This window comes from Musca vetustissima, unplaced genomic scaffold, assembly GCF_032173495.1.
Source record: "Musca vetustissima isolate MV318-11 ecotype Yass unplaced genomic scaffold, APGP_CSIRO_Mvet_v1 utg32982, whole genome shotgun sequence".
Taxonomy (NCBI): Eukaryota; Metazoa; Arthropoda; class Insecta; order Diptera; family Muscidae; genus Musca; species Musca vetustissima.
Window position 1 is genome coordinate 3,264 of NW_026878297.1, and position 72,089 is coordinate 75,352.

Consider the following 72,089-nt stretch of genomic DNA (forward strand, 5'->3'; position numbering starts at 1 on the left):
GTGAAAATTACCTGTTATACTAAATTTTATGAAATATGAGTATCATGCAGAGAGAGAGAGATAGAGTAATTTCTTTCTTGTGTGCGGGTTTGTCTTTGATTTGCTTTGTTTTTGCTTTGATTTTTCTTTTTATTTGGGTGCTGCTTTTTTGTTTTCTTTTATTTATTTTTTTTGTAAATATCAAACAGCTGAGTGTTGCCCTGCTAGGGTGTGTGTGTGTGAGTGCGTGTATATGGTTTTTGTTGTAAAGACAATTTGTTTTTTTTGCTTTCGCTCAGCTGTTATTATCATTGTTGGGGGTAGGAATAGATTATTGTTGTTGTTGTGATTTTCTTTTGTGTCACTCAAAAACACAACACCTTTGAATGACGGCCGACCCCCTCTTTTTGTGTGTGTAAATAATTGGCAAATCGCACAGTGGGTAGGAGGTTTATAAAACATATATAAAATATTTTTTGAAGAAAACATTTTTAAACATACAGAAATACTATTTTAAATGAAATATTTTGAATGAAAGGTTTCAAAGTTAATTTTAAAGAAAAAAATGACAAAAAAATTTTTTTTAAAAAATTGACGGAAATTTCGTATGTGAGTCGGTATTGGCGTGAAGACGTGTATAAGGACTATCTGTTCGGAAGCTCATACTGTACCGGCTTGAGACAGAACGGTTGTTCCATATGCCGAGCTTAAAAAAGACTTCCAGGCGTTTCGGTCTTCGGTCTTATGGCGGTACCGATTCTCAAGTTCCACAGTTAGTCCGATCAGCTTGATCTCGCCATTTACTGCCAGTCCCACTTTGGCAGACTTCTTTTCAATTCGGTCAAAGGTGGCTGTTACCGCTCGCAATATTCGACCCATTATATCGATGCCATCGGAGTAGGCGAGTACCATGTGTTGTTTGGTGTAAAGAGTGCCATTCCTTTTCATCTTCGACTCTCGTATGACCTTTTCCAGCTGGATGTTAAAAAGGTCACACGACAAACTGTCGTCTTGTCTGAATCCTCGTTCGGTATTAAAGGTCCATGTAGAACATAACGATATTTTTAGTTGTTTTCAAAATATTTGTTTTCCAAAAACCACTGATCTAAGTGTTGGTAAGCAATTTGTGTACGAAGTCCCCGCAATTTTAATTTTTTTTTGTTATTGTACATTTTTGTCATTAGCAATAAATCACGTAATTTAAATAAATATTTAATGATGACTTTTTTTGTAACAACAATAACACACCTATGAATGTAAATTAGTTTTTTGAAAAAAGAATGAATATTCATTTCCGAATGTGTTCCCCTTTTGTCCATAGCAATGTAATATGTATATTACAATCGATGAGAGAATTGGTGGGGACAGATTTGACCAAATTACATCATGTCTGAGGGTGGGTGTAGAATTATTCAATTTATTTTTAATTTTTTAGTTTAATATTTATAAAATAAAAACTTTAACTTTCTGCGGATCTATATTTGGATCCAAAAGAAATTTCTTCTCCCTTATCAAGTTAGGGTCCTTATCAATAGCAAATTGCTTTCCAAGACTTCGTTGTATTTGACACTTTTGGTAACTGATGTATCCCAAAGCAGGGATTTGGAAATTTCTTTGGAACACCCCTTTTTTGTGCCTCCTTGTGGCACACTCCTGGAGTGTCAATCGGGCGAAGAGAGCGCAGATTGCACTCTATGCATGTAAGAAAAGCATGTTGAGAAAAGCTGGGGGCTAACATCATCGACTATACACTGGTTGTGTAACACGGTGGTAAGGCCATCCTTTCCTATGGTTCTCTTGTTTGGTGGCAATGCTTGCGCCATAAGTCGACATCTAGCAAACTAAACAAGGTACAAAGAGCCGACTCGATTATAATAACTGGAACCGCGAGAAGCACTCCTACAAGCAAGCAGCTCTGAACGCAATGCTGAACTTAAGGTGGCCTCTGTGTCTCAGTATTATGTATTAGGCAGCGCGTAGTGCCCTAAGGCTGCATGAACAAAATCTATGGCGAAATTGTACCTACGGGCATGGATGTATCCTGAACGAACTAGGCATGACATCGCACCAAAGCGACTATCACCAGCCCTGAGATTTGACGATATAGATTGTGTTATGCCTAGTAGGGACGATTGGAACCATAGCAACCCTCCTCTGGACGGTCTGGCTTTTTATACAGACGGATCCAAGATGGAAGAAGGTACAGGGGCTGGCGTCTAAGGTGAAGGGCTAGGCCTTGAGCTTACCTACTAGGTAGACAGCAAGTGTATTGTTTTCCAAGCTGAAATCTTCGCTATTTGGCGGGCAGCGGAATTGTTAAAAAGTCTATATGCAGAGGTCGTAGAACCGGTGACTATCTTTGTGGATAGTCAGGCGGCTCTTAAAGCCATCAATCTACAGATCTAGCAATCGATTGCTCAATCAAACCATCCATCTGTCATATTTTTCGGGCCTTACTGCAGACTCTGTGCTGACGAGGAGGAAACGGGAGACAATTCAGCATCTCCTGTGTCGCTGTCCAGTTCAGGCCTACAGACGGCACAGACTAGCGGGTGCTCGTTCACTTTCCACTGTCTCTAAGCTTCTTTTCAACTATGGAACTCATAATAACCTTACAACATACTTTTGTGTAGGTTAGATTTATTTCATCAATATTATTATAAAAAGGGAGCCATATTGACCAAGCCACGACTCTGACATTCTCCTTTAGATATTTTCAAATTGCAGGGTTCTAACTCTATCGCTTCATCCACAATTTAAATTGTACCAAATTTAGTCCACAGTAGTACCAAATTCCAAAATTTTTCAATCCTACACTTCACAGTGATCCTAAATCCATGTTTCAGGATTCTATGCTACAGAATTGTACCAAATTTAGTACATTTTCGTACTTTTCGGATAGTTATAGTTCGAATTTCCAAAAAACCCCTTTGGTACATCTATCCTACACTCCATCAACGACCACCAAACCAAATTTCATAGTTCTAGCTCCACAGGTTCGCCAAATACAAAAACATTTTAGTACGTTTTAGTATTTTTCGTACCGTTCTAGTACGAATTTCCAAGAACCCAGCCTTATCTGTCACCTTTGGACCAATAGTGACCCTCACCCAAAGTTTCAAGATTCTATCTTCAGCCGTTTCGTTTGAGCGTTGATGAATCATTAAATCAGTCAGTCAGTCAATCACTTCACTCTTTTATTAGTATAGATTAAATTTGTACCAAATATAGTAGGGGAGAGGGGGGCACCTTTGAACACTTTTTGCTTTCAAGCCCTATAAAATTTTTTATTTTATAATTTTTGGTTTTTTATAAATTTTAACTAATAGGTACATATGTAACCTTTACAATGAATATACATATGAAATACTATAAGCTTGATAAATATATTTTATTACTGTTTTAATGGACGAACTCAAAGTGTTCAAAACTGCCCCACCAGGGGGGCAGCTTTGAACAGGGGTTGGCATTTTTGAACGACATGGTTTTTTACAGTGTTTATGTTCAAATATGTATGTATTTTATTCATACATATCAGAAATGCATTAATTCATTAAAAAAATATATAAAAAATGTTCAAAATTTAAAAAATTTAGATCAAAAGTTATTAAAACATAAAATGACTTAAAAACAAAAATTAATATGATGAATAATACACTTAATTTCATAATCTTATTAGCCCATTTGAAATTTTGAGAAATCGAAGCCAAAAGTTAAAAACTCCCTTGGGCATGTTCAAAGGTGCCCCACCCATGGCATTTTGCGGAAATTTAAAATAACTTTTTTTGTAATAAATATATATGAAAGAAATTATATTAGTTATGTTTGAAATGATTGTTGGAATGCAAAAAATTTGTTTGACGAAAGAAAACTATCACAGAATTCTTCCTGCGCCCTTACAACCAAATGAATAAAAGTTTACAATGACACTGAGAAAACATGGTCACCCATGCACAATTTTTCGACAACTGAAAAAGCAAGCAAAAGTGGTTTACGCATATAGAGAATAAGATTGCCATATACAAAAATGTGGTTGCGGGTCGGAAAAATATTAAACCAAGATTTTATGAGCGCTGTTCAAAGGTGCCCCACGTTCAAAGGTGCTCCCCTCTCCCCTACAATATAGTACTTTTCGTACACATGAGTACACGCTTTCAAAACAATCTCCTTAAATAGACTCTACATCTCAACCCTAATTCGCATTCCACATTTCAAGTTTTTAGCTCTATCCATTCACATGCTACTAATTTGTACCAAATTAAGTACATTTTAGTACTTTCGGATAGTTATAGTTCCAATTTCCAAAAACCCGTTGCTACACCTATCCTACACTCCATCAGCGATCACCAATCCAAATTTTAGAGTTCTAGCTCTACCGGTTCGCCAAATACAAATGGTATCACATTTAGCACTTTTCGTACCGTTCTAGTACGAATTTCCAAAAACCCAGCCTTATCTGACACCTTTGGACCAAGAGTGACCCTCACCTAAAATTTCAAGATTATAGCTTCTAGTAGAGATGATTTTATTGTTACCTCTTTTTTTCGTTCGTGTATAATTATTTGTTTTGCTTTGTTTGTTACTGTTTAATAAGAACAGCTTGGCATCATCAACTATTCAAAAAGCGCCTAAAAGTATGTCACACAAATAAACAGTAATATTACAGAGAGAGACCTACAAACCTGACATGGATGTCAAACACTGACACAGTTAAAATAGGTGGTAGACTATGAATGAGGGGACGAAGGAGGAGGATAAGTTATTGAATAGAACAATTTTTTGAAACCTTATTTTTTCAAACTAAACAAGGGGAAAACAGGTCAAGAGAGGAGTGATAATGGGATAAGGAGAGTAGAAGAAAAAATAGCACATTATTTTTCTACTACTACAGTTGTGTAGGTAGTGCTATTTTTCCCTCAATGATGGTGACCTACTGACCTCATTTTCTTCATAAACACATTTTGTTTTTTTTTTTTTGCAATCGGCCGCCTGCCTTCAATGTTCTTGTTATGTTTGCTGTCGCGCTGCTGTTGGCGTCGCTGCCACTGCAACAACCTTCTCTGCCATCCGTGATGTCTTTATCGTCATTGCAACGCGCGCCCCAATGCACGCTCTTGAAATGGACGAAGAAGGGACAGACGGACGGACGGCCAAACGTTTGTTAGTTGCATTGAAATTGTTTCACACACACATATAAATACACACAAAATTGCAACATTGACGTCAACACAACATTTTCGCCAGATTCTTTACAAAAATGCAAAAAAAAAAAAAAACGAAACAAAATTTGAATGCACTCACGTTCAACAAAAAATTTTGATGGTTTAGATGTTTGTGCGTGTGTGTGTATGCAAATTGTGAGAGTATGCAGTTTTGTGTCATCTTAAGATTGTGTTTTTTGCCCCTTTTTTGGATCCTTTGTAAATATTGAAATTTATTAAAAAGTTTTCTTTACCTTTAGCATGGGTGGAGGGTGACCAAGTTGGATTGAGATTAGAAAAAACTGAAAAACTGTGAAAAAATAGGATTTAAAAAATAGGCGAACACATTACTATGTGGAGCTGTAGCAGTATAGTTGGAACAGCCCGTCGAGTGTGGTTGTATGGCGACTTTAGCCAACAAGCCGATGCTTCCGATTCAGAAAAAGTACTTTAAGGTCGCGAGGAAGTTGCAACTATCGTTGCAAGATCACTAGAGAACTTGCGGTTCATCGAATACCTACTTCGCGTAAAGTGTCCGAATCTTTCTCAAGTAAACAATCCACTCTGTACAGTAACAGAGTATGGTGCTAACACGAGTCTGAAGTCAGTAGTTTTGTCAGCCGAAAGGAGTCCCGAGAAGAAACAAAAGTCGTGAGGGAGAATACCTACTGCCTCTGGCTACTTCTGCGGGATAGCCACTAAGGCGATGGTAAAGAATAACCACTGTACAGTATAAGATTATGGGTCGGCAAACACGGACCTGATGGTCATGGTTGTGTCAGCGGCACCATCGGCGACTATAGCGGAAACTGTACCGAATAAGATAAAAACCGTCACAGCCCCAATGACAATGACAAGTGTACGATAGTGCCCAAGAAGAAGGACAGTGAGAAGAACGCCATTGGGAAGCGAAACTCGGACCTATTGATAAGTCCACACAGCAATCTACAACGACTGAATCGGTTACTCGGCAGATGGTAACAGATAATCGGAAAGTAGCCATCATTGACAAGGCTGATCCCAATAAAAGAATCAATGATAGTCATTGGTCTCTAATGGGTTTACGATCCGAAACGACCCGAGTCTTACTCGGCCAACGTCTGTCACCTCAGCCCATTGTGTAAAAGCAATAGGAGGGCTGCTACAACAACAACATTGGTCTCTAATCGACCGTCATTATACTGACGAGATTTAACAATAACCCATCAATGTAATTACTCTGTATAAAGGACGTCTCCGCCTTTGGGGAGCAGAGCTAAATGCTAACGGAAGCGTCTGTTAGAATTTAGCTATCCGTGCGGATAGTGGAAAGCCCAATATTATTATTCTTTGATTAACTGTGAATACTAAATAAACTGTCGCGGGTCTAGGGGAGATTATCGGAGAAAATGATCGAGAGTGGCGCCTCTAAATATCCATCTCTAAGGTCTGGGTCACTACCTCTCAAAAGTGATCCCCCTAACGCTGAGGTGTCATGCGACCTCGTGCTCATCAGTGTTCGACGCTTTGCATTCAGGGTCCCGACTGCATTCGAACGGAGCCTTTGTTGAAACATGGGCGTCTCAACAAGTTTATTCAGGCTTAGTTGCCGAGTCCTTACCATGGTAAGAGACAATGCAGAGGCCTACCTCAAATTCTCACTAAAATTAATTTCTATGGAGCTGAATTTTAACAACCACTATCTCCATCTCCACGGGCTGAGGTAAAGTCTCCAGACTTCTTAGTCAGTTGGCTGTCAAAACGGAGACTGTGGCCGATGAGCCTCCCATCGAAAAGATGGTTGAATCATCAGAACCAGGAACTGCTAGGCGAGCCAAGGCAAAGATATCTCTGCAAAGAAGATGTACCGGAGAGGGGTTAACTACTACAACCGTTTCATCGGGACAGGGACTCAGTAACAAATAAGGAGTTTTTTTTTGTCAAGAGGGACCTCAAATTCGTTCGAAAGTTTGGTATTTGGCAATTTTTGAGAATTGATGACAATCTAAAATACCAAATTCCTAATCCCAATCCAACTTGGTCAAATATTCCAAAACACTTAACTTTTTTTCTGTTTATACTGCGCGTTTTGTGCTAGACTAAGAACTTTCCGAACTGCCCTTGTATGGTACAACTCATGGTTCATTCGACGGCGATATTTACCGCCAACGAAGATCGGCCCATAGATCTATCGAAGAATTTTTCTCTTGAACACTCCAAGAGCTGTCTCATATGCTTGCGCATGTACCTATGCTTCAGACCCCCCATATAACTGCACGGGTAGTATATAAAAATAACTTTGCTTATATATTGTGGTCTTGAGAATTGTGTTTTTTTCCCTCACATTTTTATTACAGTGTCAATACATTTTTTCGAAAAATTTAATAATTTTTTTCTTCTATTTTTTAGAATTGAATGAAAAGAATTTAAAAGGATTTTATACTGGCCGTTGGATTAACATTTTCTAAAGATTTGTGCCCCGCTACTTTTCTTTTTTGCAAATTGGAAACTATAAGCAACAACGGAGCCGCCTATTTATAGTTGAATATATTTGCAGGCCACCCTCAAACCTCTCTCTCTTCACTCTCAATCAATCAGAATCAAAAACAAACCAACAAAACATGTCTTCACCGAGCGCTGGCAAACGACGCATGGACAATGATGTCATCAAATTAATCGAATCGAAACATGAAGTTACCATCATTGGTGGCCTTAATGAATTTCATGTGAAATTCTTCGGGCCCCATGGGACCCCCTATGAGGGTGGCGTCTGGAAAGTTCGTGTCTACCTGCCCGACAACTATCCCTTCAAATCGCCCAGCATAGGCTTTGTAAATAAAATCTATCATCCGAATATTGATGAATCGTCTGGGACGGTGTGTTTGGATGTGATCAATCAGGCATGGACCGCCCTCTATGATTTGTCGAATATTTTCGAATCATTTTTGCCACAATTGCTCACATATCCAAATCCCGTGGATCCACTGAATCGTGATGCAGCCTCCCTGTATTTACACGAACCCGAAGAGTATCATCGTAAGGTTGCCGATTATGTACAACGTTTTGCCACCGAAGAAGCATTGCGGGCCGCCCAGGTGGAACGCGAAAGCAGTGACAGCGAGTCGAGTATGTCAGATTATAGTGAGGACGAGGCAAGAGATATGGAGTTATAATACCGGTTTTTAATTAAGTTTTAATTTAATAAAATAATCAATAAAATAAATATTAATAATAATTATGATAAAAAATAATAACAAAACAAAAATTAAAAGAAAAATATATACAAGAAAAACAAAACACAAATATGAATTTGAAAATAATTGCAATAATTAATAAAAAAGCAAAAACAAAACAAAGAAAAATAAGAAATTTTAGAGTAAAACAAATTTATCCGAATGAAATCCAATCCCCAAAAAACCCGTAATCAATGCAAACAGCAGATATAATGAAAAATAATACTTTTTTTGAAATTTAGTTTTTTTTCTCAGATTTCTTGAAATAGTTTTGATTTTTTGTAATTAATAAATTTTCTTAACAAAAAGTTTTGTAATCTTTTTCAACACACTAACTATATAGAAAGCAAAAAAAGTAAATAGCCAATTTTAGCAGTTGTCTGGATTTTTTGTAAAGAAATATATTTAAACTTGAAAATAACAACAACAAATTTTGTTCTACAACACAAGACAAATATTCAAACACAACCCCCTCCCTTATTTTTGTAAACCCGCTACCATTTTATTCGTTTTTTTTAATAAGTTACAAAATTACACGGTGTCAATTAACAATGTCGGTCCACAATATAATCCCCCTATAATATTAAACTCCCAAAATTATAAGCAGGTTTTCTAAAGGAACTGGCTGTAATTTGGTATTTTGGATTCGCATTGGGTGACAACCCTTATTTACTAAATTATCGGTCCATGTTTCAACAATCGTTTCGTCCAAAAAATAGTATCCTCTTATATTCGATATTTTGAGTCATTCATTGTGTGACAAAATAATTGATTAGTTGGAGATATCGAATCGTGTTTAGAATAGTCATGATAAATGATTCCCTATGATTGCCGAATATATCCCAAAAGTCTGACTAAGTGAGACCAACACTAAAAAAAGTTATTCAATTTTCATAATTTTTTGAAGGAAGACAATCCAAACTTTCAAACTGTTTGGTATGGAAAATTCCACAAATTTAACGTAATTGGGCGCAGTCTTAAAAAGTGGACAATATTTTGAGTATGAATGGGAATCCAAAACACCAAATTATAGACATATATAGACATTTCGGTTGAAAAAAGTTTTCAAACCCTCCGAAAATGCTAAACATTTTGGAGGTACCAGTATATGAGGTCTAAACTGAAACTTAGGACTATATTGAAATGTTTTTGTGGGTACATTCTACCCAAATGAGATTCTAAAATACCAAATTATAGTCATTTCGATTAAAAACCGTGCATAGAATCCTTAAAATACGGAATTTTTTGAGGTACTGGTATATGGGGCTTGCATGAAGTTGACCCAGGTTGATAATGAGAATACCAAATCAAAACCAAATCATCTTATATTCTATACTTTGAGTCTTCATTTGGGTGAAAAAAATAATTGATTAGTTGGAGAACATGCTTTAGAAGCGATTTTAATGGATAAAGTTATGGGAAGCAAACAACAGGCAACTGCATATGTTCCAACTACCTACATTTCTTTGAGCAATTTTGGTTCAGATAGTCCTTTTAAAAATATTCCTAGTCCTTTAAAAAATATTCCTACAATGCCCTGAAGAGCATTGACGCCTTTTTAATTAACCTCTGATGGCGATTCTATTTTCTAGGCTATGATTATTCTTGGAAAAATATTTTTCAAAAAATCAGGGTCCTTGATAGTCCTTAAATAGTATTTTTAACCATTTTTTAAGAAAACTTTTTTAGAAACTTGAATAAAATATTTTTTTTAATGTAGGGATGATCCATTAAAATCTATGTTTTTCAAAAAAAAAAAAAAACAATGTGGACTCTATTTCTTCTTGAAATTAAATGAAATTGTAACAGGCAAAAGGAAACGAGTTAGACACATGGTTCCTTTTGAGAATATACATAGAATCACTTTCTGAGTCGATTTATGCACGTCCCTACGTATGTCCATGTTAAATTGTAAACAAAGTACAGGTCGCATTTATGATCCGAATCGGATAAAATTTAGCACAGTTCATTTATTTTGCCCAATGACGAACTCTATTGAAATTGGGATTTTTAGATTTAGATATAGCTCCCATATATATTTTCGTCCGATTTAAGGTAAATGGTACACAAAAGTCCCAAAATATATTTCGATTTCCACAAAATTTTGCATAGCGTATTGAATTAAGCCTATAATGATGTGTGCTAAGTTTCGTGGAAATCGATTCAGATTTAGATATAGCTCCCATATATATTTTCGTCCGATTTAAGGTAAATGGTGCACCAAAGTCCCTAAATATCTTTCGATATGCACGAAATTAATTATAGAATTATGTATGGTAAGTTTCGTGAATATCGGTTCAAATTTAGATATAGCTCCCATATATATTTTAGTCCGATTTAAGGTAAATGGTGCGCCAAAGTCTCTAAATATCTTTCGATATGCACGAAATTTGGCATAGCGCACTAAATTGTGTCTAAAATTATGTGTGAAGTTTCGCGGAAATCGGTTCAGGTTTAGATATAGCTGCCATATATATTTTCGTCCGATTTAAGGAAATGGTGCACCAAAGTCCCTAAATATGCACGACATTTGGCATATAGCACTAAATTATGTCTAAAATTATGTGTGTTAAGTTTCGTGGAAATCGGTTCAGATTTAGCTATAGCTATAGGTGAACCAAGCTCCCTATATACCTTTCGATTTGCACGAAATTTGACATAGCGTACTGAATTGAGTCTAGAGAAGCTAAGTTTCGTGGAACTCGGTTCAGATTCAGATATAGCTCTCATATATAATTTCGTCCGATTTAAGGTAAATGGTGTACCAAAGTCCGTAAATATCTTTCGATATGCACGAAATTTGGCATAGCGCACTAAATTATGTCTATGTGTGTTAAGTTTCGTGGAAATCGGTTCAGATTTAGCTATAGCTCCCATATATATGTTCGTCCGATTTAAGATAAATGGTATATATTTCGTTCAATTTCATATCAATGTTCCTTCGAAAAGGGAACGTCTGTTAGGAGTCTATGTAGAATATACCCAAAGTGGTGAAGGGTATCATATAATCAACCCTGTACGACTTTACTACTTTCCTTACTGTTTTTTTTTTTAATAAATACTATGATGAACCTAAGAAAATATTCTTGGAAAATATGGTCCCTAGTGGTTCTTCCAAAATGTTCTTTAAGGAAATGCCATCGATAGAACTCAAATCGGTTATACAATTAAGACTTGACTTTAAAATATTTGCCTTTAAAAAATTGTCTCCCTGGATCATTGGAAAAATATGTTTTTATTGTGGTGGTTCTTGATTCTTTAAAGTACTGCCGTCTATTGCTAATAGAACTCAAATCGGTTATATTACCCTTAGAAAGTTCTCCAATAGTTGTTTAGCTTTCTTGGGTAATAATTTTAACAAAATATTGTACCAAACTCTTCAACTTCTTTTGAAAATTGACATCATGTTATTTTGTTGTTTTGGACACCGTGTTTTTTTGTTGTTGTTGTTTTTTTATTATTTTATTTTTTTTTTGTAATTTACTAAAAAAATTTTTAGTTTTAATAGGTTTGGTTAATTTTTTGTTTCAATTATTTTCAAATTCCTTGTCATAATTATTAGCTTTTAATAAATATAGTTGTATTCTCCTCCTATTACTATTCTGTCTTCTACTCTAATTCATATCACAACGTTACTAATAATAGATATTTGGAAATTCATAGTAATAATTTTTCCACCATTTTGTTATAATTTAATAACATTTTTATATATATGTTATTACTTCCCAATTATTTTCTCTCTATACACAGTTTTCGAAATCCAAAAAATAAAATTGCAATTTTTCTCCTCTAATTTTTTTTAATAATTTAAGTCCCCTTTTTTAATGTTGTTTTGTTTTTTCTAATTTTTCCCCAAATAATCAATAACAAAAAAATATCCTCTTCTCATACATATATATAAATAATCTATAGATATATATTATTGTCTCTCTTTTCCCCCATTATTTTTTTGTTGCAGCTTAATAAAGTCTTCGTCTTCTTCTTATCTCGTTTTAATTAGTTTAGAGTTAAATATATATTTTTTAAATAAAAAACGTGTTGTTTCTTCTCCTTATTTTTTTCCAATTTTTATTAAAGTGTACTTTAGTATGTAACTTAAAAAAAAAAAAAACAATTAAAAAGTAAAAACAATTACGTTTAATAATAATAAATATATATAAACATATTTTGAAATTAAAGTTAAGAAGTTAAGTAACAAAATAATATTAATGAAACAAACTAAAAAAAAACAAAACCACAAAAACAAAGAATGAAAAAAAACAACAAAATACATATATAAAAGAAAAACATGTGTAATGTGTTTTTATTTTTAAAGGAAATGGAAATGAGGAATCATATCGATGAAAAATTTTTATACCCTTCACCACACTGTGGTACAGGGTATTATGTCTTTGTGCATATGTTTGTAACAGGCAAAAATAATCGAGATAGACCCATGGTTCCTTTTGAGAATATGCATAGAATCACTTTCTGAGTCGATTTATGCATGTCCGTCCGTCTGTCCGTCTGTAGATGTAAATTGTAAACAAAGTACAGGTCGCATTTATGATCCGAATTGGATGAAATTTGGCACAGCTCATTTCTTGGGCCAAAGGACGAACCCTATTGAAATTGGGAAAAATCGGTTCAGATTTAGATATAGCTCCCATATATATTTTCGTCCGATTTAATGTAAATGATCCCTATATATCTTTCGATTTGCACGAAATTTGGCACAGCGTAATGAATAAGGTCTAGAATGATGTATGCCAAGTTTCGTGAAAATCGGTTCAGAGTTAGATATAGCTCCCATATATATCTTCGTCCGATTTAAGGTAAATTGTGTACAAAAGACCCTATATATCTTTCGATTTGCACGAAATTTGGCACAGCGTAATGAATGAGGTCTAGAATGATGTATGCCAAGTTTCGTGAAAATCGGTTCTGATTTAGATATAGCTCCCATATATATCTTCGTCCGATTTAAGGTAAATGGTGTACCAAAGTCCCTATATACCATTCGATTTGCACGAAAATTGGCACAGCGTAATGAATTAGGTTTAGAATGATGTGTGTAAAATTTCATAAAAATCGGTTCAGATTTAGATATAGCTCCCATATATATCTTCGTCCGATTTAAGGTAAATTGTGTACCAAAGCCCCTATATATCTTTCGATTTGCACGAAATTTGGCACAGCGTAATGAATAAGGTCTAGAATGATGTATGCAAATTTTCGTGAAAATCAGCTCAGATTTAGATATAGCTCCCGTATATATCTTCGTCCGATTTAAGGTAAATTGTGTACCAAAGCCCCTATATATCTTTCGATTTGCACGAAATTTGGCACAGCGTAATGAATAAGGTCTAGAATGATGTATGCCAAGTTTCGTGAAAATCGGTTCAGAGTTAGATATAGCTCCCATATATATCTTCGTCCGATTTAAGGTAAATTGTGTACAAAAGACCCTATATATCTTTCGATTTGCACGAAATTTGGCACAGCGTAATGAATGAGGTCTAGAATGATGTATGCCAAGTTTCGTGAAAATCGGTTCTGATTTAGATATAGCTCCCATATATATCTTCGTCCGATTTAAGGTAAATGGTGTACCAAAGTCCCTATATACCATTCGATTTGCACGAAAATTGGCACAGCGTAATGAATTAGGTTTAGAATGATGTGTGTAAAATTTCATAAAAATCGGTTCAGATTTAGATATAGCTCCCATATATATCTTCGTCCGATTTAAGGTAAATTGTGTACCAAAGCCCCTATATATCTTTCGATTTGCACGAAATTTGGCACAGCGTAATGAATAAGGTCTAGAATGATGTATGCAAATTTTCGTGAAAATCAGCTCAGATTTAGATATAGCTCCCGTATATATCTTCGTCCGATTTAAGGTAAATTGTGTACCAAAGCCCCTATATATCTTTCGATTTGCACGAAATTTGGCACAGCGTAATGAATAAGGTCTAGAATGATGTATGCCAAGTTTCGTGAAAATCGGTTCAGAGTTAGATATAGCTCCCATATATATCTTCGTCCGATTTAAGGTAAATTGTGTACAAAAGACCCTATATATCTTTCGATTTGCACGAAATTTGGCACAGCGTAATGAATGAGGTCTAGAATGATGTGTGCAAAGTTTCGTGAAAATCGGTTCAGATTCAGATATAGCTTCCATATATATTTTCGTCCGATTTAAGGTAAATTGTGTACAAAAGTCCCTATACATCTTTCGATTTGCACGAAATTTGGCATAGTGTACTGACATTTGAAACTGTAATAATTTGTGCTAAGTTTCATGAAAATCGGTTTAGATTTAGATATAGCTCCCATATATATTTTCGCCCGATTGTAGGTAATTGGTGCACCAAAGTCCCTGGAAATCTTTTCATTTGCACGAATTTTGGCATAGCGTACTGAATTAAGTCTAGAATGATGTTGCAAAGTTTCGTGAAAATCGGTTCACATTTAGATATAGCTCCCATATATATTTTCGTCCGATTTTATGTAATTGGTGCACCAAAGTCCCTATATATCTTTCGATTTGCACGAATTTTGGTATAGGGTACGTTGGTCAGCTAAGTACTTCGCGTTGTTACAAGAGACATTTGGGTTTGAAAGGTTTTTTGTATAGAAGCAATAGCTTCTGGGGAGAATATCCCAACAGAAAACTAAGGGAACTTATGAGGATCTGTGGCGTGATCCGAAACTATAGTCTTCCCTGCCTTACCCCTCGGCAATCAATGCCATACATTCCTCACTAATAAATAGTTCTTTTTTATAAAAATAAAATACAAATGGTATCCCAAAAAAACCGCCAACACTACTGAAGTACTGAATTAAGTCTAAAATGATGTTGCTAAGCTGGATACATATGTAGAATATACCCAAAGTGGTGAAGGGTATCATATAGTCGGCCCAGCCCGACTTTACTACTTTCCTTACTGGTTTTTTTTTCAATTTTAACCCGAGCTACCGTGACCACATGGTCACACTTATAAGACGATCAATAAATCAGCTGGTGTGAACTACTGATAAATATACCACTGACATCGATGTCATTTGTGAGTTGAAATTGATTCTGTCAGTTATTCTGATAAGAAAAAAAGTAACTAATCAATTTTTTGGATTCAGTGACCCACAATCTAGACACGCTGAAAGTTTCATTCCAAAATTCCAATAAAATAATTACAGCACTATTCGGGTTAAGTGCGTATTTTTAAATCATTAATCTGAGATTCACTTCATTGCAAGACAAGTGTGAATTATTTTGAAATTTCGGTTAAGGGTCACACTTGGTCCAAAGGTGTCAGATAGATAGATATGGTATTTACCGGGTAAATACCCATTATAAAACCATCTGAGCCAAATTTTGGCCGCCTATGTCAAGTGGTTCGGCAGTTAATGAGTTTATACCCAATTTTTGGGTAAATACTCAAAATAGGGGTACCTTTGTATGGGAGCTACCAGTAAACGTGTACCAAATGTACATGCAAGGTTTTGCATGGGCATTTGGTACCCAAAGAGAACACTCTGTGCCAAATCACAGCCATTTTGATCGTAAAATGTGTCTAATAGACAAAAAATACCTTAAATCGGGAGATACGGGACCCAGGGACCCCATTTTGCATTTCAATATTTGCTTTGACATTAAAAACATGTAAGCAAAATTTTGGCTGCCTATGTCAAGTGGTTCGGCAGATAATGAGTTTATACCCAATTTTTGGGTAAATACTCGGGTATTTACCCAAATATTTACCCACGTCTTTAAAGTATCGTAAAACTATCCATTCTAAATCGATTTGATAACAGAAACCCGGAAATGGGGTGTAAGGTGTATTACCGATTCAATATAGTAAATATCCAAATAAATACCCGCAATTGGATATTAACCCAATTTACCCACTGCCCATCTCTACAGATATTGCTTGGTTTATTGAAATTCGTACTAGAACGGCACGAAAAAGTACTAAATATGGTACAATTTGTATTTGGAGAACCGGGAGAGCTCTAGATCTCTTAAATTTGAAATGAAGGACATTGATGGGGTGTGGGATAGTACAAGGTACTAAAATGTACTAAATTTTGTAAAATTTCGTAGCAGGTAAATGGTAAGAGCTAAAAACTTGAAATTTGGAATGCGAAATAAGGTTGAGAATCTGTTTGCAAATAACATTACCGCCGGAGTGTAGGATTAGAATGTGTACGTAGTTTTGGAAATTTTTTACTGATGAGTGCGAAAAGTACTAAATCGTCCTATAATTGGAACAATTTGGATTTGGGTGAACCGATAGAGCGGAAACATTGACATTTGGAGTCCGGATCATTGTAGGGTGTAGGATTAAGGTCAGGATTCAGTTTAACAAATTAATACTTATGAGTACTAAATGGTACTAAATTTGGTACAATTTGAATTGTGGGTGAACCGATAGTCTTGGAATTCTGAAATTTGGATTTAGGATCACTGTGGAGGTGTTGGTTTGGGGTAAGAAGGAGATTTTGGAAATTCGTACTACTGTGTACTAAATTTGGTACAATTTGAACTGTGAGTGAACCGACAGAGTTGAAATCCTGAAACTTGGATTTAGGATCTCTATGGGGGTGTAGGTTTGTGGTAAGAATGAGGTTTTAGAAATTCGTACTACTGTGTACTAAATTTGGCACAATTTGAATTGTGGGTGAACCGGTCGAGTTGGAATCCTGAAACTTGGATTTAGGATCAGTGTAGGGGGTAGGATTGGGGTATGTAGAATGTTTTGGAAATTGGTACTACTGTGTACTAAATTTGTACTTATGGAAATAATGTATGCTAAATGAAAATTTGGTAAAATTTGGATTTGGGTGAACCTTTAGAGCTCGAATCATGAAATTTGGTACTAAATGTTACTCAAATTTTATTTATAGTCGATATTAATGTGTGGATTGTTTTTTCTGACATATGCAGTTCTCTGTGAAAATAAAATAATATCTTAATAGATGTTTAAATATTTCCTAGATTCGCTAACGGAGTTGCGGGCATATGCAAGTGCTAACCATAATGCGGGGAAAGGGGACTGCTGTTCCTAAAAAAATCTATTTATCTATTTGAGGTAAATGGTGCGAAAAAGGCTCTAAATATCTTTCGATTTACACGAAATTTGGCATAGCGTACTGAATTAGGCCTAGAATGACGTACGTGAAGTTTCATAAAAATCGGTTGAGATTTAGATATAGCTCCCACATATATTTTCGTCCGATTTTATGTAAACGGTGAACCAAAGTCCCAATATATCTTTCGATATGCACGAAATTTGGCATAGCGTACTGAGCTGAGACTAGAATGATGTGTGTTAAGTTTCACGAAAATCGGTTGAGATTTAGATATAGCTCCCATATATAGTTTAGGCCGATTTTATGTAAATGGTCCACTAAAGTCCCTACATATCCTTCGATTTGCACGAAATTTGGCATAGCCCATTGAATTAAGTCTAGAATGATGTATGCTAAGTTTCATGAAAATCGGCTCAGTTTTGGATATAGCTCCCATATATATTTTTGTTCGATTTAAGGTAAATGGTGCACCAAAGTCCCTAAATAGTTTTCGATTTGCACAAAATTTGGCATAGCGTACTGAATTAAGTCTAGAATGATGTGTGCTAAGTTTCCTGAAAAATAGTTTCAGATTTAGACATAGCTCCCATACATATTTTCGTCCGATTTAAGGTAAATGGTGCGTCAAAGTCCCTAAATATCTTTCGATTTGCACGAAATTTGGCATAGCGTACTGAATAGAGTCAAGAATAATGTGTGTTAAGTTTTGTGGAAATCGGTTAAGATTTAGATATAGCTCCCATATATTCTCGTCCGATTTAAGGTATATGGTGCACCAAAGTTCTTATATATTTTTCGTTCAATTTCAATACAATGTTCTTTCGAAAAGGCGACGTCTTTAAGGGGACTATCTAGAATATACCCAAAGTGGTGTAGGGTATTATATAGTCGGCCCAGTCCGAACTACTAATTTCTTTACTGTTTTGGGGGGATATTCTCCCCTGAAACTATTAATAGCTTCTTTATAAAAAAAAAAACCTTTTATACCCAAATGTCTCTTGTAACTAAGCGAATTACTTATCTATTTTTCAAAAACAAAATACAAATGGTATCCCAAATAACCCGACACTAGTGATTTTTATAAACTCCACGACTTGTAAATTCTTGAAATTTTTTTCTTAAAAAAATTCACGCCTTGCTTAGCTCTTGAAAAAATATTCTTTAAAAAATTCACGCATTAATAACGTAGCAATAAACCTTCTTTAACTAAGTACCAGTAAACCTTGAATAAAATTTATTATATTCGTCGGTGTTGCCGACAGATATATTTTTATACCCTCCGCCTATGACATACATCGTATACACTTATCCTGACATTTGCTTGCTACTTTAAAAAAAATTGTGAATGTATACGGAATCTCTGTCTCGAAGTGGAGCAATGTTATTTGTATTGAATTTTTAGTTTTTCAAAATATGGGTATTGAAGTTTTTTTTTATTAAGAAACATCATACGCACCCCGGGTAGCAGTTTGGTCATGATCGATAATAGGGGTGGCTGTTAAGTTGTGATACCATTTTTTTTATTAAAAAGAAAAGAATTTTTTTTAGTTTTCAACCCACTGTGCAAGCTAATATGAGTTGATGTTTACCTATGTCTATTGCGTGTCCATCCTTTTGTTTAGGAAACATTTAAATGTTACGCTGTTTAGTCAATAAGTTTACTGTTGCCTTAGGTAATATTCATGTTGCTGATGTTTAACCTTCCGCAAGCCCGCACGATATAATTTTTGACAAATTTAATTTTACCTACGGGCAACCTTCTTTTTTATTCAGTCTATTACAACACAATTATCATAATTGCATGGAGGAGTTGAAGACATGACATATATTAATAAAATACTAACCTGCAAGGACATGTAATTATGTTGGAATCCTTTCTGTTAGAGTTGATTTCCATGTCCATGTTTTTTTCTTGTCGAATAGGTTGTATCCTCTTTCTCATGTCTAAAAATAAATAAAAAAATAATATCTGCATAATATTAAACTATAAATATGCACGATAGAGTTAAAAGAAAAACATGACATTATGACTGATTGCGGAAACTAATTCCTTAAAGAGGATAGGAAAGTTGCTCCACAACTTTATTTCTTAACTCAACTCCTTTGTTTGCCAAAAAAAAAATTAACAAAAAATAAGAAAAACGAAAGTTTTTCCTTCCGCTATTCCGCCATGGTTACATTTCCTGGCTTTCGTTGTTCTTTTTGCCGGTTAAGGTTCCTCCATCGTCTTCAGTTTTAAGAGTTCAAGTGCCGCGATAAATACCATGGGTAAATAATTCGATTCGACAACAATTTTATTTATTGATTAAATAATTTTGTGTTTAGCTATTTATTAAAAATTATAATCAATTTGTTATTGTTTTTTATGTGACATGAACAAAATTAAAGTCGGGACTATTTATAGAATTTTTTATAAAGAATTTTTACAATGATCTACAGCAGGCGTGGATTTTTTAAAGAATTTTTTACAAGCACCACCCAACAGAAGCGTGGACTTTTTTAAAGAATTTTTTTCAAGGACCTATAGAAGGCGTGGATTTTTTAAAGAATTTTTTACAAGGACCACCCAAAAGAAGCGTGGACTTTTTTAAAGAATTTTTTTCAAGGACCTATAGAAGGCGTGGATTTTTTTAAGATTTTTTTACAAGGACCTACAGAAGACGTGGATTTTTAAAGAATTTTTAAAAGGACCACCCAACAGAAGGCGTGGATTTTTTAGATTTTTTACAAGGACCTACAGAAGGTGTGAATTTTTTAAAGAAATGTTTACAAGGACCTACAGAAGGCGTGCATGAAGAATTTTTTCAAGGATCGTTCAACAGAGGCGTGGATTTTTTAAAGAATTTTTTACAATGCCGAATACCTCAGATCCTTGGATAGCTAAAAGGAATTTTTCGACGGCTGCAGCACTGATGATGTCTTATCAGTGCTACAGCCAGATACCTGATTGACTAATACTCGATGTAAGACCAAACATCCGAGCAGAGGAGACGCTACGTGTAAATGAGTTTGATGAGCTGAGACCTGACAGTCCAAGAGTGAAAAAAAATCACCATTGAAATCAAGATATTAATATGCAAAAATAATCCGATTAGATTAAGCTAGACCACCTGAAGTTTGGCGACATTGGAGTCAGAACAAATAAATTGGGGGCTACGGTCACTCCCTAATCATCGAAGGAAGTGTGATAGAACGACTGTTACATTTAGCGACGTAACTATGACAGATTAGATGTGGTGCGCCAATTTTTTTCACAGACAGCTCTTAGAGTACACCGAGAGCGACAAGGCGAAAAAGAGTGTCTTCGTCGTATAAGATACCTAAGAGCCGAGTAGGTACCACCCCAATTTAACTTACGATACGTTGCATATTTTCTACTTCCCTGGTAAACAACTCATCTGACCTCCAAAGCAAGGGATCTTCATAGACGACCAGGAGAATCTAAGAAATCGACGACATGTTCCACCGAAGGAGCTCAAAAAATACTTTTAAAAAATCGATGCCTTGTATCAGGGAAGGGTTTCACAAAAATATGCAAATAAAATCCACGGTTTGTAGTTCGGCAGTGTATTAAAATATGTTCCTAAAAATGTACGGTTTGTACCCGTCCTTTTTGCTTTGTGAAATAGAGAAAAATGAAAAAATCCACACCTTGGTGATACCTTGAAAAAAATCTGTTTTTTATACCCCGAAAAATATTTGTTTAAAAGAGACTTTGGTGCATCAATTACCTAAAATCGGGCGAAACTATATATGGGAGCTATTTCTAAACCTGAACGGATTTTCACGAAACTTTGCCCACATTATTATAGCCGCAATTCAGTACGCTATGCCAAATTTCGTGCAAATCGAAAGATATATAGGGACTTTGGTACACCATTTACCTTAAATCGGACGAAAATATCTTTGGGAGCTATATCTAAATCTGAACCGATTTTCACAAAACTTTGCACACATCATTCTAGACTAAATTCAGAACGATATGACAAATTTCGTACAAATCGAATGTTTCTCAGAGACTTTGGTCCACAAATTACCTAAAATCGGATAAAAATATATATGGGAGCTATATCTAAATCTGAACCGACTTTCACGAAACTTTGCACACATCATTCTCGACTTAATTCAGTACGATGTGACAAATTTCGTGCAAATCGGATGATTTTCAGACACTTTGGTGCACCATTTACCTAAAAACGGGTAAAACTATATATGGGAGCTATATCTAAATCTGAACCGATTTTTAAATCGGACGAAGATGTGTATGGGAGCTAGATCTAAATCTGAACCGATTTTCACAAAACTCAGCACACGCCATTTTAGACTTAATTCAATACGCTATAACAAATTTCCTGCAAATCGAATGATTTTCATATACTTTGGTGCACCAATTACCTTAAATCGGACTAAAATATATATGGGAGCTATACCTAAATCTGAACCGATTTTCACAAAACTTAGCACACGCCATTCTAGACTTAATTCAGTACGATATGACAAATTTCGTGCAAATCGAAAGAAATATAGGGACTTTGGTACACCATTTACCTTAAATCAGACGAAGATATATATGGGAGCTATATGTAAATCTTAACCGATTTTCACGAAACTTAACACACGATTTCAAGAAACGTTAGTGGACTATTTACCTAAAATCGGGCGAAACTATATATGGGAGCTATATCTAAATCTGAACCGATTTTCACGGAATTTTGCACACATCATTTTAGACTTAATTCAGTGCGATATGCCAAAATTCGTGCAAATCAAAAGATTTCAAGGGACTTTAGTGAACTAATTACCTAAAATCGGGCGAAACTATATATGGGAGCTATATCTAAATCTGAACCGATTTTCATGAAACTTTGCACACATCATTCTAAACTTAATTCAGTAAGCTATGCCAAAATTCGTGCAAATCGAAATTTCATACAATTTGGATCAAAAATACGACCTGTACTTTGTTTACAATTTAACATGGACAGACGGACATGCATAAATCGACTCAGAAAGTGATTCTATGCATATTCTCAAAAGGGACCATGAGTCTATCTCGATTATTTTTGCTTGTTACAAACATATGCACAAAGACATAATACCCTGTACCACCGTGTGGTGAAGGGTATACAAATTCCACGCCTTTTTGATACTTTGGCGCTTTTACATGCTTTAGTCGGATAGAAGTAAAAGCGCATATATGTACCATGAGGCGTATGGGTAATGTCATTGCTGCACATACGCCCTATGGTTCCTTACATTTGGTGGGCCCAAGTTATAGATCACGACTATTAAATGTTTTCTATGGGATTATTTATAGAAATTATTAAAAAAAAATTAGTAAAATTATTAAAATATTTGTCTCTTCACTACCTTCAAACCTCAGTGGTGTGCTTCACATGCGAAGCGACAATGAGTTTTCAAAAAACAAAATTTTGAATGCACGCACCCTCTAAAGTATATGTTTCCTGTTGCTATAGAGGCATTTCAGTATAACCTCAAATCAACAAAGTTTCGAGACACAACACAATTCGCAAGCAGTCAGACAGACCGACCGAACATTGCATGACATGCACATTGTTTGTGATTACTTTTTCATTCGCTTCAATATCGGTTTCACGTGGCTTTTATTGTTGTTGTTATTGTTTTATTTTATTTTTTTCCAATACAATTTCCATTTCTGTGTTAATTCCCTGATTTTGATTTACTTGTTATTCCGCCTAACATATGTGATCCCAATTCTCGTTCACCATTAGCAACCAAGAGTAGAGCGGGTGTCAACAAAAGTCCCACACCCCAAGGTGTCAATAACAACACCAACGCCGCCACCACCGTCAATGAAGGTGTTGCCCCCGATGATGACACCCTGAAGAAAAATGCAAATACTTCGGCGATTCTGAAATCAGTTTCAGCATTTTTGGCAAGCGGTAAACGTCATTCGGAAAATTCGAAGCAATCGGCAGATATTAGCAGACAACAGCAACGGGTGAGACGCAATAAAATGGACGAGTCGAGTGGAAAATTGAATCCGAAAATGTTGGAACAGTTAAGGAAGAAGACGCGATTTTCAAAGTGAGTATTTGGGGAGGGTATTAAAACGGAGACACTGAAGATGGGGAACGAGGGAGATGAAGAAGAGAAATATTCTTTAAAAATCCACGCCTTGTAGTTGGGAAGGGTTCTCACAAAAATATTCTTTAAAAATCCACGCCTTGTAGTTGGGAAGGGTTCTCACAAAAATATTCTTTAAAAATCCACGCCTTGTAGTTGGGAAGGGTTCTCACAAAAATATTCTTTAAAAATCCACGCCTTGTAGTTGGGAAGGGTTCTCACAAAAATATTCTTTAAAAATCCACGCCTTGTAGTTGGGAAGGGTTCTCACAAAAATATTCTTAAAAAATCCACGCCTTGTAGTTGGGAAGGGTTCTCACAAAAATATTCTTAAAAAATCCACGCCTTGTAGTTGGGAAGGGTTCTCACAAAAATATTCTTAAAAAATCCACGCCTTGTTGTTGGGAAGGGTTCTCACAAAAATATTCTTTAAAAATCCACGCCTTGTAGTTGGGAAGGGTTCTCACAAAAATATTCTTTAAAAATCCACGCCTTGTAGTTGGGAAGGGTTCTCACAAAAATATTCTTTAAAAATCCACGCCTTGTAGTTGGGAAGGGTTCTCACAAAAATATTCTTTAAAAAAAAATCTCATATTCTTTAAAAATCCACGCCTTGTAGTTGGGAAGGGTTCTCACAAAAATATTCTTTAAAAATCCACGCCTTGTAGTTGGGAAGGGTTCTCACAAAAATATTCTTAAAAAATCCACGCCTTGTAGTTGGGAAGGGTTCTCACAAAAATATTCTTAAAAAATCCACGCCTTGTAGTTGGGAAGGGTTCTCACAAAAATATTCTTTAAAAATCCACGCCTTGTAGTTGGGAAGGGTTCTCACAAAAATATTCTTTAAAAATCCACGCCTTGTATTTGGGAAGGGTTCTCACAAAAATATTCTTTAAAAATCCACGCCTTGTATTTGGGAAGGGTTCTCACAAAAATATTCTTTAAAAATCCACGGCTTGTATTTGGGAAGGGTTCTCACAAAAATATTCTTTAAAAATCCACGCCTTGTATTTGGGAAGGGTTCTCACAAAAATATTCTTTAAAAATCCACGCCTTGTAGTTGGGAAGGGTTCTCACAAAAATATTCTTTAAAAATCCACGCCTTGTAGTTGAGAAGGGTTCTCTCAAAAATATTCTTTAAAAATCCACGCCTTGTGAATCGGAATGGTATCACAAAAATGTTTCTTAAAAATCCACACTTTGAAGTTCGGAAGGGTCTCACAAAAATTTTCCTTAAAATCACAAAAATATTGTAAATCGAAGAATTCAGGTCATTTATAGAAGAAACCCTGGCTTCAGCTCGTCTATAGAAAAATCACTGACTTCAGGTCATCTACTGCAGACAATGGGGCATCAGAACGATTATAGATGGCTCATTGACTTCAGACTGTCTATAGAAGACAGCCTGACTGTAGTTCGTCTATTGAAGTCTCCCTGACTTCAGCTTTACTACAGAATACACTCTGACTTCAGGACTTCAACTCGTCTATAAATGACACCCTGACTTCAGTTCGTCTATAGAAGTGATCCTGACTTCAACTCGTTTTTAGAAGACAACCCTGACTTCAGTTCATCTGTAGTAGACTCCTTGACCTAAGTTCGCCTGTAGAAGACTTCCTGACTTGAGTCTGGCAATTGAAGACCCCCTGACTTTAGCTCGTCTACGGAAGTGATCCTGACTTCAACTCGTCTTAAGAAGACACCTTGACTTCAGTTCGTCTATAGAAGACACCCTGACTGTAGCTCGTCTCTAAAAGGCACCCTGACCTTAGTTTGGCTATTGAAGACACCCTGACTTCAGCTCGTCTATAGGTGTGATCCTGGCTTCAACTAGTCTTAAGAAGACACCTTGACTTCAGTTCGTCTATAGAAGACTCCCTGACATCAGCCAGTCCTTAGAAGACACACTGACTGCAGCTCGTCTTTGGGAGTGATCCTGACTTCAAATCGTCTTTAGAAGATACCCGGACTTCAGTTTGTCTATAGAAGACTCCCTGACTTCAGCCTGTCCTTAAAAGACACCCTGACTTCAAATTGTCTTTAAAATACACCCTGACTTCAGTCCTTAGAATATACCCTGACTGCAGCTCGTCTTTAGAAGTGATCCTGACTTCAAATCGTCTTCAGAAGACACCCGGACTTCAGTTCGTCTATAGAAGACTCCCTAACTTCAGCCAGCCCTTAGAAGACACCCTGACTTCATCACGTCTTTAAAAGACACCCTGACCTCAGTTCGTCTATAGATGACACCCTGACTTCGGTTGGTCTATAGAAGACTTCAACTCTATTTTAGAAGACACCATGACTTTAGTTCATATGTTCGTCTATAGAAGACACCATAACTTCAGCCAATCCTTAGAAGACACCCTGACTGCAGCTCGTCTTTAGGAATGATCCTGACTTCAGCTTTAGGAATGATCCTTCCCTAACTTCAGCCAGTCCTTAGAAGACACCCTGACTGCAGCTCGTCTATAACAGACATCCTGACATTAGTTCGTCTATGGAAGGCTTCCTGACTTCAGTTTGACTATAGAAGTCATCCTGACTTCAACTCGTCTTAAGAAGACACCCTGATTTCAGCTAGTCCTTAGAAGACCCCCTGACTGCAGCTCATCTATAACAGACACCCTGACTTCAACTCGTCTACAGAAGAGATCCAGACTTCAAATCGTTCTTAACTGAGGTTGGCTATTGAAGACACCCTGACTTCAGTCTTCTATAAAAGTCTCCCTGACTTAAGTTCATCTCCCAGACTTCAGTTCCTCTATAGAAGATTCCAGGGCTTCAGCTAGTCCTTAAAAGACAACCTGAATTCAACTCTTCTATAGAAAACTCCCTGACTTCAGTTGGTGTATAGAAGACTCCCCTTCTTCAGCTCTTCCATAGAACACTCCCTGACTTCAGATCGGCTATAGACAAGACTCTGACTTCAGGCCTTGGCACCCTGACTTCAAGGTCTCACAAAACTATTTAAAAAAAATCTCTCTCTTCCCCTTTTTCCTTAGAGACGAAATTGAATCCCTGCATCGCATTTATCGAAAATTGGTATCCAATAATCAGTATGCCGCCAAATCCTTGTCATCCGGACCATCAGGAGCAGCGATTGCAAAGCCGCAGACCCAAGAGGTAAAGTATGAAATCATTGTCCTCCTTGAGTAACGTTTTTATTCTATTAATGTTCATTTTTATTCCTTCCCTCCGAATAGGGCATTGACCGCATCGTATTCCGTGAACTGCTGCACAGTACCTTCGACATTGTCACCGAAGAAATTCTAATGGAACGGATTTTTTGCAGCTGGGATAAGTCACACGAAGGCTTACCGATACGCCTGGAAGGTTGGTTAATTGGCCTGTCGACATTTTTGCGCGGTAATCCGGCGGAGAGGGCGGCATTCTGCTTTCGTGTCTACGACTTAAATGGTGATGGTTATATAACCAAGGATGAAATGTTCACGCTGTTAAGGAATTGCCTGATAAAACAACCACAGGATGAGGATCCTGATGAGGGGGTAAAGGATTTAGTGGAGATTGTATTGAAAAAATTCGATGTGGATAAGGATGGTAAGGTGAGTAGGAGGTCAGAATAAAAATTACTATTACTTAAAGTGTTTTATTGAAAATTCTCTTCTCCCCTCTCTCTCCCTTCTCCTCTCTCAGGTTTCCCTGGAAGACTTTATGGCCACGGTGACGGCCCAGCCATTGCTCATCGAGGCATTTGGCCAGTGTTTGCCAACGGATAGTGCAATTGTATCGTTTTTTTCCACACTACAGGTTTAAATAAAAACCCATCTCTCCCCCTCCATCAAATACCGTATTCTTCTTCTTGTTCCTCCACCCCGTATGTCCACATGGAGAATATTCTAAACGATTTTTTAAAAATTTATGAAATGTGTGCAATTTTTGTTGTGTTTGAAATAAATTGTTTTGATGTCGGTTCTTCTGTATTGAAAGCGATTAAAGAGATGGTCGTCTCTTATTACGAAGTGGGTGGCAGGGGGTGGGACAGGTCATACCAGACAGTCATGTTGTGCTGACACATGTTATTATTTCTATTAAAACGGTATTTGTTTGTATGTCCAATTTTATGTACTTTGTGAACACATGTATGTATTTACATATAAATGTATGTATGTGTGGGTATGAATGTAGCCTTATGACGTCTAATACCGGCAATTATTGTTTTAAATTTTTTATTTTGCAAGTCATTGTCTTAGATTAGTTTGTTTGAATTTGTAACTATGCATAACAACCCAATGTGCGTGCCGAACATCGATTTTACAATTGCACAGAATTTCGAAGGGGACTTAATAATATATTCTTTAACAAATCCTTGGGTAAGGGTCTCACAAAAATATTCTTTAAAAAATCCACGCCTTGGGTAAGGGTCTCACAAAAATATTCTTTAAAAAATCCACGCCTTGGGTAAGGGTCTCACAAAAATATTCTTTAAAAAATCCATGGCCAGTGATTTTCCCACGTCTGAGAAAGTCACCCTGACATCAGCACATCTATGAAAAACTCCCTGTCGCCTGTAGAAGACTGCCTGACATCAGGTCGAGTATAAAAGACTCTGCGACTTCAGCGAATCGGACCGTAAAATGACATTACATAGAATCCTTGACTTGGACTGATTTATAGAAGACTCCCTGACTTCAGTTCAGCTCCGTAACTTCAGCTCCTCTATAAAATACGCCCTGACTTCAATTCGTTTATAAAAGATACTAGACTTCACTTGTCTATGAAAGGCTTCAGCTCGTCTATAGGAGACTCCCTAACTTCAGCCATGTCTATGAAAAAGTCCCTCACTTCAGCCCGTTTATAGAATACTCCCTGACTTCAGTTTGTCCGTATAAAATTCCCTGAGTTTGGCTCGTCTATAAAAGACACCATGTCTTTCGTTCGTATATAAAAGACTACCTGACACCGGATTGTCTATGACAGACTCCTGATTTCAGCTCGTCTATAGAATACTCTGTGATTTCAGCTTGTCTATAAAAGACGCCCCGACTTTAGCTACTCTACAGAAGACGTCCTGACTTCAGTTCGTCTTTAGACGACTCCTATCTCTCTGAGGTAAGTCTACCTGACTTCAGTTTATCAATGAAAGACTTCAGGTCCTCTACAAAAGACGCCCAGAATTCAGTTCGTATATAAAAGACTCCTAGACTTCTCCTTGGCTTTCACCTGTGTCTTCATAAGTGTCTATAGAAATGTTCCTGCCTTCATTGCTCAAAGTTAAACCAGCCTTACATCAGCTAGTCTATAGAAGATGCCCAGACATTAGCTTTTCTATGAAAGACTGCAACTCGTCTATGGGGAGACTCCGTAAATTCAGCTTGTCTAAAGGAAGACTCAGCTCGGCCGTATAAAATCCCTTGACTTTGGGTCGTCTATAAAAGACTACCTGATACCGGCTAGCCTATGACAAACTTCCTGGCTTCATAGACCCCTCGCATATGGGAGACCCCCTAACATCAGCTTGCCTATGAAAAACTCCCTGACTTCAGCTCCTCTATAAAAGACTCCCTGACTTCAGCTCGGCCAAAAAAAATCCCTGAATAAAGGCGTCTATAAAAGACTACCTGACACCGGCTCGTCTATGACAGACCCCCTGGCTCGTCTATAGTAGATTCCCTGATTTCAGCTTCTCTTTAGAAGACGACCCGATTTCAGCTCGGCTATAGACGACTCCTTGACTTCACCTATGTCAAAGTCTTCAGTTCGTCTTTGAAAGACTACCAGTCTTCAGCTTGTCTCTAGAATATACCCTGACATCAGTTGGTTTATGAAAAATTCTTTCTTTATAGTGTCTATGTCAGATCCACTACATCGGTTCATCTGTTATATTATTTTATAAAATAGCATTTCACAAATTCCCCCTAAATTTATTTCACATTCGATTATCGCAAGCGATTAGCTATGTTCCTTGGGAGTCCAAAGTTATTGGACTTCTATCAGAACCTATGTATGCTCATGGTCAGACCACTTCAGAGTTTCATTTATTTGGTGATAAGGTTTTTTCCTAAACTGCATAACAACTGTTAACAGAATTTTTTTTTTTCAATTTATTTGATTCTAAAAATATTTCGTTGCAAATTTAGATTAAGAATCATAATTTTTGAAAAAAAAATGCTGCGTGTTCATTTCAAAATGTCATTCGAATTTACAGAAACAAGTATGAATCACTCTTATGATATGATATTTGTAGATTTCGAATGACATATAAATTCCCTGTTCGATTTTTTTATACCCAGGAAAATCGACAGGTACTAATGCTGACTAGCTATATTTTTAATAGCTTTAATAGGGCCTGAGTCATAAATACAAAAATGTTACCTAACTGACATGATCACAGGACCGAGCTGAAGCCTGGGGTCTTCTATAGACAAATTGAAGTGAAAGTTCTTCTGTAGACGAACTGAAGCCAGGGAGTCTTCCAAATCCGGCTTGAAGGGAGTTTTTCCTTCATAGGTGAGTCGAGTAATTTTATATGTATTTGGACTAGCTGAAGGAAGCCTTAATAGAGCTGAAGATATTCTTAATAACCGAATCTATCGCAGCCAGATGAGGTAACGAAGGACAAAAAAAAATAAATAAAAAATAAACGACATAGACCCCCGTTTTAACCAGTTAGAAAAGTAGTAAAGTCGGACTGGGCCGACTGTATGATACCCTTCACCACATTGGGCGTAAATCAGTACTCTATGCCGAATTTCGTGCAAATCGAAAGATAAATAGGGACTTTACCTTAAATCGGACGAAAATATATATCGGAGCTATATCTAAATCTGAACCGATTTTCACGAAACTTAGCACACATCATTCTGGACCCACTTCAGTACCCTATGCCGAATTTCGTGCAAATCGACAGATATATAGGGGCTTTGATGTCCCATTTACCTTAAACCGGACGAAAATATATATGGGAGCTATATCTGAACCGATTTTCTCGAAACTTGACACACATCATTCTAGACTCAATTAAGTACGCTTGGTGCACCATTTACATAAAATCGGACGAAAATATATATGAGATATATATATATATATAAATTTGAACCGATTTTCTCGAAACTTAACACACATCATTCTAGACCTAATTCAGTACACTATGCAAATTTTCGAGCAATTCGAAGATATATATAGGGACTTTGGTGCACCATTTACATAAAATCGGTCGAAAAGATATATGGGAGCTATATCTATATCTAAACCGATTTTCACGAAATTTAGCACACATCATTCTGGACCCAATTCAGTACCCTATGCCAAATTTCGTGCAAATCGATAGATATATAGGGACTTTGGTGCACCATTTACATTAAATCGGATGGAAATGGGAGCTATATCTAAATCTGGATCGATGTTTCCCCATTTCAATGAGGTTCGTCCTTGCGCCAAATAAGTGACTTGAGCCATATTTCATCCAAATCGGATCATAAATGCGACCTGTACTTTATTTACATTTTAACATCTACAGACGAAGAGACGGACGGCCGTGCATAAATCTACTCAGAAAGTGATTCTACGCATATTGTCAAATGGAACCATGGGCCTATCTCTTTTCCTTTTGCTTGTTACAAACATATACCCAAAGACATAATACCCTGTACGACAGTATGGTAAAGGGTATAAAAATACCCCTCCATTGCCGTTTTTGACGATTTTAACTGCCACCAGAGACACTGTAATTTGGTATTGCGGGTATTTGAAGGCTGCCATACATCTATGCAGAACATTTCTATGAAAGGGTTCAAAAAAGCAATTTTGCTTCTCATTGAGCATCAAATCTTCCAATTATCGAAATTGTTCCACTTTTAAGGGTAGCGCGCATGTAACGCTATATCCCAAAGATCGGTATTTTGTAGAGTTTGGTAGCAATTTAATTTTTGTGATTCTCATTACGATAAAAATTTGTTTTAGTTTATTTATACCCTACAGAACTATGTTGTCAGGGTAATATAGTTTTGTGCAGCCCCAAGAGTTTGTAACGCCGCGAAGTATTGGTCCGTCCGTCCGTCTGTCCATTATATTTTGTAAAAACTATACAGGCCATAGTTATGGACCAATCTTCACGAAATTTTGCATTTAGGATAGGTTCTACCCAATGAAGACCCCTATTGTTTTTGGTAAATATCGGTTAATATCAAGGGAATGAAATGGACCAAATACGTAATTTTTATCGTTTTTTCTGGTCGCTCTAGAGGCCGCAATTATGACCCAAACATCGTGAATTTTTACATAGAGAAGGGAATCGGGCCAAAGAATAAGCATGCCTGTTTTGATAAGGATCGGTCAATATTTAGCGGGTCATAATGGACCCTGACTTTTGTGTTAAATATTACATAATTTGTATTCTATAGCGTATAGATTCACACCTGAAGGACATAGACCCGAAAAGATGTTGGTATATCCAAGGGCAGTGGTTGGGATCGGATCGGTCAATATTTAGCGGGTCATAATAGACCCTGACTTTTGTGTTAAAAATTACATAATTTCTATTCTATAGCGTATAGATTCACACCTGAAGGACATAGACCCGAAAAGTTGTTGGTATATCCAAGGGCAGTGGTTGGCCTTTAAATTGATACCAATTATATGGTCCTATGTACTCAGATGTGGGAGTTACACTTAAACATTTACAGGTGCTTATGTATTCAGATATTATTTAGTAACCCTTTACCACACTAGAGGGCGTAAATATAGCGCTGATCGCTTTAAAGTGCTCCATGAAGTTCCAGTTATGGTCAAGGAGAACGCCTATAATTTTCGGTGACGATCAGATAATTATTATTATTATGATGAAGTGGACGACTTAAGATAATAGGCTATGGGAATCTGGACAAGTAATTAGAAGGGCTGTACTGAACCTTAGTAATAATTGTCGGCCTCTAATTGGATCAGATGGTACAAATATCGCGAAATATTGCCCAAGCTCAGAATATAAATCCACAGAAAGTTAGTTTCTCGTGGAAGTTGTGTAGGGTATCATATGGTCGGCCCGTCCGACTATACTGCTCCGCTCACTGGTTTTATTTTATTTTTAGTTTTTTTAATTTTTTTTATATTAAAAAACCATTTCTATGGTCTCAAAAAAGTTTTTTTTTTTTTTTTTAAATCCACACATTGTAGGATCTCGTTTGAAAATAACATCTGGTTTAATTTGTAAATAACATCTGGTTTTTAATTTTAATTTTTATAAAAAACATTTCCCAAACAAAAAAAAAAAATGTATCAACGACCACTGAACACCCTGAAATGTCCGTTCTGCCCCCAAATAATCTGAAATCCAAACCCCAACAAACACCCATTAAAGCTTATGCAATTTTAAAATAATAATAACAATATCAAAAGCAACAACAACACCAACACCAACATCACCCATTCAAAGTTCATAAAACATTGTTTTATTAACCAGCACTTTAAGTAATAAAAAACAATAATAATATAATTTGTACAACAAATAAAAACAAAAAAAAAAATACAACAATAACAACTACAAATTTGGATTATCATTTCCAAGTTCAAGTTGTTGGCTGTGCAAAAAAACCAAAAGCTTTTTTCCGATTAGATAAAAAAGATGTTGTTTGTGGCCAAAGAAAATGGATGAGCTTCTTATCAGCCACCTGTTGCTGTTCGAGACCAAACCAATGGATTCACTTGTTCCCCCATGTTGGATGGTGTGTTCGTGAACTTGAAAATCTAATGGTTAAACGAAAAAAAAAAATATAGTTTTTTTTTTTTTTAAATGAGATCATGAACAGAAAACATGAATATAGTGGAAATGTTCAAAGTACCATTTTTTTTTTGTCAAATAAATAAAAAATTTTCCATATGTCTGGTTCAACCACTTTGGGGTGCAGACAAGCTATCTACTTTTGCTGATTCATCATTGATACATAAACCCGGTGACTACATGTCTAGAACTATAATTTTAATTGTCCGATTGATATATGCATAAGGTTGAACAGATATTTATGGCCGACGTTACATAAAATGGGCAGAAAACATGGAAGCTATAGCTAAATCTGAACCGATTTAATCGAAACTAAGGACACATTACTATAGACTCAATTCAGTACGTTATGCCAAATTTCGTGCATATCGAAAGATATTTAGGGACTTTGATGCACCATTTACCTTAAATCGGACGAAAATATATATGAGAGCAGTATCTAAATCTTAACTGATTTTCGCGATAATTAGCACACATCATTCAAGGCTTATTTCAATACGCTATGTCAAATTTCGTGCAAATCGAAAAATATTTAGGGACTTAGGTGCACCATTTACATTAAATCTGACGAAAATATATATGGGAGGTATAACTAAATCTGAACCGATTTTCACGAAACTTACCACACATTATTCTAGACTCAATTCAGTACGCTATGCCAAATTTCCTGCAAATCGTAGAATATATAGGGACTTTCGTGCACCATTTACATAAAATCGGTCGAAAACATATATGGTAGCTTTATCTAAATCTGAACCTATTTTTCCCAATTTAAATAGGGTTTGTCCTTGGACCACATAAATGAGCTGCACCAAATTTCATCCAAATCGGATGATAAATACGACCTGAACTTTGTCTACAATTTAATATCAACAGATGGACGGATGGAACGTGCATATGAGAGCTTTCCAAAAACCTGAACGTGTGTCGAAATTACATCCACATTAGTGATCATATGTTGCTAAAACCTTTATAATCCCAAAATACGGCTTGTGAAGGAACATCTGTTCCATAAGCCGAGCATAAAAAAATTTTCAGGCGCGTCGGTCTTTTGCGCCGTTTTGCCAATTTAAGAGACCATGATCGGAAATGTTGTCCTCCACTTGATCTCTCCATCGAATTCGTGGCCTTCTGACTATGTCGATGTCCGAGAATAGATGGCACAGATCATGGTTCATTCGACGGCGATATGCACCGTCAACGCAAATCGGCCCATAGATCTTTCGGAGAATGTTTTTCTCTCAAACACTCCAAGAGCTGCCTCATTCACTTGCGCTAGTATCCATGCTTCAGATCTATATAACAGCACGAGTAGTATCAGCGTCTTGTAGAGTTTGGTCTGGCGAGACGTGGCATTGTTTCTATACTTCTTGCTTAGATCATCAGTTGACCAACACTATTCTCCTCCGAATTTCAAAACTGATGTCATTCGTCATACGTTTTTATGGCGGCACCGAGTTATATAAAATCTTTGACTACCTACGTCTTGCGCGTTGATACCATCAGCCTGGTCTTGTCGCCATTTACTGCCAGACCCACTTTGGCACGAAATTTGGCATAGCGTACTGAAATGAGTCTATAATGATGTGTGCTAAGTTTCGTGAAAATCGGTTTAGATTTAGTTATAGCTCCCATATATATTTTCGTCCGATTTTATGTAAATTGAGCATCAAAGTCCCTGCATATCTTTCGATTTGCACGAAATTTGGCATAGCGTACTGAAATGAGTCTTGACTGACGTGTGTTAAATTTCGTGAAAATCGGTTCAGATTTAGTTATTTAACGTAAATGGTGCACGAAAGTCCCTATATATTCTACGATTTGCACGAAATTTGGCATAGCGTACTGAATTGAGTCTAGAATGATGTGTGCTAAGTTTCGTGAAAATCGCTTCAGATTTAGATATAGCTCTCATATATATTTTCGTCCGATTCAAGGTAAATGGGGCTCCAGAGTCCCTACATATCTTTCGAATTGCACGAAATTTGGCATAGCATACTGAATTGAGTCTAGAATGATGTTAGCACACATCATATTGTGAAAATCGGTTGAGATTTAGATATACCTCTCATATATATTTTCGTCCGATTTAATGTAAATCGTGCACCAAAGTCCCTATATATCTTTCGATTTGCACAAAATTCGGCATAGCGTACTTAATTGAGTCTATAATAATGTGTGCTAAGTTCAGTGAAAATCGGTTCAGATTTACATATATCTCCCATATATATTTTCTACGATTTGCACGAAATTTGGCATAGTTATACCTCCCATATATATTATCGTTCGATTTAAGGTAAATGGTGCACGAAAGTCCCTATATATTCTACGATTTGCACGAAATTGGGCATAGTGTACTGACTTGAGTCTAGAATGATGTGTGTTAAGTTTCGTAAAAATCGCTTCAGATTTAGTTATACCTCCCATATATATATTCGTCCGATTTTAGGAAAATGATGCATCGAACATCTAATGTTTGTCCGATTGATACTCTTCCAATTTGAACGACCATGTTTCGAAATGTTCTCTTCCACTTGACATTTCCATCTAATTCGTGGCCTTCCCCTTCTGCGTGAGCCATCATCAGTAGGCTCGCTTTTATATGCTTTATGAGCTGGGGCCTCCTCATCCATTCTCACAACATGACCTATTCGTATGAACGCGTCGAAATATTGGTCCTGTAACGCATCGAAATATTGGTCCTAGACCCACCTTTAAGTATACCGATCGTCATATCTCAACTAGCTGAGTCGATCTAGACATGTGTGCACGTAGGATGGGTTCTGCCCAATGAAGACCCCTATTGTTTTTGGTAGAGATCGGTTAATATTTAGGGGATGAAATGGACCAAATACATAATTTTTGTAAATTTTTCTGGTTTCTCTAGAGGCCGCAATTATGGTCCGAACATCGTGAAATTTTACATGGAGAAGGGGATCAGGCCAAAGAATAAGCATCTCTGGTTTGATAAAGATCGGTCAATATTTAGCGGGTCAAATAGACCCTGACTTTTGTGTGAAAAATTACAAAATTTGCATTCTGTGGCGTATATATTTACTCCTGAAGGACATAGTCCCGAGAAGTTAATAGTATATACAAGAGGATTGGTTGACCTTCAAATTGATACCAATTATATTGTCGTATGTACTCGGATGTGGGAGTTCACTTAAGTATTTACAGGTGCTTACCTACTCAGATATTATTCAGTAACCCATTAGCAAACTAGAGGGCGGAAATATAGCGCTGATCGCTTTGAAAATTTCCATGAGGATCCAGTTATGGTCAAGGACAATATTTCTATAACTTTCGGTGATGATCAGATTATAATTATGGGATGAAGTGGACCGAATACCTAATTTTTTTGTGTTTTTTCGAGTCGATGCCAATAATAATCCGAATATCACAACACAATCACGGTGAAGAGAATCTGGGCAGACTCGGAATAAACATCCGAAGAAAGTTAGAGTTCCGTGGTAGTTGTGTAGGGTATCGTATGGTCGGCCCCGTCCGACTACACTGCTCCGCTCACTGGGTTTTCATTTGCATTTTCCTACAATGTGACTGTAATTTGGCATTCCCGTGTCCCCATAAGGGAACCTACCCAATGTTCAGTATTTTGATATTTCTAGGCCTAATTTTCTACGCGATATGGTTATAAGTAGGCATTTTGGGATTCAAGAGGATAAAACATGTGTTAGAAGAATATTTCCAATATAGTTTAATGGTTCGACATAGCTCCCATATAAAGGTTCTGACCCATTTTTTGGCATTTTGACAGTCCTAGGGGGGCTTTTTTTCAGCCGAAGTTGCTGTTATTTGGTATTTTGCAAAGAAAACATGTTCCATAAAAAAGTTCGTACCATATTTGCATTACTTTGAAAGCCTCACCATTGTCTGAGGGAATATAAAAGAAAAATGGATCTGAAGCATGGGAACTTGCGCAAGCAAGCAGATGAGGCAGCTCTTGGTGTGATTGAAAGAAACATTGTCCGGAAGAGCTACGGGGCGGTGAATATCGTCGTCGAATGAACTATGAGTAATACCATCATTTCTCGGACATCTCGAGCTTGGCAGGTCATGTTTGGAGGATTCCCCCATTCAAAAGGCATATAAAAGCGAGCCAAGTAATGGTTCACGCAGAAGGGGAAGGCCAGAAATCCGATGGAAAGATCAAGTGGAAGACAACATCTCGGAACATGGTCTTTCAAATTGGAGGAGATGACCGATGCGCTTAGAATCCAAATCCAGTTAAGTAAGTAATAATATAAAAGTTTACCCCCATCCGAACATAATTACCTATTTAATTGTGGTGGTTAACCTCTAATTGGCGACCCATATCCAATGAAGCTTCCCTAAACAAAAACAAGTCATAGCCAAAATCGGCAATGAAGGAAAACATCTGACACATATACATACATGCCGACATGTCTGACCGATCCACAGCTTGTTACAGATTCTAAAACTATGTACCGGTCTAATATTCCTATATCGAATCTCAACAAAAACACACATTCTAATTATTGTTGTTATTAAAAAAACATGAAAACTGGCTCTCAATGTTTATTTTTTAATTACAAAAACAACAACTAAAACCAAATGAGAGAATAATTAGTCCAAAGATCTCTGGCGAGATAAGAAAAGCTATTGATCGGCAACAACATAATTTTCCGAATCACATTTGATTGTTGTTATTGTTGTTTCACTGACCGGCAGCTAGTCGCCCAACAAAAAAAATGTGTGTGAGAGCGTAAAATATTTCACGAGTGATAGACGACTACGAGACGAACAAATCGTGAGCAGCAAATCGCGCCAACGTTATCAGTTAGGCAATGACACACAGAACTGGGTTTGGGGATCATTAGTAAATGAAAGTAAAAACAAAACAAAAACTGAATGCAAATACAAAAACGCAACAAAAACAAAAGAAAAGGAAAATCATTTTTGTTTGTATTAGAATTGAAATACAAAAAAAAGCTTTTGATCGCCCAAACCACCACAGCTGAGTATTACGACGCACCTAACTATCTCTATCCCTAATAGCCGCGCCTCACTACCTCGCTACCGCCCCCTCTCACCCTCACATTGGCAAGAACCACAAACACATGTTGCTGCTGTTGTTGTTGTTTTTTTATTGCCATTTGGAAGAACTGAAAATGAACTGAAAAAAAAACATAGAAAAATTTCGAATTCAGTTAATTTTCATTCAGTTCGTATTGAGAAACGGTAGTTAACGGTTCGAAAAAAAATAGAATTTAAATTTTGTTCCTATAAATCGCGTACGTGATATAAAATCGAAACATGGCTGAAAGAACAGGCAACAGGTAATTGGGGAAATTGATAGTTTTGAAAAAACAACACGAAGTGAAAAAAAATTGTGAATCAAATTCGCAAATTTTCAATATATTTTCGTGTGTACGATTTTGCTGTGTTTGAAAATGTGTGTGCGTGTTTTTTTATTTTAAATTACTAAACATGTGAAATTAAACAGATGTTTGTTTTTGAATCCTGAATCCTGCGTCAGAGATGGTGTGTCGTGAACTATGATATTTTTTTACAAGTTAATAAAATTTTTTTTTAAATAATTTTTTTTTTAGAAATTTTTGTGCCTAATCTAAATCAGGACTTTTGAAAAATATTACAAATTTACATGATTCGTTTCCGTTTAAAATGTGTTCTACTGTGAAGGAGGTACCAGAAGCCGTAAATCAATTGACACAATCTTCAGAATTTATGTATACTTACTTAACCCGAGCTGTGCTAGCGTGACCATATGATCACATTCATAAGAGATCAAAAAATCGTCTAAAAAACCTGTATCCGAGCAGTGCGAGTGTGAACATATGGTCACAGTCCAAAAATTGATCCTGTCGATTACCCTGATAAAATTCGAAAAAATAATTACAGCACTATTCAGGTTAATTACTTAGCTGGTTTGTGACAGAACGGTTGTTCCATAAGCCGAGCTTAAAGAAAAGATTCCAAGCGCGTCGGTCTTGTGCGCAGCTCATTCATTTTGAAAGACCATGTTACGAGATGTTGTCCTCTACTTGATCTTTCCATCGGATTCGTGGCCTTCCCCTTCTGCGTCAACCATCAGCTGGTTCTCTTTTATATGCCTTTTGAGAAAGGGAATCCTCATCCATTCTCACAACATGACCTAGCCAATGTAGTCGCTGCAGCTAGATACGTCTGACTATGTCGATGGACGAGAATAGATGATACAACTCATGGTATATTTGACGACTATATTCACCGTCTCAAACACTCCAAGAGCTGCTTGATCTGCTTGGACAAGTACCCATGATTCAGATCCATATAACAGCACGGATAGTATCAGCGTCTTGTAGAGTGTGAGTTTGGTCTGGCGGGAGGTGGCCTTGCTTTTGAGTTGTTTGCTCAGATCATAGTAGCATCTGTTGGCCATCACTATCCTTCTCCGAATTTCAAAACTGATGTCATTCGCTTTATTTATGGCATATAAAATCTTTGATTACCTCGAAGCTGTAGTTTTTTCTCAAACAATCCAAGAGCTGCTTGGACAAGTACCCATGATTCCGTTCCATACAACAGCACGTCTAATATCAGAGTCTTGTGAGTGTGAGCTTGGTCTTAGTAGCATCTGTTGGCCATCACTATTCTCCTCCGAATTTCAAAACTGATGTCATTCGCCTTATTTATGGCAGTACCGGTGTATATAAAATCTTTGACTACCTCGAAGCTGTCGTTATCAAGTTCCACAGTTGGTACGAGTCTGCAGGACGTCTTGCTCGTCGATGCCATCAGCTTGGACTTCTCGCCATTTAAGATCACTCCCACTTTCACAGACTTCTTCTCAATTCTTTCAAAGGTGGCTGTTACCGCTCGCAATGTTCGACCCCTCATGTCGATGTCCTCGACGTAGGCGAGTTCACAGTTGCGTCTCGTGTGACCTTTTCCAGCAGGATGTTAAAAAGATCGCACGACAAACTGTCACCTTGTCTAGTTAGTATTTTTTTATGGCAGTGCCGAGGTATATCAAATCGTTCACTACCTCGAAGCTGTAGTTTTCAAGTTCTAGGTCCTTTCCGATTTTAACTGCTGACTTGTGCCAGTTAAAGTTATCCTGCATAGTCTTATTAATTTTGCTAGAATGCATGGCTTTAAACACTTCTGAACGGATCGGGCTACCGAATGCGGCTTTATAGTCGAAAAATAGATGGAATGTGTCGATGTGTTTTTCGTAGGTATTTTCCAGGATTTGGCGCAGAGTGAAAATGTGGTCAATTGTGGATTTGCCAGGCCTGAAGCCGGTCCAAAAATGTCATTGACCATTGGCTTCAGTCGTTTACCCAGTACGCTGGATAGCACTTCATATGCGATGGGAAGGATACATATTCATCTATAGTAGGCAAATATCGTCTTGTCTCCTTTTTTGTGCGCAGGATGAGGTTCCAATTATTGGACATGCATTCCTCTGGCTAAACCGGTCTTGAATAGTTCGTCTGGTAACCCATCGGTATCTGCTCCTTTATTGTTCTTCAGCCGATTGATTGCTACTCTGACCTCATCTTGGCTAGGTGGTATACACTCTATACCATCATCTCTTATTGGTTCTGGGTATCTTCTTCACCGCCACTATTTGATACCAGAAGCTTTGCAAAATGCTCCTTCCAGATCCTCAACACGCTATCTGTATCTGTCACCAGGTTTTCATCTTCATCTCTGCAGGAGAATGTGCCCGCACCACAGCCATCGGTTTTGTGTTTTACTCGTTGGTAAAATTTCCGGACTTCACTCTGACTCCTGTACATATCGATTTGGTCACGATCACGTTTTTCTTGTTAATTCTTCATTTTTATGAAAATACGTTTCTCTTCTATAAAGAACTCGATATTTAGAATTTTTCATAGGGAAATTTTTCACCCATGGAAAATATCTCTTGAAAACATGTCTGAAATCCTCCAAGCAACGTGGGTATCATCATATTGGCACTAGAGCAGATCATAGACGTATGCCATTTGATGCAAGACGGACATAAATAAAAAAAATAGATTTTTCAGAAAATGGATTTTAAGGTTTTAATCAGCTGACACCATATAAGGAACTGAGGAAATTCATGAAGTGTGATACTGCAATCATTAACTCAAAAATCAGGATTCTTGATTTATGCCGGTCTTGCAGCAAATAAGCAATATATCCTCGGCTGGGGGTATATCTGTAGGCAACACTGAATTTATAATGAAGTTTCGGTTGTTTCATTAGGTGTTAGGATCGTCCTACCAAAAATGTATATATACTGGTGCTCGTTTCGGTATCACAATACTCAAAAGTTTTTTACTACCAAAAATGGGTATATGCTCCGTATAATGTTTCTGGCCCTTTATAAATATTTTGTAAGGTTCTAGGTTTATTTTCCAAACGAAATGGTTGTAATTTCATATTACGGCAAATGAGCGATATTTTCTAGGTTGGGGGTATATCTGTGGACAACACCGAATTTATAGTGATGTTTTGGTTGTTTCAATGGATGTCAGATCGTCCAACCAAAAATTAATATTGGTGCTTGTTTCGGTATAGCGCCACGGTACCCAAAAGTTTCTCCAACCAAAAATGATCAAAATTGGTCGATTTTTTGTATATCCTCCATGTAATATTTCAGGCCTTTTATATGTTTTTTTAAGGTTCTAAGCGCATTTTCGATACGGAGTGGTTGTAATTTGACATTACGGCTTCTTGGCGGGTAAACATAACTTATTCACAGAACAATTCAAATCCAGACTGAGTTTATATAGTTTAGTATTTCGTTTTCTGCTGGCAACAATTTACCACGACTCAGCCCCCATATAAAAGTTCTGAATTAATTATTTCTTTCATAACTGGTTCTTCAGAACAGTTTATAGCTTAAACATAAAGTCCAGTAACAATACTTTGTATTATTTCATATACAGTATTTTTCAATACTTTGTATTATTTCATATACTTTGTATTATTGCAATATTTTTATTCCTGTCCTATCAATAATTTTTACAACTACATTTTTAATTGCATTCTTAACATGGCTAATAAGTAATAAAAGAACTAATGTGTAATTGAAAAAAAAAAACAAGTATTAAAATAAACGATTGATTTGTTTTTACTGCCTCTTTTATGTCCATAAACCCGGCAGGTTTTTACAGCGTATCATGCATTCCAAGATCTATTAATAAGGTCACCAAGATAGCAATCGAAATCGGAAAACAGCTGTTTTTTCTCAAGTCGAATGTCAAAAATTTCGACTTTGTTTACGTTTTCATAATGGAAGTCAATTCACAATAATGCATTTTGACAGCAAACTTGAGAGGTATCGATTATCAGCTGGTCTCCCTGGGTGACCTTATTTATAGGCCATGATGCATTCCAATGGTATTTTAATAAAGCTGATTATTATTTCGTTCTATTAGGGATACGTAGTTGAGCCTAAATTTCGATTTTTAAACTTTTCGATTTTTGTCACTGACCAAAAAGTCGATTTTTAGACTTATCGATTTTTGCCTTTGACTAAAATATCGATTTTCGACTTTTAACAACTAATGAAAAATCGCCAGAAAATTCCATTATCTACAGGAATTGTTGTCAATAGCGAAAATAAAATTTTGCAACGTGTAATTTTTGGATAATTTGGATAATAATTATGAAGAAAAGTGGAAAGTCGACTTCGACTTTTAAATACAAAAGAGTCGATTAGTCGAAAGTCGATTTACTTATCCCTAGGTTCTATATTTGTGTGAGTGACATATTTCTTATGGGCGATTATATTGAGTACCCTCAAGAACAAATTCGACAAAAGCTCTATAACTTTTGGTTTGTTCCCGTACTGCAAGAATCTACTATTTTTTCCGATATCATAAAGGGAAAAATGTTATCGTAGTAAAAAATTGTACATTCTTGCAGGTTCTGGAACAGGCAATTTGTTTCCAATTTTCCCAGTTATTTTTTGAAATGAAATTTCTTCAGTCAAATCGAATAAGGAATATTTTTATAAACCATATATCTCCCTTCTATTTCGAGTCCTTGTGCATCTTTTCTGTTCTTATTTCCTATAACCGTAAACTTAATACTCAAAGGCGAATTAGTTCGACCTTCAAATAGTCAACGAAAATGTCGCTTACAATATAATAAATCAATATTCCTATTGTCCTTTTGCTCTTTTATACGATCCTTGTATTACATCTAAAATTCTAATACCCTTATATCTACAGACCCTAATACTACGCTTCAACTGTCAATTCCTTTGCATATATGTCACATAAATCCTCATAAAGTAGGTTAACCCGGTAGAAAGTTCTACTGTATATGCCGTTTAATACATTTCGAATAAATTGTAGATTATGAAAAAAGTGTCGGATCGGTCTGAAATAATTAACGTAAATAGCATGTGGTGGCCATGAGATTTCAGTGCAATTGGAAATTCTAAACCTTCTTCTTACAAAACTTTTCATATTAGTTATATGTAATAACAATAGTTAATATAACATAACTTCCTTTGTATCACACATAATAGCAATACTATACCTATGTTAATATTTAATGACCTTAATAATTTATTATCCTCATCATTTGTCGCTAATTATACCAATATTTTGCATTTTAAATAATAAATTACCTTGTAGCGATTATTTTTTCGAAATTTAAATATTTCTAAAATAAGCATTATATTATAATTATATTTGTTATTTTTACTTTTTTTATATATTTTTTTTATATTATATATTTCTTTAATCCTCTTCTATATTCCCTTAAATGCCCCTCAAAGATTGACTAATCATCGGGTTTTCCCTCACCAAAGAGTTTTTTCTCAAAATTTATTGATTGACATATATATATATATATTTTTTTTTGAGTTTTCAATTTCAATTTTCTAATCAATATTCGTAATTACCCACCATTCGGACGGGTTACGACAGACATGAGTGATAGCTAGCCAGGTTAGGTGGTATAAATTGTAATGCCACAATGTGTAAATGAATTCTTTATTTTGTAATACAATTCAAGCATTAAGAATATATTTTATTTTAAACGATTTTCAATATGTTAATAGTGAGATCCGGGTTGCAAATCTTACTTCCGACAAATTTTCCATATTCAAAATTTAATTGAATTCAATTTTATCAGTATTGATTGGAGCTTAAAAACCTAGGAAAAAAATTAAGAAGAATTGCATTGCCATCTAAAATGCACTAATTTTGATTTGACTTCGTAAACCTAACTTATAATGCTTCAGTTCAATTTTCGAAATAAAATAAAAAAAGTTAGACCTTTCTACTATCTATAGTGCTGATTCATTATTTATCTGACGTTATCGCATTAATTTATGTTTCAACATTGCTGAACTAAATAAAACCAGGTGTGTGATAACAATTTGGGACAACTGTTGTATTATCAATAACACGTAAAATGGGATATATCAACTGAATTTTTTTTATTTTAAATAACATATTGAAAAACTACATTTAAAGCAGTATAAGCCAGTAAGGAAGGCACAAACGTCTGACATAATCGGATATATTACTTGCTACATCACTTTCGGCATATACAAGAGGTGTTCCTAAAATCTATGTTGTGACCTACAGTTATAAACATAGGTCCCACAGTGTGTCGTAGGGTGTAATACTCTTTACATCAATTTTTATACCCTACACAACTGGTATTCAGGATATTATAGCTTTATAACGCCGCGAAATATTGGTCCTAGACCCACCTTTAAGTATACCGACTTGCTGTGTCGATCTACACCTTTTTCAAATGTTATTCAAAACATTTCAATTGCAATTTCAGCATTTCATTTGTAATTCGAAAACTCAATTTGCAATTCATAACATTTCACTTGTAATTCGAGTATGTAATTTGTAATTCACAACATTTCATTTGTAATTTGAAACTTTTCGTATGATATTCAAAAAATTACATTTGAAATTTAAAAAATTTCATTCGTAATTCGAATATTTCAATTTGAATTTCGTAGAGTTTCATTTGAAATTCAAAGAAATCCTTTTGAATTTCAAATTTCCAATTGAAAATTCATAACATTTCACTTGTAATTCATAAAATTTCAGTTGTAATTCATAGCAATTCATTTCAAATTCATACATATTCCTTTTGTGTTGCCAACAATATTTTTCGAATTTAAAATGAAATGTTATGAAAAACAAATGGAATGTTATGTATTTCAAAACAAATGTTAAGAATTTCAAATGGAATTATATAAATTTCAAATGGAATTTTATTAATTTCAAGTGGAATTTTATGAATTCCAAACGCAAATACTTGGAATTTCAAATGGAAGTTTATGAATTTCAAGTGGAATTCTATGAATTTCTTCAAATGTAGGATGGATTCGGCCCAATGAAGACCCCTATTGTTTTTGGTAAAGATCTGTAAATATTTAGGAGATGATATGGACCAAATACTTAATTTTTCTCGATTTTTCTGGTCATTCTAGAGGCCGCATATATGACCCGAATATTGCGAAATTTTACATGGAGAAGAGGATTGGGCCAAAAAATATGCATGGGTGCTTTGATAAAGGTCGGTCAATATTTAGCGGGTCAAATGAACCCTGACTTTTGTGTGAAAAATTACAAAATTTTTATTCTGGGGTGTATATACTTGCTCCTGAAGGACATATACCCGAGAAGTTGATAGTATATCCAAGAGGAGTTGTTGACCTTCAAATTGATACCAATTAAATGACTGTATGTACTCTGATGTGGGAGTTATAGGTAATTAGGTAATGGTGACTATGTGCATAGTATTACTATTACTCCATTAGAGGACGGAAATTTCGCGCTGATCGCTTTGAAATTGTACATGAATTTCCGATTATGGTCAAGGACGACACCTATAGTTTTCGGTGAAGTTGAGATTTCATTCAGCGGGTGCAACGAACCGAAGGCTTTAATTTTGTCAGATTTTCTAGTCGAGGCAATTATTATATGCAGAACATCACATATTTTACAAGGTGAAGGGGATCTGACCAAATACTTAGAGCGGCTGTTTAGATGATTATCGGTCAATTTTCCGAGGGTCAAATCAACCAAAAAGTGACCATTTTTTTTATTTTATGGCGTAAAAATTGACTTCAAGAAAAAACATTTTGGAAAATATGCAAGACTTAGAAAGTGGAGTTGTTGATCTATAATCGGTAAAAAGGGTGCAAATATCACGAAATATTGCCCAGGCTCAGAATATAGAACAGCTGAAAGTTTGCAGTACAAACAGATGAATTCTAAAATTTTAGTTATTTTTACCGTTATAATTACTATGTTTTGGTTTCTACACCTATTTCAATTCTTATAGATCATTTTTAAATGGATTTTATTATAATAACATTTGTCTGGTTTTCAATTTTGATTTTCTGCCATAAAAAAGTTGATTTTATTCAACTATATCAGTAGTGACAGTTCAGCACGGAGGAAGGCTGTAAAAAAACATCAGTTCGTAATTATCAACAAATCGTCAAAACAGTAAAATCTACTTAAGGGAATTCGCGAGAGGGTTATCGTTGACTATAACCTCAAAAAAAGAGCGTGGATGGCTATGGTAGCATGTCTACATGCCCGGAATCGATCACGAAAGTCATTTTAATTCTGAAAAGAATCGGAATGCAAAAGCTCATATTAAGTGGAGAAATATTATGATATCGGATAAATGAAAAAAAACAAGTAAAAAAGTGTCAGTCGGTGTTGCCGACATATATATACCCCCAGCCTATGGTTTGCGGAGGTCTTCGGAATTACACAAAGACTTTATTATTAGCTTTATATAAAAAAACATATTTTTATCAAAGAGATTTCGGATTTAATGTTGATAAGATTTTATAAACTACTTCGGAATTGATATAGGGTTGATAAAGATACTAGGTTGTGCAAGGTTTGGTTGAAATATGACATTCCATTCGCCTGATATTGCATTTATAAATATTGAAAATTGTGAGAATTTGTGGGGGAGGTACCAGAAGGAATGGGCCAATAGCTCCAATCTTTGGACTTAATCTAGACTTCGTAATGATAATGGTTTGTGCAAAGTTTGGTTCATATCGGACATTCCATTCTCCAGATATTGGATTTACAAATATTGAAAATGTTGACCATTTGTAGGGGAGGTACCAGAACGAGTGGACCAATGGTTCCCATCTTCAGACTTGTTCTAGGGTTGGTAAAGATAATAGGTTGTGCAAGGTTTGGTTCAAATCTGACATTCCATTCGCCTGATATTGCATTTATAAATATTGAAAATTTGGACCCTTTGTGGGGGAGGTACCAAAAGGAGGGGACCAATAGGTCCTATCTTCCTACCTGACGAAGGCTTGAAGAAGATAATATGTTGTACAAAATTTTAAAATCGGATAGTCCGTTTGCGTGTTATTATAAAATTAATTTTTAGCACAATTTTGACCATTTTTTGGGGAGGTGCCAGAGGGAGTGCACCAATAGATCCCATCTTTAAACTTAGTAAACGTAATATGTTGTGCAAAGTTTGGTTCAAATCGAACATTCCATTAGCCTGATATTGGATTTAAAAATATTGAAAAAATATTGACCCCCATCTTCGGACTTAATCTAGACTTCGTAAAGATAATTGTAACGGATGGTCCCTTTGCATGCTGTTATGAAATGAATTTTTAGCATAATTTTGATCATTTTGTGAGGGAGGTACCAGAAGATGTGGACCGATATTCCCCATCTTCGAACTTAAACTAAGTTTGGATGAAGTATTAATATGTGCAAAGTTTGGATGAAATCGATTATTCACTACAAGAGTTATTGTGAGCACCAGCCAGCAAGACGGACAACGGACATGCGTAAATCGACTCCAAATTTTCTGAAACGGATTTGGTCCAAAGAATCATGGGGTCTAAAGTTAGCTGGATCTTTTGGTAAGTTAGCTGGACAGGATTGATGCTCAATTTTTGTTTGTGATTTCCCTAATTAGGCATAAGACTTAGCACTTCTTTTAAGTGAGAATTTCGATATATTTATACATCACTACCGACAGATGCTGATGGAAGTGCAATGTTTTCATCTACAAACATCATGACTCGTACTTGTTTTCTTTTAGCTTCTCAATTCTAAACATTGAAGACGTTTTTTTTTATTCTTGGCACTTATGGACTTTAAGTCCATGCATTAAACTTTGCCGCTTCTTCTGCCGACTTATAGCTTTTGATATATGATAGCTTGACAGGACACCCAATATTATTGTTGTCACTGCCATCTAATTTCGCAGTTCCCACACTGCTCTTTTATCGGTTGTCTCTTCGTCACATCCTGATGCCGCTATAGTGCTTACATCTGTAAGAATCAGAACTCAGAATTGCTTTCCGGTTAGCTTCTCAATTCTGAACATTAAAGACATTTTGTTTGTTTTACTCTCAACACGCCAAAAGTCCTAAAAAATTCATGAAAATGTCGTAAAGTTCGGTGGCTATGTCAAAAAATGACTTACAAATACGACCCGCAACAACAATATCTAAAATTATCTACTTCGGATTCCAATGCACATATATTGGTTATTTAAGGTTTACAACGTTCGTTCGGAGGTCTTATCTATATTATTGAACTGATAGGCTTTGTTGACGGCCGTGCCACAATACCCGTTCGATTGCACAATCTGTTCTGATTCAGTCCTCTATTAATATATGCGAAATGGGGTTTCGTCGATGAGAGGAGTAGCGCTTCAAGTGTCGTTACAACTTGCGACACAGTGTTGGCAATCATACCTAGAGATGGGCAGTGGGTAAATACCCGGTAAATTGGGTAAATACCCATTTGTGGGTATTTACTATATTGAATACGTAATACAACATCTTACGCCCTATTTCCGGGTTTCTGTTATCAAATCGATTTAGAATGGATAGTTTTACGATACTTTAAAGACGTTGGTAAATACCCGAGTTTTTACCCAAAAATTGGGTATAAACTCATTAACTGCCGAACCAGTTGACATAGGCGGCCAAAATTTTGCATGCATGTTTTTAATGTCAAAGCGAATATAGAAATCCGAAATGGGTCCAAGTTTTGATATAGCCCCCATATAATCGTATCTCCCGATTTAAGGTATTTTTTGTCAATTAGACACATTTTACAACCAAATCAGCTGTAATTTGGCACAGAGTGTTCTTTTTGGGTACCAAATGTCCATGCAAAAATTTATGTATGTAGGTCCACGTTTACTGGTAGCCCCATACAAAGGTACAATATTTGGAGTATTTACCCAAAAATAGGGTATAAAGTCATTAACTGCTGAACCACTTGACATAGGCGGCCAAAATTTAGCATACATGTTCTTAATGTCAAAGCAAATATAGAAATCCAAAATGGGGTCCCTGGGTCCAAGTTTTGATATGGCGCCCACATAACCGTATCTCCCTATTTAAGGTATTTTTTGTCAATTAGACACATCAGCTGTAATTTGGCTCAAAGTGTTCTTTTTGGGTACCAAATGTCCATGCAAAATTTATGTATGTAGGTCCACGTTTACTGGTAGCCCCCATACAAAGGTACCCCTATTTTGAGTATTTACCCAAAAATTGGGTATAAACTCATTAACGGCATGATTCATACCGATCAATTTGGTAGAGGGACCTAATTCCAGGCTTCAGAATCTATGTGAAATGCTCAACTCTGGATCATTCTACTGCCTGAGCATTACCATAGATATTCCGATGTTTTGGATAACTTAGAGCATTGGTGGACATAACTAAGTGATAGTAAATGTAGGTGAGCGTAACTGAGAATTCATTATCAAAAATTACGGTGGAAAAGAGAACAATTGAGTCTCCGTTTTTACCATTTACGCTGACGTATGATTTTGGGAAGTTTCAAGCATCAATGACTTAAAGGTTTTCTTATTACTTAGATGGTTTGAAATCAACACTGTAGCACCCAGATGATCTCGAAGATCGCCGTCTACAGGTCCTACAGGCTATTTTTATGGTAATATGGCCTTCTGCTGATAATTTTCAATATAGGTCCAAGGTTTTGGTGTATTCCCAACTTATTGGTAACATTTTCGATATTTTCTTTTCTACACACAACAACGGTTCCACAATACTTCATATTAGTTGGGATTCATAATAATATTCCAAATCATAATTCTAAATATTGTTGACATACGAGTGACCTAATTTGTGTTTGAAAATAAATTTTTAAAATTATTTACTTAAAACTTATTGTGTGTAACATGGGCCCCTAATTATTTCTCCCCCAAAAAAACGAAACGAACATTAATTCTCCATTAAAAATTTGAAATAAAAAAACTCAATTTGTTTGATAATAATAATTCATGACTAATGTGTGTGCCATGGTTTGTCGGAAAGTTGAATATATATTTTTTTCAATGAAAAGCTTTATTTCGAATAACAGACAACAGATCTAGAATGCTTCAAATAATTGCCAAACCTAAAACAAATAATTGTCATTAATTCGGAATTATGAATGGGCACACAGTAGAGCAGCAGCAGCACCACCATCGGCGCCCAACTTGATCTGTGAACTTTGACACTAGATTATGAGGATTTTTTTTTTAAATTTTCAACATAAGTGCAGTAGATGATTGTTTTTTTTTGTTTTTAAATTTAAAAATCGTTATCATTTGTGACACGCTTTAAGTTCAATGTCACAATTAATGTGCCTAAATTAAGGGGCTGTGAGATTGAGACTAAAATTAGTAAAAGGCCTTTGTTGTCAAGAGCCCCCAACGAATTGAACTTTAGCCAAAGTGACAACATATCAATTGAGCCCAGAATATATGTCTCTTCAATATTTTCTTCGATATCAAGATAAGGATAACACCAAAAATATACATTCATACGTGTGTATGTAGTCACATACATACGTATTTTACCATAATCACTCTGCTCGAACACAAGTGGTCTGTTTTTGGGGGGTTCTTGAAATTTCAAACCAAACCAAAAAAAAAAAATAGAAACTGATAAGAAAGCTTTTTTGTATTCCATAAGTGGTCTGTAGGTGATACGATTCCGACTCAATATGTTTAGTTGGTGTTATTCTATTTTTTTTTTTTTTTTTGCCTTCGTTTACCGGAACACGTATCTATATATGGCTTCATTAGATTATACTAATAATAACTAGTTAGTCAAGCTAGCTGTCAGGGCATGATCATTATTGCACAACCTCTCTTTCTCTCTTTCTTCCTCACAGGTCTCAATATCAAATTTATAGATTAATAACAGTTGTTTGTTGTAATTTTTACAACATCGAAATGACAGTACAACAACAAATAGTTAGTGATTAGTAGAAATATTTTTTCATTATACCTTTATTCATTAAGCAGACGCCGGAATAAAAATTGAATGCAATTCAATTTTCGTTTTGAAATCTTATCGCCATTGATTGCAGGGTGTGTGTAAGGAGGAAAACCATTTTAACCACTAAATACAATTATGGCAAGTATTTTCATTTCGATTTAGTGCAACTTCTTAATGAAAAGCTCATCCGCTACTATTTATTCTTAATATAAGTGATTATTTATACTCTTTCGAGTCGAGCTTGATGATCTAAGTTTTGCAATGAAAAGGAAAGCCAGGACGCGTTTCGCCGTTGGTTAAGCGGCTCATCAGGCATATTGGGCTATGTTTCTTTACAAAGGTTGTACGTTGATATCTTGTATTTATTCCGCCCTGATGCGAAACTTGCATATGCGAATTAAGGGAACCCCACCCATTCTCGATTTTAATTTTTCAAGATTTTCAAAGGGCTGGTAAATCAATACCAATGCTTGTTAAGGTTTGTAACTTTACACATATATAATTGAAGATTTAAAATAGAAAAAAAATAATTTACAAAAAAATGTTGTTGTTGTTTTGTTGTTGTTTTTTGTAATTAAAGAAAAGCCCTTATTTTTGATGGTGGGCATGATAACTCCTCACTGGAACATCGGAACACAGAAATTTCCAACGGTGTTAGAAAGAGTACATGTCTGGCTCTCGTATGAACTAGGATTATCGACTTCGCTCTAAAATTAACAAAATTGTGGACCTTTGAAAAAATATTTTTGGAAAATCTCCGATTTTTTACCAAAACCCAAGTTAAAAAATGAGGAAGATCTTCACCGATTGGCTTTATCCTAGTTCATACGATAGCTATACACAGAGAAACGTGTAAAAATTTGAAATCGATTGGGTTATTAGTATTTGAGTTATCGGGCCCGCCATTCGAAAAAAAATGTTTAGAGAAAAACGCGTTTAAAGTTTGAGAAGCCCTTTAGCCGTCACTTGATGCTGACACAATAAATCGGCTATATCTTCAAGAGTTCTTGAGATTTTCATTTGAAATTTTGTAGGCACATTCTATAATTAGTGTAGATTCGAATTATATCAACAAAATTTTTGACCCCGAGAATGGGGGGGGTCCCCTTAAATTCAAATTTGTCAAAGTTCGACATTTGTCTTCATTCTAGGAACAGTCCTTTTCAAATCAGATTTTTGTTGTAGCGATGGATAATTAATCCACACACCTACAATTGCTTCTATGTTATACATATGTTTTTGCGCAACCGTTTTGGAAGTGTGTTGATGGCTCAGAACGTAAATATACTTTTTAGAAAATATGAAAAACTATTATTATATATGCCAGGACAACTCTAATCGATACTACGTGTATCAGACGCTGCTCCACCATACCGACATAAACTCGCACAGCCATTTTTGTACTACATCGCATTCTCCTAGTCTCACATATTAAGCAACCTCATAAATATCGACACTTTTCTCACCGGACCTTTTGGCCAGTGTACTGCACCATAACTGATCCGTTGCTACTTTTCCCGATTTCCAGCTACTTTGATTTCGTATTTTCCACTCTGTACGCTTATTTGTTGCCTGTTCTTCGGACGGTATGATAGCTGGGCAGTACACTCAATATTATTGTTTCCATCTGATTTTTTTCCTCTCAGCACGTTTATCGGTAGTCTCTTCTTCGGATCCGGAAGCACATGCATTATCTTCATCTGCAAACACCACTACCCGTAACTGATTTCTCTCAGCTTCTCAATACTGAACATTAAGGACATTTTGTTTGCTTTTGGACTCGCAGATCACCACCCACAGATGGGCATGTGTTCATCTGCAAATATCATGACTCGTAATTTGCCTTCTGTTAGCTTCTCAATACTGAACTCAAAGGTAATTTGAGGTCTAGAAAATGTATAAAAAGATCGGTGCCCATGTCAAAGAATGATTGACATAGCCACCGTTTGCTGGTCATTGCCTTGGATTTTCTACTTCGAATTGCAGTGGACATACACTAATTATTCAACGTTTAAAACTTGTTCGGAGGCTTTTTCTATATTCTCCAACTGCTTGGCTTTGTTGACGGTATTGAAATTCGTCGATGGGTCAAGTGCCACCATACCCGTTCGATTGCAAAATCATCTGCTTGCGCAAGTACCCATGTTTCAGATCCATATAACAGGACGGGTAGTATCAACGTCTTGTAGAGTGTGAGTTTGGTCTGGCGAGAGGTGACCTTGAATTGCTTGCTCAGATCATAGTAATATCTGTTGGCCAACAATCTCCGAATTTCACTACTGATGTCATTAGTTTTATTTCTGGCGGTACCAAGGTATATCACTCTTTGACTACCTCGAAGCTGTAGTTTTCCAGTTCCACAGTTGGCCTGAGTCTATTGGACGTCTTGCGCGTTGATATCATCAGCTTGGTCTTCTCGCCATTTACAGCCAGTCCCACTTTGGCCGAATCCTTCTCAATTCGTTCAAAGGTGGCTTTTACCGCTCGCAATGTTCGACCCATTATGACGATGTTGTCGGCGTAGGCGAGTAACATATATTGTTTTCTGTAAAGAGTGTCATTTCTGTTCACCTTTGCCTAACGTATGACCTTTTCCCGCAGGATATTCAAGAGGTCAACCTTGTCTGAATACTCGTTCTGTACCGAGAGATCCTTCCCGACTTTAACTGCTGACCTTCTCCTAGTTAATGTTATCCTGCATTGCCGTATTAATGACATGACTTTAAAAACCTCTAAACGGATAAGACTGTCGAATGCGGTTTTAAAAACCTCTGAACGTATAGTCGACGAATAGGTGGAATGTGTCGATGTGTTTTTCGTGGTTCTTTTCTAGGATTTGGCGAAGGGCGAAAATCTGGCCTATGATGGATTTGCCAGGTCTGAAACGGCATTAGTATGGTCCAATGATATAATTGACAATTAGCTTCAAGTGGTTCACTTTAGCACTTTATATTCGATGGGAAGGAGACTAATTCCTCTATAGTTGGCACATATTGTGTGTACGGAACACAGGATGTTGAGGTTTCAGGCATGCATTATTCTAGCCAAATTGTAGTACTGAGCTTGCGCATGCTCCTTACTAGCATCTGACCATCGGTAGCTGCTGCTTTATTATTCTTCAGCCGATTTATTGCTATTCTGACCTCATCTTGGCTAGGTGGTATACACTCTATACCGTCATCTCTTATTGGTTCTGGGGTTTCTTCTTCACCGCCACTATTTGATACCAGAAACTTTGCAAAATGATCCTTCCAAACTCTCAACACGCTGTATATATATGACACCAGGTTTCCATCTTCATCTCTATAGGAGGATGTGCCTGCACCAAAGCCTTCGGTTTGGTATTTTACTCCTTGTGACTCCTGTACATGTCGATTCGCTCTGACGTTTTTCTTGTTCTTTCTTCTTTTGTCTGCAAATACGTTTCTCCTCTCTCCTTTCCTCCCGATAATTCTCTCTTTTTTTTTCTCGGCACGTCATCCTCCAGCTAGCCTACTTTCTATTAGAATTGAAGGTATAGGACCACGCACCATATGAACGAGATTTTCTTATATTTTTTTGTTTAGTTCGATAAAACACGTGACAAGTTAAGCGAATACTTAACACAGCGCCATTTTGTAATTTTTAAGCCCGTGGGCGTGATTAACTCTTTAAATGCGTCTTTCTTGTGAGCCGTCCGAATACGTTACTGATTATTATCTCTTGCATTGTGTGTTGCTATTGTTTGCAGGTTTGCCCTATACACTGCGTTTTTCGGATCAATAGCATTACTATATAAACGGAATTAAATATAAGTAACGAAAGAATTTTCAAAAATCGGTTGGTAAATTCGCCTCTTCTAGTCGATGCCATTTTAGTACTTTTCGTACGTTTTAAGTAGGAACTTTCTGCACTCCACCAATCAATATTGAAGCTCAGCCAGAATTTCAAGATCAGTCATCAACACGCCACCCTTTTATATTTATAAATACAAAATTTTCCAAATAATTAATTTTTGTTTCTCACTCTCTCTCTCCCTCTCTTTGTAGCACCCAAGACATTGGTGCCCTCATCCAAAACATCATTGAAATTGTCGTATTCTTCGTTAAATTCTGGTATGCCACCGTTGAAGGTTTCATCCGCGGCTTCATGAAGAAGGAAGAGGTTGATGTCAATGGTAAATTTGTATTCATTACTGGTACTGGTCATGGTATTGGCAAAAATTTGGCTTTACAATACTCCGCATTGGGCGCCAAAATCATCTGTGTTGATGTCAACGAAGCCAATAATACCGCAACCGTCAAGGAAATCAAACAATCCGGTGGTGTTGCCTTTGGTTATACGTAAGTGAATTTTCTCTCTTATAAAATTCTCTCTTTATATTCATTTTCTCTCTATCGCTCTTCAAACGTCCAGCTGTGATGTCACCAATCGTGAAGCCATCTTTGCCTTGTACGAACAAATTAAGAAGGAACATGGCTTTGTTGAGGTCATCGTTAATAATGCCGGTATTATGCCATGCCGCCCCTTGTTCGAATTGAACGAAAAGGAAATCCGTTTGATGTACGAAATCAATGTTTTGGCTCATTTCTGGGTAGGTTAAAAATTAGTTTTCCTTTAAATAATTTATTAATTTTTGATATTCTTTTGTTTTGTAGATCCTCCAAGCTTTCTTGCCCGATATGGTTGCCCAAAACAAGGGCCACGTTGTTGCCTTGTCTTCATGCGCTGGTTTGTTCGGTTTGCCCAATTTGGTACCATACTGCGGTACTAAATTCGCTGTACGTGGTTTGATGCAGGCTATGCACGAAGAATTGCGCAAATCCAACAAGGATACTCAGGTAGGGTGGAGTTTTGGATATTAGTTATTCAAAACAATGTGGAAAGGGATGACTAAATCTTTCCCTTATTATTCTCATCACATTCTGAAGTTAAATATTTGATGCCATATGAAATAAAATATTTTTATTCCTTTCAGATCAAATTCACCACCATCTACCCCTACATGGTTGATACCGGTCTGTGCAAGAATCCACGCTTCCGTTTCTCATGGATGAAATTGGTTGATCCCAAAGAGGCTGCCGCCTCCATCATTGAAGCTCAACGTACTGGCTTGGAAGAAGCCTCCGTGCCCCGCCATTTCCTCTACAGTGAAAAGGTTGGTCGCATTTGGCCCACCAAAGCTATGCGTATTGCCAATGATTTTGTTGAAGCTTATGTAGATCCTGATAAGCAATAAGAAGACTAATTTTAATTTTTAAGAAAAAGAAATCAATAACAAATCCTCTACAAAATTGCCCTCGAAAGAAGAGAGAATGAGAGAGGCTTTATCCAAAGAATTTCGATTCGAAAATTATTTTTTTTTTCTAAAAAATTAAGAACCTTTTGAATCGAAAAACAAAATGAAATAATACTTAACAACTAATAATTTAAAATAATAAATTATTGTATTTGTTTTATATGATGTTGATATGTTTTTTATAAATAAATGTAATTTTTTTATAAAATTATTTAAGGAAAAATAAAACACATTGGCGTTTTTATTTGTCTTCTATACAAGAGCTCCCCAAAGACAGAAAATGGGGGAGGTAGAGCATGTATGAAGAGAGGGAGTTTAAAAAGATTTCCAGAAGCGTCGGTCTTTTGCGCGGTTTTTTCCAATTGGAAAGACAATTTTCGGCAATGTTGTCTTCGACTTGATCTTGCCATCGTATTCGTGGCCTTCCCCTTCTGCGTGAACCATCAGCTTTTATATGCCTTCTGGGCTGGGGCATCTTCATCCATTCTCACAACATGACCTAGGCAACGTAGTCGCTGCATCTCAATACGTCTAACAATGTCGATGTCCGAGAATAGCTGGTTCATTCGACGGCGATATTCACCGTAGATCGGCCCATAGATCTTTCGGAGAATTTTTCTCTCAAACACTCCAAGAGCTGCCTCATCTGCATGCTTCACATCCATATAACAGCACGGGTAGTATCAGTGTCTTGTAGAGTGTGAGTTTGGTCTGGCGGGAGGTGGCCTTGCTTTTGAGTTGTTTGCTCAGACCATAGTAGCATCGGTTGGTCATCACTATCCTTCTCTTAATTTCAAAACTGATGTCATTCGTGTTATTTATGGCGGTACCAAGGTATATAAAATCTTTGACTACCTCGAAGCTGTAGTTCTCAAGTTCCACAGTTGGTCCGAGTCTACTGGACGTCTTGCGCGTTGATACCATCAGCCTAATCTTCTTGCCGTTTACTGCAGACTCCTTCTCAATTTGTTCAAAGGTGACTGTTACCCATTATGTCGATGTCATCGACAAACTATCACCTTGTCTGAATCCTCGTTCGGTATTAAAGGGCTCAGCGAGTTCCTTTCCGACTTTAACGGCTGATAGTGTGCCTGTTAAAGTTATCCTGTATAGCCGAATTAATTTTGCAGGAATGCAAAACGCAGACATGGCTTTATACACCTCTGAACGGATAGGGCTGTCGAATGCGGCTTTATTGTCGACGAATACGTGGAAAGTGTTGATGTGTTTTTGTGGGTTTTTCCAGGATTTGGCGAAGAGTGAAAATCTGGTCAATGGTGGATTTGCCAGGTCTGAAGACACATTGGTATGGTCCAATAATGTCATTGACCATTGGCTTCAGTCGTTCACACAGCATTTTATATGCGATGGGAAGGAGACTTATTCCTTTATAGTTGGCACATATTGTCTTGTCTCCTTTTTTGTGCACGGGACACAGGATGCTGAGGTTCCAATTCTAGCTAAATTGTACTAATCAGCTGGTGCATTCTCGTTACCAGCATCTGACCTCCAGTCTTGAAGGAATTGAGGTAGGGTGCTGAAATTTTGTATAGGTTTGTCTGCAGGCAGGTATGGGATATATCGGTTCAGGTTTATGCATAGCCCCCATATAAGGGTACCACCCAAATTTCGTTATTTTGGGGTTCTTGACAGCGTTTTTCAACCGAATTCTGCTGAAATTTGGTACATTAGGTTTATATTGGATACTAAATGCCTGCACAAAAAATTATAAATATAGGTTCACTTTTTCTGGTAGCCCCCATGTAACGGTACCTCCTAATTTTAAGTATTTTGGAAGTTTTGATTGTATTTTTCCACCGGCTGGCTGTAATTTAGTATTTTGAGTTCTTAATATGTACCAAATCTCTCCACAAAAAAATATGGATAAAGGTCCATTTCTTCGGATAGTCCCCATATAAGGGTACCCCCCAATTGTCGGTATTTTGGGGTTCTTGAGCGCGTTTTTCAATCGAATTCTGCTGCAATTTGGTACATTAGGTTCCTATTGGATTCTAAATGTCCCCACAAAAAAATTATAAATATAGGTCCACTCTTTCTGGTAGCCCCCATATAACGGTATCTCCTAATTTTCAGTATTTTGGGAGTTGTTATCGTATTTTTCCACTGAATTGACTGTAATTTAGTATTTTCTATATTCTTCTTTTTCATTGCTAGTACCTGTCAGAATATCTATGGAGGAGCGTATCCAAAATCCGGCCCGACCGCACCTAACGCTTTTTCACTTGTTATAAATTATTTATGGTTAATTCTTTGAAACGGCAAATTATTGGTTATAGACCCGATGTTTTTTGTATGACCTACTATGCTTACCACTTGATCTAGGATCAAGTCCGAAGATGGTACCCCCCACAAAGGATCAAAATGTTCAATATTTTTCAATCCAGTATTAGGCGTATGGAATATCCGATTTTATCCAAACTGCCCACATCGTAATATTTCATTCAAACTCATATCTAGTTCGAAGATGATACAAACTTTGCAAATTGTAATCAGACCAATGATAAATATCCGAAAGGAATTGCAATGTCAAAGAAAAACATATTTTTTTGCAGATTGTATCCTCCGATCATGAATAACTTGAGAAAAAATATATGGAAATATGACACCACACACACATTTAGCACACTTTGAGTACCGTCCTTGATATTCCGAACATCATTTGTTGTTCTTTTTTTTTTCTATAAAACAATATAATAACATACTAAAATGAACAAATAAATATTTAAAACTAGACTCTTTACCCTTTCAAATGATGTTTATTTCACATTAATACGACCATTATTGCCAAAGTTACAGCCATTTAAAGTATCAACCCAACAGCATTGAGCGAACAAACTAGAGATCGACCCCCTACCACCCATATTAATTACACCACTACAATATGAAAGCGCACAACAACAACAGCAGTATTTGCTATTAACATCCATTCTCCCATTACCACCCACTGCTGTGGATCATAACAAATATCACAGTAAGAAACCAAAGAACAAAACCCTAAGCACAGTACATGTGTACTCTCCCATACTCAGTTACATACATTCTCTCATAATGAGAAATACACACCACACAACAACAGTATTTGTTATTATCATTCATCCTCCCATTACCACCCACTGCTGTGGAGCACATCACAATAAGAAACCAGTGAACAAAACACTGAGAAGAGTACATGTGTACTCTCCCATACTCAGTTACACACTCCCATAATGAAAGCTGCACCACAACAATACGAAAGCATACAACAACACAACTATTAACATCCATCCTCCCATTACCACCCACTGCTTTGAATCATAACAATATCACAGTAAGAGACCAGTGAACAAAACCCTGAGAAGAGTACCTGTGCACTCTCGCATACAGGGCTGCCAGATTTTTTTTGGAAAAATCGTCAAAATGACGATTTTTTTTTATCAAAAATCGTCAAAAATTTAAATACGCACGTTTAGATATATTTAAATATATTTTTTTATTAAAATGAACATAAAAGAGGCATTCAATTTATTAAACACGTTTTTAAAGCTAATCAAGAAATTCATTTATTTTATAAAAAAATATTTGAATAGTAATTTCGACTTTAATAAAGTCATTCATTTTGAAAAGAAATATTTGTGTTAATCATTTTCAACATGTCGGTTTTAATTATCGTATCATAACAATTTGTTTTGTTAACTTTTAAATAATCTTTGGTATAAATTTCTCCATTGAACCCTTATTGGGGGAATTTCGACTTTTCGTTTTATTAAGATTTACTTGGCTGAAAACACGCTCAACATTTGCTGAGGAATGGGGTAATACCATTACCTTCCGTACAAATTTAGTTATTATAGGAAAAACATATGAACCATCACCACGTTTCAAATCAAATATTGCATTCCAAAAACGAAATAAATTGGTTTCATCATTTTCACAAATGTTATCAAAATCAAACAACCTTAGTTCGCGAAATTCTGAATCCAATTTTTGTTTTTCATCTTCGTTCACAAAATGTGGAAATTCTTTAAGGATATCGAAAAATGAATTATTCTTTTCATTATTAATATTCGTGGGACTTATCATAGATACCATTTTAAAAATGCTTTCAAATCGAATCTTTTTAACATTGTAATAACTTTGTATAAATTGAAACTTTAATTTAATATAACAACGTTTCCGTTCACCAATTTTCTTCTATTTGCCCGTGTCAAAAAACAACAACCGTTAACTTTTATTTGTTTTGTTGCTGTCTACCCAGAGAACGGCACAGCTGATTGGTAGTTTTTCATCTATCTGGGTAAACGTAAACTGTTGTTGGCTTTGTAACAGTACAAAGTATACCTCACACACATATTCCAAATATTCATATTCTTTTTACTATTTCTTTCGCTTTATACATTTTTGATGTTGACATAACAAAAAGAACCCAAATATTGCAATATTACTAAAATGACCAAAAATCGTCATTTTTTGGGCAAAAATCGTCAAATCGTCATTTTTCAATTTTTGACCAAAAAATCGTCAAAATGACGATAAATCGTCAAATCTGGCAGCCCTGCTCGCATACTCAGTTACATTCTCTCATAATGAGAACCGTTAACATCAACAAACAGTAACAACAACAACAAACCATGTTTGACGCCTTAATTTCTTGTGAAATTGCAAAGAAAATATTCTTGTACTTACCTTTTAATCATGATCAGTTGTGTCAAGGGCTCGTATTTTCTAACAAAACAAAAGGCATGCACACACACGCGGGATAATGATAATATAATTTGCATTCTTTTTTGGAAATGCAAATGCGATTGTAAAAATCCCGAATAAATATCGACACAAAATCTTACATTGAATATTTATCCCAAAGGATTGGGACAAGTAAACGAAAGGGAACATCTGTAGGAAGTAAAAGACGTAACTATAACAAACACGGTTAAGGCAAAGCATCACACGATTTGTTTCCTTTATAAATTGATTTATTTCTTTATTAAATTCACTCGCGAAGAAAAAAAGGACTTTTACCGAGCCATTTATTTTAAATAATCTTGTAAATCTTATATTCCAATTCGATCGATTTCTTATTGCACTGGAACTGCCGCAACCGCACTTAACGAATTTCAAAGAAGAACTAAAGTCGAGTATTTTCCGAAGAAGGAAGAGAGCCAATTGGCAAACTCCATTGCATTCCGAGAACACAATGACGGAAGAGAGCTTGGCAAACTACATTGTATTATACCAGGCTCAAGCGCATAGAGCCGTTTCATACGCTCCTTTTCAAACAAATTATTGTCAAAGAGAGTACGCATGCGGGAGTTTGCCTGATGCGCCATTATGCACTCACACACAGAGTTATTGGTGCATGGATATAGCATGAGATGTAAAATTCAAATTAGAATTCCCAAAAAGCAGGCAATGCAATTTACAACATAGAATAGCAACAGTAATGACAATTTAGCGATTTTTATTCAGATTTGACGTTTTTTAGTTTAAATGGGAAAGAAAGTATTACAGTTGAAATTTTATTTCAATGTATTTCTATAAAAAAATAATGCGTAGTAGAATTCTAATTAGAACTCCTAAACTGTTTCACAATACAGTGATGCCAATTATCGATTTTCCTGACAATGTATATAAGAAAAACAATAAATGAAATAAGAATGATGATTTAAAAGTTAAACAAATATCTTTGGAGTGCGAAGGGACAAACTCGGCCTCTGCCGATTCTCGCGCCAACAAAAACTTTAAACGAAAAAATATTAAAAACATTCGATTATGTTATTAATCCACGCCAACAACAAGCCTTGACAATTTAATTTAAAAAAAAAATGAAAATGTCTACGAAGAACCATTTTTTTAACTTTCTTTATTTTTTGTTTTGTAGGAAGGTGTACATAAATAGTTTCATTGTTTATTTAATATTATTTTCTTAATATATTTTTCTCATATAATTTGTTGTTGTATTTACAAAGATTTTTTGTTACATATTTATTTGGTATTAACTAGTGTCCTTGTGGTCTTTGCATTGGTAGTGTAATGCTATAGGATATTTGTGTTTACATATTTTTTTTTTAATTTCAATGTTCAATTGTTTTTATAAAATAATAACAAATACACACGCACATTTATAAAATTCAACTAACACACACATCAATTGAACAAATGCATATTTTTTTCAATATTGAAATAATAATTCCAACTTTTTTATAAATATTATTTATCCATTTCAAAATTATGGGAAATACAAGAAAACCTTTTAATTTAAATTATATTTTGTTATGACAAAAAAGGAGACAAGACGATATGTGCCAACTATAGAGGAATTAGCCTTCTTCCCATCGCAAATTAAGTGATATCCAGTGTGCTATGTGAACGATTGAAGCAATTGTCAATGACATTATTGGACCATACCATGATGCAATAATAAGGTGATGTATCACAACAACAACCTTTGTTTTTGTCTCGATTATCTGTAAAATTTTTCCATATAATATTTCAAATGGTTGGCAACACTGCACATCGAATTGAAGTAGAAATTACCCACTTTGACAGTTAATCAAGACATCAGCTGCGCTAAATGGACTACCTATTCATTGTGCCATGGACCATACCAATGCGGCTTCAGACCTGGCAAGTCCACCATTGACCAGATTTTCACTCTGCGCCAAATCCTGGAAAAAATCCACGAAAAACTTATCGACACATTCCACCTATTCGTCGACTATAAAGCCGCATTCGACAGCCCTATCCGTTCAGAGGTGTTTAAACCCATGTCTGCGTTCGGCATTCCTGCAAAATTAATACGGCTATGCAGGATAACTTTTGATACAAGTCGGAAAGGACCTTTCGGAGCCCTTCAATACCGAACGAGGATTCAGACAAGGTGATAGTTTGTCGTGTGACATTTTTAACATCCTGCTGGAAAAGGTCATACGAGAGGCAAAGGGGAACAGAAATGGCACTCTGCACACCAAACAACACATGTTACTCGCCTACGCCATAAATAAATCGAATAACATCAGTTTTGAAATTCGGAGGATTGTGATGGCCAACAGATGCTACTATGGTCTACCTAAGCAGTTTAGAAACAAGGTCATCTTCCGCCAGACCAAACTCACACTTTACAAGACGCTGATACTACCCGTGCTGTTATATGGATCTGAAGCATGGGTACTTACGCAAGTAGATGATGCAGCTCATGGGTGAAGATGCCCCAGCCCAAAAGGGCTGGTAAAGCAAACCAGCTGATGGTTTACAAAGAAGGGGAAGGCCACGAATACGATAGAAAGATCAAGTCGAAGACACATTGCCGAAAATGGTCTTTCAAATTGGAAAAACAGATGCGGAAGACAGATGCGCCTGGAAATCTTTTCTAAGCTCGGAAAGTCCCATCACAAGCCAGCTAAGTAAGAATATTATATTGATAACAAAAGTTACTAAATAGAAGAGTACAGTTGTGCACAAAATGTTTAGTTCAAAAGTAAATTCTAATGAAGACGGTAACCATGACACTATGTTCGTAAACAAGTTTCCGTTAGCAGAGAGGCCACGTGATCGGCGCGGCAGCAGAGGTTCGAAGTCGGGAAAGCGGCTGGAAGCATCCTGGAATTCGTGTAGAAAAGGGAGATCCAAGCCTGGCTCGAGATCAGTCGGTGCCGAGCGGTCAAACGAGCAGAACATAGGAGAGATCACCAGCGGAGGAATACAGAAAGTATCGGTGAGTGTATAAAAGTGATTGTTAATTATCCGAGATTAATCAAGTCGAAATAAAGAGCCGTCGTGGGTCTTTATATGACAAAAAATGATTTTAAGGAAAACTCGAAATAAAGAGCCGTCGTGGCCCTTTATACAACCATAAGTGATTTTAAGGAAAAACTCGCAAAAAAGATCCGTTGTGAGTCTTTATATGACAAAAAGTGATTTAAGGAAAAAAAACTCGAAATAAAGAGTCGTCGTGGGCCTGCAAATAACTAATAGTGATTTTAAATGAAACCGGAATAAAGAGCTGTTTTGGGCCTTTATAGAAAGGAAAGTGTTAAGAAAACCGACATAAAGAGCCGTCGTGGGCCTTCATACTTAGGTGTTGAAACCTGGGACAGCGTCAGGACTTATAGCGGAAGCAGCGGCAAGGACCGGTACCGACTCTGCATCGCCAGAAACAGCAAACCAGAGTTCCTGTAAAATCAGCAGCCGTGCCGGAGCAGTTGCAGCAGACGCTGGAGACTTTAATAATTTAAGTATAGGAGATATGTTTATAAATTTAAGAGTAAATAAAGCGAAGTATTCTGAATTTAAAAGCTAAAACTACATTTTTTCACTCTCGGTCACCGGTCACCCCCGCGAGCATATCCGCGAGCAACCGGAGGAAACTTGTCGTTACAAGACATGTCTGGCATTCAATAGAGAAAGTTCCGAAGAAACAAAAGAGAGCCTCCTGATCAATAGGCCTGCCAAACAGAATTAAAACATATTAACACACATGCAGAGGAAGCGATTGAAGAATACTGGGTAAATACAATCGTTGATCGAAAAATCATCTTGACTGATGAACAAGGGCACGTAAATGATAAGTCCACGTCCAGTGTCGATTCAAGACCTCAAGACTTGAATTTGCTTGACTTTGTATACAACAAACATTCTGTGTGTTGATTTCCTGAGGCTGAGGGTCAGAAAACTCATAATCTTCACACTCGCATTTCCAAATTTATACATAAAGTTCAGGACAGGCCGGATATTAATCTATTTAATCTATTTTTTAATTGATCCATTTTCTTCACTTTCAAATCAACAGTAATATTGTGACAAAAGTGTTATAACAATTTTCACCATAAAATATTTTTTTTAAATTAATTTTTTTATATAAATTCGACGATATTTACAATTTTATTTGATCTTGATTTTTTTTTTTTTTTGACATTCGAGGTTACACATAAATTCAAAAATAAAATACATAAAATAATAACAAAATTGCACTAAACTAAAACAAAACATTTTGAAATGGATAAATAGTTTTTTTTAGTTCCTCAGAAATAATTTTCGCTACATTCAACAAATTGTGTTCATAAACAAATTTATCTTTGGAATGTTAAGGACTTAAAATTAGTGATTTTTTAAATTTTTTATAATACTGTGTTATTTCCTATATGCGATATAATGTCAACAAAGATTGTTTTGTTGTTTTATTTAAAATTCTTTCTTATATTTTAAAATAATTATTTAATTTTATATTAAATATATTTTGTTACAAAATAAGTTTTCCATTAAAAAATAGAACATCACACACATAGAGACAGACAGACATGAAGTTAGATAAAAACCCCAGCTAGTATCATGTCTGAAATTAAAATTGGAATATTGAAATTAAATTATCGCAATATGCAACTACGATATACAAAAGACAAACAAACAATGTAATAAAGCTTTTCTGAAAATGAATTATACTACACTTACAGATATACCACATAATACTAAGGATATAATTTACAATACATATACACGATATACAAACATATATAATAATATTAGCACCTAATTATAAGTTAACATTACAATGGGTCTCGGTCATCTTAGCTTAGATGATGATGTAAACAAATGCGTAGTTTTATTTGTTCGTTTTCTTTTTACTTTCCTGTAAGATGGTGGGTATGATGATTGTTTGAATGTTTGTCACTGCCATGGTGGGTTTGGTGTTTATCAGCATAATGTTGTTGGTGTTGCTGCTGATGTTGGTGATATTTATCATTTTGGTTATTATTGTGAGATTTATTGGAGGTGTTACTAATGCCACCACTGCTGCTGTTGCCAATACCACCACTACCGCCACCACTGCTATTACCAGTCGCCGTGGAATGTTGTTGATTTGAGTGCAGGGTTGTTGTTGTAGGTGTGTGTATTTTTAACTGTTTAATTTCGGGAAAGAATTCCATCATAAGGATTTCCAAAAGTTCCTGGAACAAATATTAAAAACACAAAAATTAATATTAAAATTTGTTGTTATTAAACAAGTTATTATTTTTTTTAATTCCCAGCCTTGGAAATATAGTTTTTATTTGCTATAATCCGTATAAAAGCGAAGTTCTTCTACATCAGTCTCATTTGCGACCATGCTCAGACCGAAGATAAAGATGAACAGACCAAAGACATATTTTACGAGTGCTTAGAAACAGCATATGACCGTTGCCCTGGCCATGACATTAAAATTCTGCTAGGATATTTTTATGTATAAATCGGAAGGGAAAATATCGTTGGCTCCACCGTCGAAAAATTTAGTCTCCATGAAGAAACATCTGACAACGGCATAAGGTTTATTGACTACGCGACAGCAAAAAACATGGTAGTTAGCAGCACCAGATTCAAGCATCTCTATATACAAGGCCACCTGGATTTCTCCTGATCAACAACGAGAAATCAAAACTATAAATCCGCATTCGACAGCTCTATCCGTTCAGAGGTGTTTAAAGCCATGATTGCGTTCGACATTCCTGCAAAATTTATTCGGCTATGCAAGATAACTTTAAATGGCACAAGATCAGCAGTTAAAATCGGAAAGGACCTCTCGGAGCCCTTTAATACCGAAGGTGACATGGTGACACTTTGTCGTGTGACCTTTTTAACATCCTGCTGGAAAAGGTCATACGAGAAGCAAAGGTGAACAGAAGTGGCACTCTGTATACCAAACAACACATGTTATTCGCCTTCTCGCCGATGACATCGATATAATAGGTCGAACATTGAGAGCGGTAACAGCCACCTTTAAACAAATTGAGGAGTCTGCCAAAGTGTGTCTGGCAGAAAACGGCGAGATGACCAAGCTGATGGTATCAACGCGCAAGGCGTCCAGTAGACTCGGGCCAACTGTGGAACTTGAGAAATACAGCTTCGAGGTAGTCAACGATTTTATATACCTTGGTACCGCCATAAATAAAACGAATGACATCAGTTTCGAAATTCGAAGAAGGAACCAACCGATGCTACTATGGTCTGACCAAACAACTCAAAAACAAGGCCACCTCCCGCCAGACCAAACTCACACTCTACAAGACGCTAATATTACCCGTGCTGTTATTTGGATCTGAAGCATTAGTACATACGCAAGCAGATGAGGCAGCTATTGGAGTGTTTGAGAGAAAAATTCTCCGAAAGATCTATGGGCCGATCTTCGTTGACAGTGAATATCGCCGTCGAATGAACCATGGGCTGTACCAGCTATTCTCGGACATCGACATTGTTAGACGAATTTTTTTAAATCTACGCCTTGAAAAATATTTTTTTTTAAATCTACGCCTAGAAAAACATATTTTTTAAAAAATCGACGCCTTAAAAAAATATTTTTTAAAAAGTCTACGCCTTAAAAAAATATTTTTTAAAAAGTCTACGCCTAGAAAAATATTTTTTAAAAAATCTACGTCTTAAAAAACTATTTTTTATAAAATCTACGTCTTTAAAAATATTTTTAAAAAAATCTACACCTTAAAAATATTTTTTTTTTAAATCTACTCCTTAACGAAATATTCTATTTAAAAAATCTACCCCTTTAATTTTTTTCAAATCTACGCCTTAAAAAAATATATATATTTTTTTAAAAATCTACGCTTTGAGATAGGCCTTAAACAAATATTTTTTTTAAATCTACGCCTTGAGATAGGCCTTAAATAAATATTTTTTTAAAAATCTACGCCTTGAAAGATATTCTTTAACAAATCTACGCCTTGAAAAATATTTTTTTTAAATCTACGCCTTGCAAAAATATTTTTAAAAAATCTACGCCTTGAAAAATATATTTAAAAAAATCTGCGCCTTGAAAAAATATTTCTAAAAATCTACGCCTTGAAAAAATATTTTTAAAAAATCTACGTCTTGAAAAAATATAGTTTTTTTAAATCTACGCCTTGAAAAAATATTTTTTTAAAAAATCTACGCATTGAAAAAATATTTTTTTTGAAAAATCTAAACCTTAAAAATAATAAATTTAAAAAATCTGCACCCTGAAAAATTTTTTTTTTAAATCCACGCCTCAAAAAATTATTCAGTTCACTCCTAATTCCTCACATCTCGTTCTACTTACATAAAACAATTGTTTATTATAGACAGGATTCTGCAGGGCATCGAACACTTTCAAAACACCACGTTTAGCAGCTTGGGCACCGACTAAATTACACAAGACCTCGGGTATGTTATCCATAAGTAAGGCTTTAGCTGCATTTGTTGTCATCTCTTTCATGTCATCCGAACGAACGGGATATGCCGATGCTAATACGCCACCGGGCCAAAATGATTTCAATATCGCTGAGAAATAATAGTGCAGCATTGATTCCTCAAATAAATATGATACCGATTCACGAATTTGTCTGAAATAAAAATATGGAAAATTGAAGGTGGAAAATTAAAAAAAAAAATAATCATAGCTCACCTATTAATAGTTCTACCATAGGTAATTTGTACAAACGATATAAGACTTTTACGCAACCACTTGAAAACACCACCCATATCGAATATCTCACCCATTAGGGCATACAAAGGTTCCGCTATTGAATCTTTGCTATCCAAATCGGCGAGTAATTTATTATCACCGGCCGGCACACCCTCCAAATAGGTAGATATGTCTTCATCATCTCGCTGTAAACCCCAAAATGGATCTGTTGATAGCGATTTCAATGAGGCGTCGGAACTTTTAACTGTCTCAGTTTTAAATAATGTCGACAGCGAGAATTTCGATTTCTTTGGTGAGGGTAACGATTGTTTTAAATGATCCGAACTTGGACTAAGGAAAGTGTAAATTGCTTCACTGCCATTCAAGTGGTCATCTTCTAAAATCATCTGAAAAATAAACAAAAAACAATAACAATTAATATTGGCATTTTAAATTCGAAAAAAATTCCATGACCGTTACTTACATTAATAAACCGTTGTATTTGTTGTTTGGCCTTTTCCAGGGCATGTTTATCGTTTTTCAAAAAGAAAAACTTAAAATTTGTTGGTAAATCAAATGATTTGAGATTGGCACTGACATGTCGCAGCTTTCTTTGCAGTTCCTAAAATAAAAACAAAACAAGAAGAAGCAAGAACAACAACAATAAGAACTTTATTTTGCAATACTTTATGTGCGTGTATGTGTGTGTGATAGTTGATTCGTGTTCAAGCTGCTTTGTTATTCACAGTCGGCAAACATGCCTCGGTGGCGCAGTAGGCAGCGCGTAAGTCTCATAATCTTAAGGTCGTGAGTTCGAGCCTCACCCGGGGCATTGATTTTTTTATATTTTTTTAAATAATGTTTATAATTTTTTTATAAACATTATTTAATTTTTTATAATTTTAAAATTTAAAAAAAAATTGAATTCCAGGCTTTAAAAAATTCTCTTTTAAAATGCCACGCCTTGAAAAATATTCCACGCCTTTAAAATTCCACGCCTTGAAAAAAATATTATTTTAAAATTCAACGCCTTGAAAAATATACTTTAAAAATTCCTCGCCTTGAAAAATATACTTTAAAAATTCCACGCCTAGAAAAAAAACTTTTTTATCTACTTACATGAACTTGATTTAGAGATCTCATTACCACCCAGCCACTTGATATGCTGCCGGGACGGGCCTCAACTTTACCCGAAGCTGATTGTTTCAATGCACTGGGTGTATTTATGTCCTCATCGACATGAACTAAAATCATAAATTGCAGGGACTCTTTTTCATCGGATATCTGGAACAATACCACAAAAACAACAATTCGAAAATAATATGAAAATAAAAATTTCAATTCTCAGTACTCACCTCAACACTTTGCAGTGTGGCCTTCCAACGACCCAAATGCTCCGTCCATGCATCGGTACGCCGCAAATGTGCCTCTGTCTGCCGTTTAATATTCTTCAACCATTCCATTTCTTTTTCCAAAATTTGCAGAACTTTGGAATCCGGTTTAACTGAGTATTTTAATGCATCTAGGGCTTGATTTTTCTTATCTATTCTCTCCTGAATTTGTTCGAGCTTTTTGCGAGCATATGAGGTATGAGCCGCCACATCTATGGTACCGGAATTATTTGTCTCCAGGCCATCGAGGCTGGTTGATGCCTCCTCATGATTATCACTAAGGGCACCAACTATTAAGGTGGGATCTTTATAGTCCTCCGAATCTAAAGCTTCTTTTAGCAGACGATATTGATCGCTCAACACAAAGGGAGGATAGTATTTCTCTTCGAGGGTTTTTAGCACTTGTTTTTGTAAATCATAAAATATTTCCGGGCCTGAATCGCCCAGTAGAAATGTTTCAATTAACTTTCGTTCATGTTTATCAAATTGTAGCTCGGATTTTGGCACCCTGATATAGGTATAGAAGATTTCCGTACCCAGCTGATGGGCGGCATTTTTCGGTGCATGCTTCATTTCCTCCACAGCCATATAGAAGCCAACCAAAGCACTTGCCTTCAGGGGTTCCAGGAAAATGGTAAAATATCTCCTACCAATTGCCGTATTCAAAATCTCCACCAGTGACAGATCCAAATCACTTGAATAGTTGCCATTCCAACCGAATTTCTCCAAATTCTTTTCACACATATTCTTGGCATAGGTCAGCTGTTGTACATAACGTTTCAAACGCACCGCTGCTGATATTTCCGATTTCGATAGATTATGATCCGGGTCGTTATCGGGATCAATACCTTTGGCACGTTGGAGATTTTGTACTGTTGTTGCATGCATCAAATCGTTGACAATACTTTTACGTATCAGTGACAACTCTTCCAGGTTGCCGCAGTTGTTGATAATTTTCAGGAAATCTTCGAAACTTGCTGCATATTCATATGATCGCTTGCTAATCGCAGCTGCCGCTAAACGTCCTTCAATGTTTTGTACAATTTTCTGATTGATATAATCCGGCGAGGTTAACATTTTAATCATGGGAAAGAATACTAGGGGGAAAATCGAAAATATTATTGAGTATTTGAAGAGATTTTGGATATGGAAAATATTTACTTTTGTACGAGAGTATTTCACTTAGCAGCACCTTTAGTGGTGGTAGGGAATAGCCACGGGGTAGCAGAAGTATAACCATAATTTCACATAATTTTCTCAAGAATTCCAATTCTTTTTCTTCGGTGACCAAATAGGAATTTGTCGAAAATACAGGGGCCACATTCATTTCGGCTCTGCAAGTAGATAATAGAAAGATTAACAGAAAAATAAGCCAGTCAAATGGATATTTCGAAGAACACTGAGGACAATTTTTTCC

General features: G+C 36.1%; 4 protein-coding genes and 1 non-coding gene across 5 annotated transcripts in view; 4 read left to right on the forward strand and 1 right to left on the reverse strand.

Moving 5' to 3' along the window:
• The first annotated feature begins 7,746 nt into the window (after nt 1-7,746).
• Nucleotides 7,747-8,358, forward strand: LOC133323102 (ubiquitin-conjugating enzyme E2 H). The gene has a single exon (XM_061532059.1). The coding sequence runs from the start codon at nt 7,781-7,783 to the stop codon at nt 8,330-8,332; it is 552 nt and encodes a 183-aa protein (XP_061388043.1). The 5' UTR covers nt 7,747-7,780; the 3' UTR covers nt 8,333-8,358.
• A 15,098-nt stretch (nt 8,359-23,456) lies between these two features.
• Nucleotides 23,457-27,358, forward strand: LOC133323105 (calaxin). Its single transcript, XM_061532062.1, has 4 exons — nt 23,457-23,542; nt 26,587-26,707; nt 26,788-27,147; nt 27,239-27,358. Exons 1-4 carry the CDS (start codon nt 23,472-23,474, stop codon nt 27,356-27,358), a joined length of 672 nt encoding a protein of 223 aa, XP_061388046.1. The 5' UTR covers nt 23,457-23,471.
• Nucleotides 27,359-38,607: 11,249 nt separating this feature from the next.
• LOC133323101 (17-beta-hydroxysteroid dehydrogenase 13) lies at nt 38,608-56,821 on the forward strand. Its single transcript, XM_061532058.1, has 5 exons — nt 38,608-38,638; nt 55,632-55,925; nt 55,999-56,176; nt 56,241-56,423; nt 56,561-56,821. The coding sequence occupies exons 1-5, from the start codon at nt 38,616-38,618 to the stop codon at nt 56,819-56,821; spliced, it is 939 nt and encodes a 312-aa protein (XP_061388042.1). The 5' UTR covers nt 38,608-38,615.
• Nucleotides 56,822-66,492: 9,671 nt separating this feature from the next.
• LOC133323100 (sorting nexin-25-like) overlaps nt 66,493-72,089 on the reverse strand; it is a 16,306-nt gene continuing 10,709 nt past the window's right edge. Inside the window, exons 5-11 of the mRNA XM_061532057.1 lie at nt 71,834-72,006; nt 70,637-71,769; nt 70,401-70,565; nt 69,766-69,903; nt 69,282-69,688; nt 68,937-69,219; nt 66,493-66,819 (exon numbers count right to left, since the gene is read on the reverse strand). Coding sequence (XP_061388041.1) covers nt 66,493-66,819; nt 68,937-69,219; nt 69,282-69,688; nt 69,766-69,903; nt 70,401-70,565; nt 70,637-71,769; nt 71,834-72,006 — 2,626 coding nt within the window. The remainder of the gene's footprint in view (nt 66,820-68,936; nt 69,220-69,281; nt 69,689-69,765; nt 69,904-70,400; nt 70,566-70,636; nt 71,770-71,833; nt 72,007-72,089) is intronic.
• On the forward strand, nt 70,041-70,113 carry Trnam-cau (transfer RNA methionine (anticodon CAU)). Its single transcript has one exon. It is a non-coding gene; the product is annotated as a tRNA-Met (tRNA).

Bases quoted from the DNA above. Each gene is read 5' to 3' on its own strand.
- LOC133323102 (XM_061532059.1), top strand. From the start codon at position 7,781: ATGTCTTCACCGAGCGCTGGCAAACGACGCATGGACAATGATGTCATC.
- LOC133323105 (XM_061532062.1), top strand. From the start codon at position 23,472: ATGGACGAGTCGAGTGGAAAATTGAATCCGAAAATGTTGGAACAGTTA. The intron at 26,708-26,787 runs GTAAAGTATGAA...CCCTCCGAATAG, and splicing joins CAAAGCCGCAGACCCAAGAG to GGCATTGACCGCATCGTATT. The intron at 27,148-27,238 runs GTGAGTAGGAGG...CTCCTCTCTCAG, and splicing joins ATGTGGATAAGGATGGTAAG to GTTTCCCTGGAAGACTTTAT.
- LOC133323101 (XM_061532058.1), top strand. From the start codon at position 38,616: ATGGCTGAAAGAACAGGCAACAG. The intron at 55,926-55,998 runs GTAAGTGAATTT...TCAAACGTCCAG, and splicing joins GGTGTTGCCTTTGGTTATAC to CTGTGATGTCACCAATCGTG. The intron at 56,424-56,560 runs GTAGGGTGGAGT...TATTCCTTTCAG, and splicing joins AATCCAACAAGGATACTCAG to ATCAAATTCACCACCATCTA.